Below are 72,089 nucleotides of genomic sequence, written 5' to 3'. Positions count from 1 at the left end.
ATAAAGTATAATGTAGTCATTAACCTAATCAAGGATGCACAAAACCTGTATGAAGAAAAATTTTAAACTCTGTCGTGGAACACAAGAAAACCTGATGTACTATGTTCATGGACAGAATGACTTAATATTTATTAAGATATCATTTCTTCCTTAATCAATCAGGTCATTCAAGCTTATCAATAAAACTCTAACAGGATCTTTTTTTCCTCCAATTTTATTGGGATATAATTAACAGATGGTATTGTATTCATTTTAAATGTACAGCATGATGATTAGATATTTGTATATATCGTGAAATGATTACCAAATAAGTTAAGTTAATATGCATCACCTTACATTGTTAGAATTTATTTCTTGTGATGAGAACTCTTAAGATTTACTCTTTTAGCAACTTTCAGCTATACAATATTGTTAAATTTTGTCACCATGTTGTACATTACATCCTCAGAACTGATTTATACCTGGAAGTTTGGACTTCTGACCACTTTTACCCATTTTGCCCACCACCCACCTTAACAGGATCATTTTTAGTACTCAACCATTGAATCTAGAATTTTCATGGAAGTATAAAATATAAAATAGTTTAAAAAAAATTTTTTAATAAGACCGAAGGAAGTGGGAGAGTTTAGAGTCACCCTTCTTAATATTAAGTCCTGATACAAAGCTGATATAAAAAGAATGTGCACCACCACCAACAACAAGAACAAGAAACCCCAGTGCATCAGAGTAAACAGCATAGAACACAAACACATTCACACATATCTACCTACTCGTCTAATATCCTACATAGCTTATGATAGAGATGGCATCACCAATCACTGAAGAAAGAATGGACATTTAGCAGAAGTAGTGAGAAAACTAGCTAACTATATAGAAAAGATAATGTTGAATCCCTACCTCATACCATATATATGGTGAACTCCAGAGGAATTAAAGACCAATTTCAAACGTAAAACTATACACTTAATAGAAAAAATATATAGGCAAATATTATAGTAATTTTAGAGTGGAAAAAGAACTCTTAAATAAGACCTTCTCAAGGTAGAAGCCATGAGGATAAAGCTTGATGGGTTTTAATATATCATTATTAAGGTTTTCAGTTCAATGACATATTCAATCGACAAAGTTGGCAGAGGGATGATGGAGCAGAAGGAATCACTTGTAATGTTCAAAGATGACAATGCGCACACACACACACACACACTGAGAGAGAGAGAAAGGAAACAATTAGAAAAATGGGCAAAGATAAGAGAAGTCAGCACACTGAAGGGGAAACACAGTTACAGTAAGTGAAGAGATGATTAAACTCACTAGTAATCAAAGAAATCCAAAGGAAACAAAGTAGCACATTACATCTATCAGCATGGGAAAATTATAGAAGGATTGTATTGTTAGCACAGATGTGGGGAAACAAAATTCACATGCACATCTGGTAGGAGTAAAACTGCAGTTGTGCTGGAGAGAGGTTTGGCAGTATGTGTTGAAATTAAGTGTGCGACTAGCCTATAATTTAACAATCCCTTGTCTGGACACCTACCCCTAAAAAACTCTTTCTCAGGTCCATGTCAGGACATGTATGAGGTTGTTCATTGAAATGTTTTTAGTGTTAGCCGGGAGTTGGAGGTAAACTAGGTGTTCATCATTAAGAGAACGGATGACTATAATAGGGGATATGCCTACAATGGTATATTATGCAGCAGTTAGAAACTCTAAGATAAATGTACATATGGTAACACAGAGCTCAAGAATACAGGGTTGAGTAAACAAGGAAGCAGAATGAGATCTATAACAAAACATTTTGTGAGTTTGAAACAAAGTATACAAAGCAATACTATGCATCTTTCAAGGATACTTATATATCCAATGACACACAGTACATTAAAGAAAAATTGGGGTAAATGTGGAGATATAAGGGAAAATATGAGAAGGCTTGACAGACCTGAGATGATATCGTGCCTTAAACTGTACAATGAACTCAACTCTGCACCTGTGAAAAAATATACATATTCACTCACACAGAGAAGTACCTACTGAGCACCTGCTGGAAGAGAAAAAAGTATCACCCAAACCTCACCACATAGAAATAACCATTTTTGCCATTTAGTAGACCTGTGCTCTTTTCTCCTCCTCCTTCTCATATTTCTGAATCCTTGACTAACAAAAATTATACTTTTCTGTTGAAACACACTTTTCCCTTTAAAAGATATCATTCCCAATGCTACAAAATTGGCTTTTTTCCCTTCCTAAAAATGACCCATTCTCTTGACCACCATCATCTGTCTTTCTATTTCTCTTGACAACATCACCAAATAACTTTTTAACATTCACTTCTCAATTTAGAATGGTTGTCATTTCTTCCAAATTCTATTAAAGCTGTTTTCTCAGAGGTTGCCATTGGTTTCTTAGTTTTAATCAAGTGGTATTTTCTCTGTTTAAATAAATAAGCATTTATTGCATATATACCTTGATATAGAGCATGATGCCAGGATCTAGGTGTTGGGGCTACAGGAAGATTTTAGTACAGTCCCTGTGTTCTGGGAGGTCACACTCTGTTTGGAAAGTAGATATGGAAATGGATAATCTTATGTGATGTTCTAATTACAGAGATCACATGTGCCCAGGTTGCTACTGGAGCTCAAGTGGGAACTTTGGATTCAGGAAGACTTTTTTGGAGAAGATTCAGTCTGAGTGTTAAAGGGTGAACCAGTTAAATAACATTAAGGAATTCTAGACAAGTAGCCCTCTAACCTAGCTGTGCATTTGGCTTAAAAAAAATACCAATGCCTAGCCCCCCCCCCGAAGACCAATGAAATCACAATGTCTGGTGTAGAACCTGGATATGTATTTGAAATTCCTCCTGTGATTTGAAGGTGCAGCCAGATCTGAGAACCATAGATCTAGGCTGATAGACGAACGTGAGCAAGGCTAAGGGGGTGTAGAGAGTTAGGCCATGGGACTAGTAAGTGTCAGTGCCTCCAATCCTGGACTGGCTCACTTCAAAGAATGTTTTTAACCCCTCCTTGTTGCTGTTTCCATACCACTGCGGTGGCCTTAGGGTACATGACATTATGCTGCAGTGAAACAATTTAGTGGTTTAGAACAATACCGTCTTGTTTCTGCTTGCTTCCATGGAGGGTCATTGGGGGAGGGGTTCCTGCTTGATGTGATTCTCACCCTGGGACTCAGGCTTGTGGAGCTTTCACTGTTTGGAGCCAGTTGCCCTTTCAGGAGAGGGAAAGTAGTGAATTGTACACCAATTCTTATAGGCTTCCACCTGCAGGCGACCCATGACACTTCTGCCCACACACACTGGCCAAATCAAGTCTGGTGGCGGAGTCTGACACCATGAGGTGGGGCATGCTCCTTCACCATGTGCCTGAAGTTAGCTGAAATATTTGTAAAAACAACTACCTCTAAGCTCTATGGAATCAAATGGAGCTCGGTTGCCACAGGCAGCCAGCTATATGCATCTGTGGTTCCACAATACAGTGTAACCTGGAAGTAGTGATTTCACTATATTTGGACCAACTAGGAAATCCCCGGGGGAGCTGGATGCTGTACTTTTTCTTTCTTACATCTAATGTGCCCACTTTCAATTTCTCAACCCAAGTTCTGGACTTGCCAGAAAATAAGCGTTGGGTTTCCAACATACAAGCACTTCCCATATTATTCAGATGGAAACCATCTTTCATCTTCAGAGGGTAAAATCAACGTAACAATGACTTTTTGAACTAATCAGAATGAGTATCCACCCAGGCTCCATTTCTCCTTTTCTATTTGTGGAGGTCTCCCTTGTAAGAATGATTTCTAAGGCCTGTTGACTCGGGCCAGTTTCCTCCTATCTTTGTTTCCATTGCTTGTAAGTTGAAACAATATTTCCTAATTCTTTATGATTTCAAACAACTTACCCATAAGTAGTCTCATTTCATCCCCAAATCAACTTTATGGTGAGTGGATTATTCAATCTTATTTTACAGATGAAGAAGTTGAGGTTCAGAGAGGTGAGACAAGGTCTCACAGAGATTTTTGAAATATTTGTATCTCCTGACAGCCACTATGGTCTTCTTTCTACTTTGTATGAGTTTCTCTCTTTCATGAGTCAAAATATTCATTCATTCATTCATTTATTCATTGACTCAAAAAGAACATGTTATCTACTGGAAGCAGTGGGCCAGCTGCAGGGGCTGCATATACAGGTCTCTTGTCATGGAGGAGTGTTCTGTTAGAGAAGTTGCTGTTCGTTGCTCAACTAACAGCCTTTCCTTTTCCTAATAGAACTCTACTACTTTTTCAGGAAATGAGCATACTGTGTCCCTTGATCTCAGAGACCCTAAGTCCCTACCCCAGGCTCAGGGGATGTCCCTGATTTGTCTAAACCAGTCATACACTTCTCATAGGTTGGATTTGAGAACTGGTTGGTAGCCTTGTTCTGGATAATAAGTTATAAGAGGAAGACTGCTTAGAAGGTCTTTCCTTCCTCAATGAAAGTCACGGAACAATGATGTGAGAACCCTCTGACTCTCCTTTCCCCTTCCCAAAAATGAACCTGACGTTCAGCAGTACGTCAACTCTACTGTGACCATGTTGTGACAGATGAATAAGAGAGAACAGAAAGAAAAGAGCCTGGGTCCTTGATAGTTTTGAATCTGTGGGTTGCCTACACCCAGATGTCTTGTTATGAGAGGAAAAAACAAACCCTTTAAGTTTAGGCTTCTGTGAATTGGATTCTCTGTTGCCCACATTTGAATGAATTCCTAAGTGATTTAGCTGACTATTTTGGTGACAAACATACGAATTCTTATTTGTGTTAGAGTTCTTAGTCATTGCTGCTTCACCCCAGCCAGTTCTGAGGGACTGTACCCCATTCATAGCCCTCATCGCTCAAATTGCAAATGGAATGATTGTATTCTGCACAGTGGGGTGTTTCTTCTCACGATCCTAGGGTGCCAACCACAGACCTGCCAGTGAACTACAACCTAAGGCCTGCCATGGGAAATGAGAAATAGAGGAACTGGAGTTCTCTTTCAGGGCTATGGAATTTATAATGGAGAGAATGAGTCAACCAACTCAGAGAGCTGAACTGAGGGTCGCAGAGAGGGCTTGGGTCTGGGGTGTGTGATGTGGACCAGGAACAAGCTGAAGTCATGAGGAAACTGGTCATGGGGAGAGGTTCAGAGTTGAGCAGAAAGAGACACCTGAGAGAAGAGCAGAGCAGGTGATGTCTTGGAGGTTCTTGATAGGGTAGGCATTCCAGACCATGAGTGCCCTTGTCAGGAGTCCCCTCTTCTCTGGGGTAATATGAGTGACCCTCTGTCCTTGTCCTCAAAGAAGCTCTAGCTAATATACTAGACAACAAAAGCTATATTGTGAGTTAATTTTTTAACGTTTCCTCTCTCTCTTTCCTTGCATAAATAGTGTAAAAGATAATACTTCTTTACAGGTTTGTGGTTGGGAATATATGTGAACAACGCAGTACTTAGCACATAGCTGCAGTTTAATGAATGTTAATTCCTTTCCATTTTCCTAATAACTAGGGCTGTATGGAGGTAGAATGGACTACTTGGAAGAAAGTAGGCAAGCAGACGCTTGACCACATGTATCAGGCTTTGAAAGGATGGTAAATTAGTGATCTTTCGCTTGCCTTTCTTTTCCAAGATTCATGATTCTCCACATCTCTGATTGAATTAGCTTCTCAAGGTAAACTGGTCTATTTTCTTTGCCTGGTACTAGTCCCTACAAAGGAGTGGGTTAAAATGATTGGCTATACCCACCCACTCAGATGCTGGACTGGATCCACACAAATTGAGGAATGGTTGGTTCCGCAAAGGAAGGGTTGGTTCCACAAAGGGATGATTCTACAAAGGAAGGGATGTTGAGCAGGCAATGACAAGATATCCACTGCAACAGGTCATTCTGCCTTCTGTGCTCCTTCAACACTACCTGAATAGCAGCTACTTGTATAATTAACATTTGTTGGGTGTTCATTATTTGCCTGGTACGCTGCTAAATGCTTTCCATGGACCATCTCATTTAGTACTCAACAGCAATCCAACATGTAGGTGCTATTAACTCCATTTTATAGAGGGGTAATTGTGCACAGAGAGGTTAAGTAAATTGCTCATAGCCACACAGCTGGTATGTGGTCAAGATGGAATCCAGGCAGTCTGATTTCCCATCCCACAGGAAATCATAGATAGTAAGGAAGCTGATGCAAGGGTCACTGGGTGAGAGGAAGCTTGCTGAGTGGATCCTCATGGTTGACAATAAGCAGGAGAGGCTACCCTTCTCCTACTAAGAGAACCCATAAAATAGTCCCCTTCTCAGGCTAAAGCCATTTCCTGATCTCAAGAATCATAAGCTGTACAAGCTGGAGGAGATTTAAAGATCTTACAACTAGTCAGTTCTTGAAAATGCTCCCAATTGTGAAATTCTTTTTTTTTAATAAGTTTTACTTTCAGGTTCAATTATCATACACAAAAGATAGCAATCAACTATACTTCAATTTAAAAGAAAAAAAAAGAGAAAAAGATGGGTTCCTTTTTGCCCTCAGGATGGTGCCCATACTCCTTCATGTGGCTTTTCAGGCCCTTGGTGATCTGACCCCAGCCTGTGTTCCAGCCTCCTCACTTGGCACTTCCATTTCTTCCTCCTGATTTCAAGTCCAGCCATATTGAAATACACACACACACACACACACACACACACACACACACATGCACCAATCAAAATCCTTGGATCCCTACAAGGTCTCATCGTTAGTCTACACATAGACCTGTTTTATTTTTTTAACTTTTTTTTTTGGAGAGAACATTTAAGTTCTGCTTTTATTTTTAAATACTATAATATACACTTTTAAATAGTTTTAATAATGTAATAAACACCTGAAAAGCTGAAATTCTTCAGTTAGTCTGAAATGCCTTGCGGCTATCACCACTGAATTTTATAGGCTCCTCCCTCTGCCTGAAATTCTTTCTACCCCACCCCAGTCCTCTCCAATGTCCTTTAGGTCTAGACCTAGAAAGTGTCCTTGACTCTTTTCTTCCACCTTTAAGACTGGGCTAGGAATCTTTTCCTAACACTCCCATAGTGTTCCATCCTTTCCCTGTCACATCTTATCAAAATGTGCTTTATTGCCTGTTAACTTGCTTGTCTCTCACTAGGAAACACTAGCCCATGAGCTTATTGAGGACAAGAATGGCTGGTGTAACACTGCAGCCTGGCACATTGCAAGAACTCAATATATAGTTCAGAGGCTGACAATATTTTATTGTTAAGACCAGATAGTAAACATTTTTGGCTGTGTGGACCATACAGTATCTGTTGCATTTACTCAACTCTGCCATTGCTGTGTGAAAGCAGCCATAGACAAGAAGTAAACAAATGGGCATGGCTGTGTTGCCATAAGACTTTATTTATAAAAATGGATAATGGGCCATAGTTTGCTGACCCCTGCTATAATGATGAAGAAATGAAGAAATAAAAATGAATGAGTGGGATTATAGTTAACCAGAGAGGAATTACTGGCTACCAAAAAGACCCCTTTATCAGGAAACATGTATTCTATTTTCTTTCTATTACTTAAAAGACTTTTATCCTCTGTGGCCTTATCTGTAGAATGGGACCCGATAATAGCGCCTCTGCCTAAAGATGAACCTATCAGGTCCTTAAGGGTAAAATCTATGAACCTATCAGGTCCTTAAGGGTAAAATCTATGAACCTATCAGGTCCTTAAAGGTAAGACAAATCTTATTTGTCTTTACTCCCAGAGCCCATAGCCTAGCAGAGTTCCCACATGCCTAGGGTATAATAGGTGGCAGACACTAGCTGGGGTGAAGTGTTTGGTGAGGCACGTAGTTGGATCAGATAATAGTGTAAACTCTTAAGACTGGGAAAACTTTAGTCATCCAGCCAAATTACCACAATGTAGAGGTCCTTCTAGGTTTAGACTTGGGGTCTTTTGATTCCAAATGACAAAAGACTCAACACAAATTGCTGAAGCCCTAAAGGGAAATTACTGGCACATTGATGTGCCTTGATTCAGGGACTCAAATCATGGTTTCTCTATGTCTCCACTTGCCTTCTGCCTGATTGGTTCTCTTATCAGGCAGCCTTCACCCATTGGCTGTACCATGAGTAACATTGGCTTCAGGCTCATGCCCTCACAGTTCAAAGACCAGCGGAAAACAGGGAGAGTCCCTATTTCTCAAAAGCTCTAGTAAATGTGACAAGACTGTGTATCCTTGGCTTTGTTTGGGTCACCTGTCCATCCTTGAGCCAATCACCACAAATAAAATCAATGCCAACTGCACTTTGTTGACTGAGAAAGAGGGAGAGCAGGTTCTCCAGAGGCAAACTCCATACATAGAAAAAAAAGGTGGCAAACACATGGAGAATCTAGGAATGCTATTGCCCCTCCCTGAAGAATACTATGCTTCAATACAATGATACAAATTAACCATCCAATATTAGGATGTTTGTGAATTCCCTGAAGCCTGTCCACTGATCCCATCTTAGGAAGAGAAGACAGCGAAGCTTAGTCTCTTTTTTCCATTGTGTGACCCCTTCCAGATACCAAATTACTAGTAGCATTTTCATTTCTAAAATAAACATATATGTACTTCTTTAATAATAAACTTTATGTATTTTAGAACAGCCTTAGATTTATAGAAAAATTGTTTTGCCAATACAGAGAGTTCCCATATAACCAATACCTAGTTTTCCCTATTGTTAACATCTTCCATTAGTGTGGTGTATTTGTTACAATTAGTGAATGAACATTGATAATTATTATTAACCAAAGTCCAAAAGTTTCCATAGTTTTTACCTAATGGCCTTTTTGTCTTCCAGGATCCCATTCAGGATACCACATTGCATTTAGTTACCATGTCTCCATAGGCTCCTCTTAGCTGTAAGTTTTTTAGACCTTTCTTATTTTTGATGACCTTGAAGTTTTGAGAAAACACTTGGCAGATACTTTGTAGAACGCCCCTCAGTTGGGCTGTGTCTGATGTTTTTCTCATAAGTAGACTTAGGTTGTGGGTTCTTGGGAGGAGACTGCAGAGGTAAAGCGCCGTTTATCTCACATCTTGCATCCTATCAACATGACTTATCTCTGTTGACGATGATCTTGATTGCCTGCCTGAGGCAGTGTTTGCCAGGGTTCTCCACTGTTAAGTTAGTCTTTTTTTCTCCCTCTCCATACTGTATTTTTTTGGGAGAAAATCACTGTGTCCAGCCCACACTTGAGGAAGGGAGTTTTGCTTCACCTCCTTGAGGAGGGTGTATCTACATACATTACTTGGAATTCTTCTGTGAAGAAGATTTGTCTCTTCTCCCCCACATATATATTGATTCCATTATGTATTATATCAGTATGGAGTCATAGATATCTTATCTACTTTGGGTTATAATCCAGTACTACTTTATTTATGTTGTTGTTAAGATTGTTCTAGCTCCGGTCATTAGGAACTCTTTCAGTTGTCTCCTTTGTCCCTTTAACAGCTTTAAATTGTAGATCGCCCCCCACCCCCCCCCCCAACGTCACCCCCCCACCCCCCCCCCCCCCCTCCCGCCCCCCCCCCCCCCCCCCCCCGTCTCCAGCGCTTCCCTACTTCCTAGCACTGCAAGATGCTCCAGACAAATCTTAAATATTTCCTGCCTCAGTCCTAGAATCGGCCATTTTCCCAAGGAGCTGTAGTTCCTTTTGTTGGAGAGTAGTGTTGGAAACTAAGATCTGAGTGCTAGGTGTGCTCAGTGTGTGCATTTTAAAAAATAAATGTATTGTAAATTCTTCTAAGTTATTTAAAATAACCTGGTTATTTTAAAAGGCTTCTTACTAAAAATATAGTGAATTCCTTTCCTACTTCTTTCCATAAAATTCGAACCCCATGGGGTTTTCTTCAGTTTTTTACATCCATATTACTAATAATGGGCTTCTGCTGGTATTGTTTGATCAGTTTGGACATTCACTATTGACCTTCTGTAATGGCAAATAGGGTTTGACTCTAGTGCCACCACCCTACTTTCTGTCTGCCCATCTTCCCAAGGAAGTCATATTTCAATTTTGTGTTAAACCAGTAGCCAGAGTTCCTATTATTATGATATGACCATCATGTTCCCCTGTGAGTTTTGAAAGCATTCCTGCATTATTTTCTAGCTTGGCTATTTAGAAGACCAATGCAATTCTGATCCTAAATCCTTTCAATGCAATATGTTTTTGCTTGTTTTCCCTCTGGAGCTTTTTAATATCTTCTCCTTATGCCTAATATTCTTATATTTCATGATAATATACTATTTCTGTGGGGATCTTTTTATTCATGAAGTTTAGCCTTTGATTGACCCTCCCAATCTGGAGACTCATGTTTTTGAGTTATGAGAATTTAGAAAAATATTTCTTTAATAATTTCCTCCTCTCAATTTTCTGTTTTAATATTCTGAAACACCCCTAGCTATTAGACTTCATAGATAGGTTATATTTTCTAGAAAATTTCCTTAACTTTATTTTTCAAATCTTCCATAAAATTTGGGGGTAAGTATAATCTTTTAAATTTCTAGGAGCTCTTTCTTTTTTCTCTGATGTTTCTTTTTTATAGTTTCTCTGTTTCTTTTTTTCTTGGAAGATACTAGTTTTGGGGGTTTTGTTTGTTTGTTTATTTGTTTGCTTGTTTTATTCTGCTCTCTCTGTTGTCTTTACATCTTTTTCGTACAGAAGACTTTCCTGAAATGTCGAGATTCTTGGTTGTTTATTCATATCTTAAAGTGACACCCTAAAAACTGATCAGCAGTGCTGCACGCATGACTGAGACTCATGCACTGGTGACTTTATTGAAGGGGGATTGGGTGATATTGTTGGGGGACACCCAAATGTCAGTATCTTTGAGTGTTTCATTTGGGCCGTCAGTTTATTGAGAGATTAAATCACCCAGTTTCCTGGGAATAGGGTGGGAAAAGGATTCACAGTTTAGTGAACATACAGTGGAAAAACTTTCTTTGAATGCCTCTATTTTCATCCCTTCCCCCCTGTTTTCTGGGTTCTCTGATTCCAGAGCCTCACCCAAGATTTGTATTTTCACTAATCCTTCAGTGTGAGAAATTTGAAGGTTTAAGGTTCATTTGGCTGGTGACAATCAAATGAAAATTTCTAAAACAATCTAGAACATCTGTGCATCCTTAAATTCCCTCTCTGGGGCTAGGTAGGAGTTGGCCACTGGTATGCTTGGTCTCATGGTGCAATGCCATAAGCGTCACAGATCAAAGGAGGCTGTAGTGATTAAGATCACGGACTTTGGGATCAATCAGAAAGTCTTGGCTTAAGTTCTGTTTCTACAGTATTTTTGCTGTGAATGTCATTTACTTAGCTCCCTTAAGCTTCAGTTTCCTCATCCGTTAAAATAGAAAAAAATTTTCTATTTCTTAGGGTGTGAGAATTCAATGATACAGCTCTATTATGTAGCAGAGTGCCTGGCATATAATTAAGCACTCAATAACTAATAATGATGATTTAGGAAACACATCTGGTTGGTGAGCACTGATTTGATTCCTCCTCTAAATGATTCTGTGGTTCTGGATATACTGTTGAATCCATAGCGTGCAGAAGGGCCATAAATATCATCTAGTTCAAGCCCTGAAATCTAGTTCATGAACTGTCTCGCGTGCTCCTCTCCATCAAGTGGTTTCACTAGCAAGTGGTAGAATTGGGCCCAGACCTTGAGCCTGTTTCTTACCTGAGCCTGTCTGGTAACTATCACGATATGCTTCCTCTAGTGAACCTCTTTCCTTGCCCGGTAAACTCTAATGGTGTTTTTGGCTTATGTGATAGTTGATGGCAGCCCTGCTTTTATTTCTCTATTATCAGGGCAAGGGGTACAGGGGCTGGGTGAGGGAGGACCCAGAATGGGAGCACAGCCAAATTCCCATCTAACTTGCCTTTGGCTCACATGAGGAGTCTGTGTGTAAACCACTGCCAGAGGGGAGAGTTAACTGCATTTTACTGTAAGCTGCATGGTAGCCAGGAGGATGAGTGCACATACACACAAGCATAGATGCTCATGTACGTGTAGGAAATCCCCCTATATGAGTGGACAACGGAGTACATGCATGCCCACACCATCACTCCACATGTTTGCACACACACTAATGGGCAGGAGAAACGTGCTCAGCACATTTTATTATACATCCCAGATTGAGGAAGGCCATTCAGGAGGGGGAAAGGGAAGATTATGAGGCAAAACGAGAAATGAAACCCAAAGATCCCGCCCTGTCAGCATTAACTGGAGTATAAGAAATGGAATTTGGACAGACAGACCGACTCCTGGGGCCTGCCAACAACCAAAATGTCCAAAGGGCCTCTGATTCTCTGGCTGGTGATTGAGCTCGAGCGGCTTTATCTGAGTAAGTGTTCTCAGACCTTCCATCCAGGAGTCCCTGGAGGCTTGGCACCTCCCGGATTTCCATGGCTGATCTATAAAGGTGAAGTCCATTTCATTCCTGCATCCACTCAGCTTCTCTTGTTTGGAAGGTCTCTCCCTTTCTTTGTGACACAGGGTTTATCTTGAGACTGGTTTGGGAGTTTTAGGGTGGGGGTATTTATGTTCATACCAGGAATGGTAATTTAAGAAGAGACACAGAGATAAGGGGTCAGATAACATGGGGAAAAGAAATGTCCTTTGCAGGTTTTACTAGCACAATCAGAGCCAGGGGAATTTGTTCTGCTAAGACGCCTTATTATAATCCTTATTTTTCTCTTTATTTTTACGAGTTTTTGTTTGCTTCTTGGTTTGTTTTATTTTGCTGGGGGTCAGGCGTCCAGGTGAGGTTTACCTTTTCTGCATATTGTTTCCAGGTTTCGGATGATGCAAATGTACGCACACTAGGTGTGGACCAGTATAGACCTTCACATCCTGCTGCTATACAGGTGGAATGCACTGGGCTGAGCTGAAGTTGTATCTTGGTCATTAACTTTTGACACTGGCGAGTATGGCCCTTCCACGGAAGAAATGAGGGACTTGGAAAAGACCAGTTTTAACAATCCATGATTCTAGAACTAGACAATATCTAATGTCCCTTGCAGTTTTAACAGTTCATAGTTTCTGCACGTGAATCTTTCAAATGTGCTGCGTGAGAAAACGCCTACATTCCATGAAAAACAAGCCTTTGTCATACTGTTCTTTGTGCCTTTCTTTCCTCTAGAACTCCATACACCCTCAGGTCTCCACCTAAGTCAAGCTTTTCCTGACTACCCATAGCCTCCAAACCGGTTTAAGTGTTTCTGCTGTGAGTTCCTGTCCTCCCTGGAGTCCCGCCATTAGAGAACTTGTCGCCCTGTAGTAGTTGCTCATTTAACTGTCTCTCTCCCCAGATACCCTGTGGGAGTTAGTGGAATGAAAGCAGTTCCTTTCCCTTTCTTTATCATTGTTTTTGCCTGGTCTTTACCTTGTCCTGGGACCTGGAGGTGTGGAGGGTTTGGTGATGCTGAAAGTTGCTCTGACCACCTTTCCGGCTACTGGCTGGACACTGACTGAGTGGGCTTCTCCAACCCTACCTGAAGAAGGCAGCACCTGGTGGATGATCTCTTTGTTTTTCATTTGTGCCTTTTCTAAAATGACCACTTTAGAAGGCAGTGACTGCTCAGACTCATTGGTGATCAGAACTGAATGTGCTCTTAAAAGATGCCAGATCAAACCCTTCCCTCTGCAGATGATGAAATTGAGACCCAGACTGGGGAAAGGCCTTGTTTAAGGTCACCAGCTAGAGAAGAAACCAAGCTGGCACCAGAACCTAGGTTGTACCCACCATCCTGGGTAATCCCCCAAAAGAGAAATTGATTTAATACCAATGATTCCTTTGCTTCAGATAATTTTGCAGCTGGAAAGAAACAGTTTCTTATCCTATCTCTAAGATTAGAAATGCTTGGTTATTTGTACTAATAATTTATTAGTTTCATGTGGCGTTTAATACTCCATCTCTTGTGAACTTGAGAACTATTTTTTTTTTTTTTTTTTTTTTTGCGGTATGCGGGCCTCTCACTGTTGTGGCCTCTCCCGTTGCGGAGCACAGGCTTCGGACATGCAGGCTTAGCGTCCATGGCTCACGGGCCCAGCCGCTCCGCGGCATATGGGACCTTCCCGGACCAGGGCACGAACCCGTGTCCCCTGCATCGGCAGGCGGACTCTCAACCACTGCGCCACCAGGGAAGCCCTTGAGAACTGTTTCTGAGGCGAGTATTATCTTCCCCCTTTGCCTTATGAGGATAATGAGGTCAGGATTAGTGTGGCTTTCCTCCAAAGAACACAAAAGCAGTAACTGGCAGAATGAGGTTCTCAATGTAAGCCTGATGGGTGTTTTTCTGCCACACCTGCTTCCTTTTTTTTAACATTAATTTTTAATCCAATAAGTAATACAGAGACACCCTTGGTGGAACAATTAAAATGTTATAAAGTTAAATCCCTTTTGATTACTGCCCTCAACCCCAGTCCCTTTCCTCTGCTCATGGAGCTGCTGACACAATGAGTTGGGTGTATGTCCCACCAGCCACTTTTCTCTACGTTTACTTTCATATGTCTGTGCCCACAAAACCTGCCAACTGGTTTATTTATTTTTTAAAATGGTTTTGTATTTTATGTGTCATTTTGAAATTTCTCCTTTTCATACGTTGATAAGGCTTGGAGTTTTCATGCCGATGGATATACATCTGTCTAATTCTATTAATCTTGTACATTGTGGTTCCACGGAAGGACTGTGCCATAGGTTAGCCACTCCCCATACACACGCTGTTCATTTCATTCACACACATATGACACTGCAGTAAACATTTGCAAATAGGCTTCCTTGTGCACCTGTGCTTTTCTAGAGCAAATAACAAACCATGAAATTGCCCATGCTTAGCTAGGTCACTTGCATGTTGAGTATTAACCGAAACTGCCGAATTTCCCCAGAGTGTGGCTGTACCAATTCACACCCCATTTCACTCCAGTTTACTCCAGTAGGCTAAGTCATTTCCCAGCTCCCAGTCTAGCCAACACTTCATATCATCAGCATTCTAATTTTTTGCCAGTCTAATAGTTGAAGTTTGCTGATCACTCATATTTCCTTGTCTATGAATTGCCTGTTTTGTCCTTTGCCAGTTTTTCTTTTTTTTTTTTTATTGGAGTATACTTGCTTTACAATGGTGTGTTAGTTTCTGCTTTATAACAAAATGAATCAGTTATACATATATCCCCATATCTCTTCCCTCTTGAGTCTCCTTTCCTCCCACCCTTCTAGCTGGTCACAAAGCACCGAGCTGATCTCCCTGTCCTATGTGACTGCTTCCAACTAGCTATACATTTTACGTTTGGTAGTGTATATATGTCCATGCCACTCTCTCGCTTTGTCACAGCTTACCCTTCCCCCTCCCCGTGTCCTCAAGTCCATTCTCTAGTAGGTCTGTGTCTTTATTCCTGTCTTGCCCCTAGGTTCTTCATAACCATTTCTTTTTTTTTTTTTAGATTCCATATATATGTGTTAGCATATGGTATTTGTCTTTCTGACTTACTTCACTCTGTATGACAGACTCTAGGTCCATCCACCTTACTACAAATAACTCAATTTCACTTCTTTTTATGGCTGAGTAATATTCCATTGTATATATGTGCCACATCTTCTTTATCCATTCATCTGTTGATGGACACTTAGGTTGCTTCCATGTCCTGGCTATTGTAAATAGAGCTGCAATGAACATTGTGGTACATGACTCTTTTTGAATTATGGTTTTCTCAGGATATATGCCCAGTAGTGGGATTGCTGGGTCGTATGGTAGTTCTATTTTCAGTTTTGTAAGGAACCTCCATACTGTTCTCCATAGTGGCTGTACCAATGTACATTCCCACCAACAGTGTATGAGGGTTGCCTTTTCTCCGCACCCCCTCCAGCATTTATTGCTTGTAATGATGGCCATTCTGACCGATGTGAGACGATATCGCATTGTAGTTTTGATTTGCATTTCTCTAATGATTAATGATGTTGAGCATCCTTTCGTGTGTTTTTTGCCTTTGCCAGTTTTTCTATCTAGTCTTTCCTTATTGAGTAGTAGGATGCCTCCTTCTATACTGCGATACTTGGGATAATAAACTGTTGGATCTCCAGTAGAAATAATTCTGTCCCACATTTTTTATTAATTTACCAAATATTCATAGGAACAAGCTCATATTTAGAAGTCATTGGTTTTTCGTGCATGTGTTCTGCATTGCTATCACAGCTGAGGTTGAAGACAATTTTATTTTTTTCCCTGGCTTCATGGGAGGCAAAATGGGCTTCCACAGCATGTACAATCTGTGAAACATCTCCATTGTGGCAAAGTAAAGAGACGATGAGTTTAGGGAAGGCTCCAGGCGGGTCTGAATTTGGAATGACCTTTCATCATGAGAGCAAACTTTGCAAAACCCAGCAAGTACCTCATCTGGCTTACTACCTGGGCAACTACTAGGGCTCAAGCTCATCTTCTCCCAGAGAAGGATAGCTGGAAGTTGCTGCCGCCTAGGGTCCGGGAGGATTACGGTGCTACTGGCCATGTCTTACACAACTTAGCCAACGGGGTTAACAGAGTTAGTGAACGGAGAGTCTTACAGGAGGGTACCTTGAAGAAAACAATGAGCAAAGAGATATGGGGATATATGTATATGTATAGCTGATTCACTTTGTTATACAGCAGAAACTAACACACCATTGTAAAGCAATTATACTCCAATAAAGATGTTAAAAAAATTTAAAAAATATAAAAGGGATCTAGGTCCTCAAGCAGGAGCAGGATGTCATCCTGACACTGGAGCTATAGCCTGCCTGGCTCTCCTGTCAATAGCATGGTTTGATTGAGAACAATCACTGATGCTCAATTAAATCAGAGGGCTTAACATTTGCAGCAGTGAAAAACTTTCACGGACTCTCAGAGATGGAAGTTATCTTAGAAGAGGCTGTCCAGTGGTCCTCAAACAGAGTGGGTGGTCAGTGACATCAGAACAACCTGGAGGCCTCGGTTATGTACATTTCCATGGGCCTTGGCCTCTAAGATTCTGACTCAGGGTTGGGTAAGAAAATAGGTATTTTTAGCAAGCTCCCCAGGCCATGCTGGTGAGCAGCTGAAGTTGGGAAACACAGATACTTCATTTTAAAAATGGTGCTATGTTCTATTTCATATAGCTAACATGGTCAACCTCATCACCAGCATCTTTATGTCACAGCTGCCATTCCAAAGAATTCCTGTGATTCCTTTCCAGTTCTAACATTAAAAACAAAAAAATCCACAAACTCCACCTAAGTTCACGTTCTCTAGCAACAAACAAATGGTCCAGAGCAATTAATTTCTACCTCCAGTACTAAAAGGAGAAGAGGACAATGGGATATAGTTCATCAGCCTGTCTCCCTGCCATAGCAACACTCTGGGGTGGAAGACAGACAGAGACCCATTTGAGGCATTCAAGTCAGTAGTAGGTGATCACTGCCTATTAAGATACACTGGGTAGAGTGCAGTTTTGGACCTGTTTATATGAGTTAGTGGCATTGGATTAAAGGGTCAGGATTTTCCATGGAGAATTTATTGTTTTATTGAATGGTACTTAAGGTCAGAGGTTTTTTTTTGTTGTTTGTTTGTTTGTTTTAGCGTTACGCGGGCCTCTCACTGTTGTGGCCTCTCCCGTTGCGGAGCACAGGCTCCGGGTGCGCAGGCTCAGCGGCCATGGCTCACGGGCCCAGCCGCTCCGCGGCATGTGGCATCCTCCCGGACCGGGGCACAAACCCGCGTCCCCTGCATCGGCAGGCGGACTCTCAACCACTGCGCCACCAGGGAAGCGCCGGTCAGGGTTTTTTTAATCAGCAAATCTGCTGTGGAGATGTGAGCAGACTCAGGCGGTCAGCTGTTTCCACTTGAGGGATGGAGGGGTGTGGAGTTAGGAGCTTAGCAGCAGCTAAGGGCAGGCCAGAATTTGGGCTAAAGAAACATACACACTACGACCCTCTTCATCTTCCTGGAAGCATCTATCTGCACAATCCCTGTAGAGCATATCTGAGAGATTTCAGTACCTTACAGCCTAGTTTTCTCATCTTTCCTCACAGCTGCAGCTGCATCAGAGAGTGTCGTGAGAGCGTTTTGGGGTCAGTCGGTGACTTTGCCCTGTACGTACTCATCCTGGTCTCCTAAGAGCAACGGCATGTGCTGGGGCAAAGGCCAGTGTCCCAACTCCAAATGCAATGATGAGCTTCTCTACACCGATGGGACAAGGGTGGTCTCGAGGAAGTTGCCAAAATACCAACTTCTGGGGAATATCCGGAGAGGGGATGTCTCCTTGACCATCTTCAACACCAAAGAAGGTGACAGTGGTGTGTACTGCTGCCGCATAGAGGTGCCTGGCTGGTTCAACGATGTGAAGAGGAACATCCGTCTGGAGCTGAGAGGTGAGCACACAGGGGCTGTGTCTGTGGATGGAGAGGCTCACGAGTCATGGGTCATAGAGTCAGCGCATGGTGGTGGAGAGGCCGAAGCTGCTTAAGCAATGAGTGGGCAGATTAAATCTGAGACATGTTGATGACTAGAGGAGCCACAGTCTGGAGCAGATGGCTGTGGGAGCCAAAAATCCCACAGAAATGAGTGAGGGGTAGAGGGTGGGGGGTAGGGAACCAGTGAAATTCAGGGTCACTCTGAAGAGGGCAGCTGCTTCTTCTCTAGGGAATTGCAGAAATTGGGCCCAGTGCTTTCAGATCTCCCACTTATCATGTGAAGTATATTGAATTTTGCATGTTGGCAAAGATTTCACAATTTAAAAAAATATTGGATGAATGAGATAAAATGTGTTGTTCATGGATCAGCTTCAGCCCATAAGCCCAACTTCCAGCAGAGGGGAAAGGGCAGGGGATTTGCAGATAGTCATAGCAGTTTTCAGGTGATCTTTCCTTCCGTTACCATCAGTTGCTTTCGATGAAATTTGAAATATGGTGGAACTCGTAACGATTTGAGCTGCATGGAGTACAGCCTATGGTTGAATTATGTGAACAATAACCACTGTTCCTGCTGTTCTGGAATGGAGCCTCTCAAATTCAGCTCTGTGTTCAGCCTGCACCGAGGACTGAGGATTCTTGGGCTCTGTTCCTAACTGGACTGGCGTCTTGGAAGGCAGGTTCTAGCTAGCCATGCAAGTAATAAGCTTCTCCGATGACTCTCATGTGCTCTAAAATTGAGAACAACTGATGGGGATGCTTCTAATTAGGGAACTTTCACAAGCATATATGAAAGTATACTTTTAATATACTGAATATATATATCTAGTATATTTTTCTCTCACAGCAACTTTGTGAGATAGAGGTATCATTAGGATTTGTTGAAGTTAAATGATGCCAATCCAAGGCTTTGCTTTTCAAGCCTGATATAACCAGCTCTTACTCTATAAAATATTGGTTGACATCAGCACTCTATGAGGACATTTCTAAGTTCACTTGAAACTAATGATGTCTTTCTGGTCCATTAGAGTTAGTGGAAATTTGGCATATTTAAGAGAGGGTGGTATCTGCAGAATAACTGTTGCTAATGAACTCAGATTCAGATGTTTAGGGGGTGAGTGGTTTGGGCATGAACCAATCTTTAATATCTGAAAGAGACTACATTTTCACCCTATGTTACACTCTTTGGACTCGCTCTTTTTAGATTTTAATTTCTATTGTAGAAAGAACACCTAGCATGAGTTCTACCCTCTTCATGAATTTTCAAGTGTACAATATACTGTTGTTAACTATGGGTACAATGTGTGCAGCAAATTTCTAGAGCTTATTCATCTTGCTTGACTGAAATGTTATGTTTGGGCTCACTTTTGGTGGGATCATTCATTTACTCATTCATGCATGTTTTTGGAACACCTACTATGTACCAGACATTGTGGTAGGTATTAGATTTGTAGCAGAGAACAAAATAAATACCAGCCATTCCCTCGTGGAGCTTACAGTGTACTAGGAGAAACAGACATTCCATAACAATCAACAAATAAATGTGTAGTTAGGAAATGCAACAAATGCTATGAAGGTCAAGTATGAGTGTGCAAAAAACATTGTTATTGTCGAATGCGGATGACCTCCTTGCAGAAGCGTCCTTTTAGCTGAGACATGAGGGTTAAGGAGGAGTCCATCTAAGGAAGAGAGAGTCTAGGAAGCAGTAGGTACAAAGTCCCTCAGATGGGAGGTCACTAATACTGTGGAAGAACTGAAGAAAGGCCAGTGGGCTGGGGAAAACTGAGGAGAATAGAGTGGAGGCCCGAGATGGGAAAGAAAGAGCAGATCAGGTGGGGCCCTGAGGGTGAGGTTGGGGGTTGGGTCTTCATCTTAAGGGCAAGGAGAACCCAGTAAAAAAGTGTAGGTAGGGGACTGACATAATTAGATTTGTCATTTTCAAAGATTACTCTGGCCAGTGTGTGAAGAACAGGTTGGAAAGGCCAGGACTAGAGTTAAGACACCCAGTTTTCATGGGCATTTTAGTGGTCCAGGCTCGTGGGCCGGGTGAGGCAGCAGAAAGGCAGAGAAATGGACGGATGCCGGCTACATCTGTAGTGTTTCTGTCTTCCTCCGTCTCCACTTGGCACCAGACGTATCTTCTATTGGGTACAGGTCCCACGACCACGCGCTCAACAACCACCCATCGCCCAACCACCGCCACCACCACCGCCGTGACAACAACCACAGCTGTGCTTCCAACAACCACAGTCGTGCCTACACCTGACCTGCCAGCCACACCACCGCTTCAGATGAGAACCGCTGCTGCACTCACCACCACGGCAGCCACATGCCCTCTGACAACACGGGAGTCCCTTCGTGAGGAAGACACGATACTTCTGACCCTTGAGCCTTCCACAGAAGGGCCCATCCTCACTGCAGGTGCCTGGTTCAACGGGTCATTCTTTCCCTTCTTCTGGTCAGATGTATCTTGGATCCCTTGGAAGAGGGTTCTCCTGCTGAATGGGGCAGCCCAGCAACTTGCTCTTAGGTCTATGTGTGTGTGTGTCTGTATATGAGTTTGCCAGGGCTGTCATAACAAATTCCACAGACTGGGTGGCTTAAACAACAAAAGTTTACTTTCTCACAATTCCGGAGGCTAGAAGTCTGAGATCAAGGTGTCAGCAGGGTTGGTTTCTTCCAAGGCCTTTCTCCTTGACTTCTAGATGGCCGTCCTCTCCCTGTGTCCTCACATGGTCTTCCTCCTTTGTGTGTTTGTGTTCTAATGTCCTCTTTTTGTAAGAACACCAGTGATATTCTATCAGGGCCCATCCATGTAACATCATTTTTACCTTAATTACCACTTTAAAGGCACTATCTCCAAATACAGTCACATTCCAAGCTACTTGGGCTTAGGGCGTCAATGTATGAATTTTCGAGTAGGGCTGGGGCGGGGGTGGGAGGGGACCACACAATTCATCCCAAAACTGTGTGTGTGTGTATAGTTTCACTAAATTGTTCCTTTTCATTGTTTTATGATTTCCTTTTTTGTTGCTTTTCTTTTTCCTTTGTGCTTTTGAACAGTCAGCATTTTTGGTTCTCCAGTTGACCTCCCAGGAGTCTTGGGGACACTTAGTAAAGAACCAGGAAATGTGAACCTGGGTCAGACACCAGTTCCATCCTGCCGGGGCTTAAGTCCCTACTCAGGCATTAGAGATTGGCTGAGGAAAGGCCTCCAGATGCCTTAAAATATCCCTTGATGAACTGGTTCTACCTTTTCTTTCTTCCTTTCTTTTCTTTCTTTCTTTCTTTCTTTCTTTCTTTCTTTCTCTCTCTCTCTCTCTCTCTCTCTCTCTCTCCCCCTCCCTCCCTCCCTCCCTCCCTCCCTCCCTTCCTTCCTTCCTTCCTTTCTCTCTCTTTCTCTCTCTCTCTAGCTCCCTCCCTCCTTTCCTTCCTTCCTTCATCCTGAATCCTTCTTGATCCTACATCTTGGAACTCTCACTGAATTACTAGCTCCACTAATTATGGGGGCTTATCAAAGCTCCCACCACGTTTCAACCTCTGATTCTGAGGTAAGAATATTAGAAAAGAATCATGAGATAGCTTGAAAGCTTAGGCGTTTCAGCTGCCTCAATAAGGCCTGGATTAATTTAAACAACTTTACAGTATCGAATTGGCTAATTCCATTATACTCTGTGTAGTCGCCTAAGGTCCATGAACCCTAAGCCAATTTTTATATGTAATTTTTTATTCCTTTGGTCTTTAAAATAATCATCTTAGAATACTACGTTTGCAGTTTTTCCCCTAGATTCTAAAAATTACTTACAATCCTTGGAAGAAAAACTGGAATAAACATAGAAAAGTACAAAGACAACTATAAAAATAGCCCCAAATCCCACCACTCAGCACAAACACCTATTTTTAGCTGCCTTTTACCAAACGTTTTTTCTCTTCCAGACTCAGAAACTGTCCTTCTCCCTAGGACCTCTCAGAGAAGCACTGAGGCGACTTCTGCAGACACTGCCTTACTCACATCCAAAGGTATGTGGCCGGGGTTCTCTCTTTTTCTTTCCTCACCGCTTAGCCTGAGGGAAACACTGAATAGTGTGTCACCAAGTCAGATGACTAGAGATGACTGTTGGGTCCTGTGTGCCATGAAGTCCACCTGGGACAAATTGGTATCAATACCGCATTTGTGGCTCATCCCTCCCTATGGATTTGAGAGTGTGAGAGAGACCCATTGACCTTGATTTGTTTGTGCAGTTCTCCACGGTAGCACACCTCTAGAATATCTGCCTTTCCGCTCTAGGCTGGGTGGCACTCGGCTATCTCATCCCCCAGCTCCAAGCATACTGGTCTCCTGTGTTGAAACCCCGGAGGGTGTACTCGCTTGACTCCTTGGCTGTTTATAGTGGAGGGAGAGTTCTTTCATTCATTTGTCCTTTCATCCATCCAGCCAGACTTCTTTAGGTACTTACTAGTGCCCAGGGGCAGAGAACACCCTGAAAATAATTCACAGCCTTGCAGCTGCTAGAGGGGCCTACCTGGGCTTGGTTATCAGTTGTACTGCTTTCCCCTGGGGGTCTCTGCCCTCCATTGTGTAACTTCATGCATATAAAATTTGGATGAGTGCCTGGCCTGTTAGTAAGCGTGCAAAAGGTAGCTGTTACCTTAGTGGAGTTTATAATCAAGCAGAGGAAAACAGACATCTATGAGGTAAATAAATCAACGCTTGTGATAATAGAGTATAGGGGGGCCGTAAAATAGAGTGGTTCATGTGTGCGTTCTGGTGTCACACTGCCTGGGTACAAATCGTGCCTCTTCTCTGCTGTGTGACTTTGGGAATGTTCCTTAATCTCTCTGGGCCTTGGCTTCCTAACTGGTCAAATGGGAATAATGAAGCACTTACCCTGCGTCTCTTTCTGAGGATTAAGTGAGAGAATGCAGGTAGATGACTTAGAACAGCGTCTGGAATGTACTAAATGCTCAGTAAACATTAGCCCTTTTTTTTTTTTTTTTTCTTGCGGTACGCGGGCCTCTCACTGTTGTGGCCCCTCTCGCTGCGGAGCACAGGCTCCGGACGCACAGGCTCAGCGGCCGTGGCTCACGGGCCCAGCCGCTCCGCGGCACGTGGGACCTTCCCGGACCGGGGCACGAACCCGTGCCCACTGCATCGGCAGGCGGACTCTCAACCCCTGCGCCACCAGGGAAGCCCCAGCCCTTTTTTTTAATGACAGAAGTCAGTTTAGGGGGAGAGTGCCCCCCCACCCCACCACCTCCCCACAAAATAGGAAGACAGGCATCTACCTAAGTTTGTTTTCTCCATTCCTTTGTATATTTTCCAGGGTCTAAAAGTTGGGCTCTCCAGTCAACACGCCAGGCATTGATGCGGGAAGCGAGTGACTCGGTGGTTTCTCAGCCAAGAGGTAGGGGAGTTGTTCTCCTGTGAGTGGTTTGCCTTTGGACTTGGGAACAATCTGTCATCTGCCTGCTTGTCTTGGAATTCTGCTCTTTTGATTGCACTGTCGTCACATCCTACATCCTCCCGCCAGCTGGGATGAAAGTGAAATTTGCTAAAAGCATCAGTGTTGGCTCCATCCCTTCTCTGCCTCATTTCTGAAAACCCTCTGTTGGGATCTGAAGCTAGGAATGCTAGTAGGAAAAGCAACCATTCATCTTTCAAAACATTACTAATTTATTTTAAATTATGCAAATTGTACACCAGTGTAGTTTTGTTAGGGATACATTTTTTTTAAAGCTATTTATTTATTTATTTTTATTTATTATTTGGTTGCTCTGGGTCTTAGGTGCAGCGGGTATACTCCTTAGTTGCAGCTCACCGGCTCCTTAGTTGCGGCATGCATGTAGGATCTAGTTCCCTGACCAGGGATGGAACCCGGGCTCTCTGCATTGGGACCGTGGAGTCTTAACCACTGTGCCACCAGGGAAGTCCCTAGGGATACATTGTTTTGTAATATCACTGATATTAGTTGAAGATGATCATTCTTCAGATCTTTTTCTATTCCCTTATGAGTGGGTATAGATATAGAAATATACAGTTGTGTTTTGTGTGTGGATTTAAAAAAAATGTAGTCATATTGTGTGCAGCCTTCTGCATTTTTATTCACCTAACATTATACATTGGACCACTTTCTTTTTTGGTCCATGTTGATCTCCATCACTGTGTTAAATTGCTGTATAGTATTTTCTACTATGGGTACTTATAGTACCCATTCCACATTGAGGGGCACTAAGGTTGTTCCAAAGCATCACATCATAAATATTCTGCAGTGAGGATCCTTATAGGTGTCTCCTTAGTGTTCATGCAAGCGTTTCTTTAGCTAGGGTGGTGACCAAGAAGGAGAAATGCTAGGTTCAAAGAAATGTGTGCTTTTATTTTTTTTTAATTTATTTATATTTTATTTTTGGCTACGTTGGGTCTTCATTGCTGCACACGAGCTTTCTCTAGTTGCGGTGAGCAGGGGCTACTCTTTGTAGCGGTGTGCAGGCTTCTCATTGCGGTGGCTACTCTGGTTGCAGAGCACAGGCTCTAGGCACGCAGGCTTCAGTAGTTGTGGCACGTGGGCTCAGTAGCTGTGGCTCGCGGGCTCTAGAGTGCAGGCTCAGTAGTTGTGGCATACGGGCTTATTTGCTCTGCGGCATGTGGGATCTTCCCAGACCGAGGCTTGAACCTGTATCCCCTGCATTGGCAGGTGGATTCTTAACCACTGCGCCACCAGGGAACTCTGAAATGTGTGCTTCTAAATTTTATAGCTATTACAAAATTGTCCTCTGGAAAGGCTGTGCTAATTTATCTTCCCACCCACAGAGTATCTGCTTTCCCATATCCTCCCCACACTCAATATAACCATTTGTTTAATTTTTTTCAATCTCCTGAGAAGAAAATGTCATCTCATTCTTCTGTTGTTCTGATTAACAGAGAGTTGGAGTGTCTTTCTCTATGTTTATTAGCCAGAAAACAGCCATCCTTTAACTCTGTGAAGGAGGCAATGTAGCATCACTGACAAAGGCTCGGAAGATGGAATTGGAGGGTCCAGACAAGAGTGAGCGGAAAGGAGATAGGTTTTGAAGGAAGACTCTAAATCAAGAGAAATGCAAGGGCGATCTCATGTTGAAAAGCTTTGGCATGCACTAACTCACACAGTGGGAGGACGGGAAACCTGGACTGGTTGTTGATAACAAGGTGCCAGTGATCCAAACCTTCTTTGTCCGTGGGATGTGGTAGGGTGGGGGCCTATTTTCTGGCAGAAGAGAAGGTAGCAACTAGAAAAGTGACAAAGGATGGTCAACGAGTTTGCAAAATGTTTCATTTATTCCACTTAAATCTTGGACTATTTTACACTGAATTGCAAGGGAACAGAAGGTCATCTGATGTTTTACTATCTTTTATAATATCCCTGATAATTTCATTTCACTGCTGCTTGATAAACCCTGGGAGAGAAAACACTTGTGCCCATACCCGTAGGCGGTACTACTGAAGAGGAGCTGGTTATAGGAAGGTCTGTCAGTCTCTGTGTAACATCTGTTCGTTGTGGAAGAAGCCAGGGTTTATTGAGCACATATCATGTGCCGGCATGGGGTCAACTATTCTCCTGGGCCACTTAATTCAATCCCTCTTACCAGATGCTCCAATCTCTATTTGTCATAGCTTTTTCAAGCCCACACAGCTGTTGGGTGCCAGATCCAGGAAGTCTAGCTCTGATTCCATACTCTTAGGTATTAGTTTATTTTGCCTTACCTTCCAGTCTGAAATAAAATATCATGTTCTTGTCATTTAACATCCTTTTTTCCATCGGTTTTTGTAATGAAACATTTATAATACATACTGAGGATTTAGCTAGGTGTTAGGTGCTGTATAAGGGTTTTAACTTATATTGTTTTATTTAAATCTAACAATGACCTTCTAGCCAGGTATAGGTATTATCCCCATTTTACAGATAAAGAAATGGAGGGTCAGGGAGTTTATTATAGAAGCTAACACCTACTGAGGTCTGTCTTTGTTTCAACGCTCTGCATTTTACATGCATTACCTCATTTGACTTTTCACAAAATCCTATGAGATAGATACCATTATCACCTCCATTTTAGAGCCCATGAATGTTATATATCTTGTCTGGTAGATGATGGACCTGGACTTAACCCTTCTGTGCTCAACTCTGATGCCATTCTGACCCCATGGTAGGCTGCCCCCGCCCCATCTACTCTCTGGAAGCACTTAGAGAATAAAACTACTTCTTCATTTGCATAAAAATGCTTTCAACCCATTTCAGAGAACCTACATGCTTCTGTGGGCTTTTTCTTACCTTGGCTAAATATTCCCAATTCCTTCCTCATGTCTTCATGTAATTTTTGGATGGCAAGGCTTCCATGGTTGAGGGCTGCTTTAAATTGTTCAAGTGGATATTGCTACAATTATTATTCCCTAAAATTAGCATTACCTGGAATGGCAATTCTTTACTTCCTCTCTTTGGCTGCCTGGAACAGAGTTCAGAGATGTGGAGTGATTTGCCCAAGATCACACAACACAGTAGTGCAGAGAGAGGTGGGATCACACCCAGTTTCCAGGGGTATTATTAAAATGTGTACATGGACTCCTAAATGGAGTTGTCTGTGGATGAACTTGGCAGGGGGACAAGAACCCCCCTGAAATTATAAATATATATAGTTGTGTTTGTATATGTACACACACATTTTCCTGGGGAAAAAAGTATAGAACTTTTATTAGATTCTCCAAGAATTCTGCAAAGCTCCAAATGATTAGGAACCATAATTCAAACAAACAACAATAAAAATTCTCATAGGTTTCTTCCCCCCAGCTAAAGGCAGCCTGTTAGGGGAATACGAACTCTTATGCCTCTAGGTAGCTGGAAACTCAAATCAGTCCCTCTAGCCTGAGGATTAATTTCATTTCTTGCTTGGCCACAGGAATGTGTGAAATGGTCCCAAATTGCTCCATAGTGACCCAACATCTCTATTGGGTAAGGACTCTGAAGCTAAGGTGAGGAGACCCACATCACCATGTCATTTCCTAAATAAAATCGGGTGGCTTGGGATTAAATCCTCTGCAGATTATGCCTCAGCCTCACTTTTAGTGCCTCAATAACATCCGAAATCCTTTTTTTCTAGTCCTTTCTCCTCACATTCTTCTCGGTAGCCTGAGGTGGGGGTTAAAAGACCTCATTTGGGGAATGTGAAGGCTCAGGGTTATATACCAGCTCTAACGTTTTATGCTTTATTTTTTTCTTTTAGAATATCAGGTTCTTGTTCTAGGCTTTTTGAAATCTCAGTTTCCTCAAAATGTACAATGGAGATAATAGTACATGGTTCATAGGGCTGTTAAGTGAGGAAATGCATGAGAAAAATGTCTGGTCCATAATTACTGGCTAGTAAATGACAGTCCTCGTGACAGATTCTGATCCCCTCTGCTCACTGGATCTCTGCTGATCTTCCTACTCACACATCTTCATTCTCTGGCCAGGCTGGCTGGGGAGCAAGAGGCCACATCTACCAGCTCCCAGCTGACTCACTTCCTTCCAAATACAGAGACACTTTTTGTTTTTTCCCCCGATTTCAAAACATATTAAAGAGCTACAGTAATCAAAACAGTATGGCACTGGCACAAAGACAGACATACAGACCAATGAATACAGTAGAGAATAAACCCTCACATACACGGCAGAGACTTTTTAGTTTTATGATTTTTTAACTGCTAATTGCACCAGGAAAACAGCTGATGAGTGGCAAAATTGCAAACTTGGGGAAGTGAAGAAAGCTTTTTAAAAAATCTCATGGCAGTCATTCTCGACTCACTATTAAAATAAATCTGATTCTGAAAGCTTTTCACTGGCTGCTTATTACATGGCTCTATGGAACTATCAGTTATGGGTTTTGTTCCTCTGGTGGACATCTTTAATCTTCTGATGCCTCTCAGTTGTTTTGTCCTTCTCACATCACTCAATCTAGGGAGGCTTCACTCTATAATTTAGGCTCAGAAATCAAGTTTTGCTTGAAAAAGAGCTGTGATCGAGTTTGCCATGCAAGGGCTTCCTGATTTGTATTATTTATTTGATTAGACACCTCCAAGTATGTATCTCCTGCTCTGGTGCCCTCCTCTGCTTTGAAGGTGTTTGGTCTGCAGACATCATCTGAAGAAGCCCTAGTCAGGGTGTCAAATCCTCACCTCCACTCTGTGGCTGCCTAGAAATAGAGTTCAGAGATGTGGAATGACTTTCCTGAGATCACACAGTGAGGCAGAGGGAGAGCTGAGACTCTTACCCAGGTTTCAGAGGTTTGAAATTTGGGCCCACGAACTCCTCGGGAGGTGTTGTCAGTGGAAAACAGATGGGAAATTGAGGCCCAGCAAAGGCCAGTGAGTTGAGAGAGGGCTTGCAGTGATAGGGAGGCTGCTGAGACCAAGGCCAGTTCTCCTGATCCCACGTACAGTTAACCTTTGTCCCAAGACTGGCAGCCACTGTCTCTCAACAGAGCTTCCCTGAGGGCAGATTTTCCTATTTGCTCCTCAAGTATTAGGATTCACTTTTTCTCAGCCCCCAGGTAGATCATTATACTCATCAACAGTATGAAGTCCAAGCTGTGAAATAATTTCAAATTTAATGCCCCCAAATATGCGTGAGGGCTTGGCTGTCAACCCAGGAAAACTGGGGAAAAATGAACATTCCTCTGGCAATAGTCATAATTTCCTTTTCTGAGATTCTTACAGTAGTGTTTTCTCCATCCCAGGGTTGGATGGTGGGGGAGTGGGGATGGGGTGCTTTTAGGAGTTCTTGTTCTCTTACTGTATCTTTCTGTTTTACAAAACCAGCCCAAGCGTCATGGTCCAGAGCAAGCTGGCCTTGCCATGGAATCAAAGGATTCTCAGAGGGAAAAGTGGTTAGAGATGAGATTTTATATCTTTACCTTGGCATTTGGTTTGGATATATGGAAATAGGTCACATGATATTTGGTAAAGGCCTTTCAAATCTGTCATTCATTAAGCATGGCTTCCCTGGGTGCTTCCCTGTGCAGGACCCAGAACATACAAAAATGAGGAAGTCTTGACCTCTGTTCTTAAAGGGGTGGGACAGACAGGCTTGTGTAGAGCAAACAATTATCCAGTGAGCTTGGTTTTGGGATAGAAGTATGAAAAGGTGCCCTGGGGACCCAAAGAAGGGAGAGCAGGATTCTAACTTGGAAAGAAAGGCCAGGATGATTTCACTCAGTGATCCTTGAATTGGTTCTTTATGGATGAGAACATCTCATTGAGCAGAGAAGGGTGAACAGGCAGGGAGAACAGCATGAGCAGAAATAGGGGGACTTATAATAGCACGAAATCTTTGGCGATTGTTTAAGAGTCTAGTTTAATCTAATGGAGACAGGAAGCTAGGAGTGGCCTGGGTTCTTAAAGGACTTGACTGATGGGCTGAAGAATTTAGATTTCGTTCCGGGGTCACACAGGTCCAGTCATGTTTTTGGAGTCGGGAATGGCATTTTCAGCTCTGTTTTGGGAAAAATTGCTCTGGCAAGAGTGTGGAAGATGTATTCGAGGGGAGTAAGGCTGGAGGCAGAGAGCCTCCTGCAGTAACTCAGGCAGGAGGTGAGTGTCTCGACTAGGATAATGACAGCAGCGACAGCAGCGAAGGGACAGAGTCAGAGCCGTTTAGGACTTTGAGCTGAGAGGACTTGGTGACTGGAGTAAGAAGGAAGGATGACTGATTCTCCGCACTTGGGAGATCAGCTTGATGTGATGGATTCACTGGTAAAGGAACCCCAGGAGGAAGAGTGAAATCTATTTGGGCGATCTTGACTTTGAAGTGCCCCTGGGAAATGTCTAACAGGCCGTTGGAAATGTGAGGTTGGGCGGACTTACGGATGCCTCGGTGGGGATTGGGTGTCCATGATTGGCACCTCCTGTGATCAAAGAATCATTACTGTGCTGAATAAGGAGTTGCCCCTATGCCAAAACTTTCATACGTACTATCTCTTGAGGGAGAGTTCAGGCCTATCGATATGATATGACAGTTACTGAGTGCTTATTATAGGACAGGGCTGGGCTCCATGCTTTCAGTGCACTATCTCATCATGAGGCATCGTCCAGATCCGTGAGGAAGATTCTATTATTGCATTCATTGTAAAGGAGAAGAAACAGGTTTGCAGAGGTTAAGACATTTGCCAGAGTTGGAACCCCAGGTCTCTTTACTCTTGAAAATTAGCTCTTAAATACTTGATTCTATTGTCTCATTAACAGAGGGCGTCATTGAAGCTCCTGTGGCATTGTCTGAAGATATTGTGGGAGAGGAAGGGTGGGATGAAGGCAGACACCCCACCTCCTTACAGGAACGGCTCCATTGGGAGAAGGTGTAGTAGAGGCAGAAAAGCTGGCCCAGGCGGCCAGTTAGAGAGACAGCAGAGGTAGGAAGTGGTCCAGGAGACAAAGATTATGGGGTGTGTACTTAAATATGAGGGAATTCTAAATACCGGTCAGATGTGGCATCTAGACAGGTGGCTGTGAACTGTGGCAGGACCGCTAAGCGAACAGGGTGAGCGTTGTGGATGGACACCCTGAAGTCCAACGCTGAGCCATTGTGAGAGAATAAATGCTAGGCGTTCTTTCAAGGAGTTGGAGGGTGAATATTTAGAGGGGAGGCAGGGTAGAGGGAGGAGGCTTGTACTGTTATAGGAGGAGGGGAGGCCATCAAAAATGGGAGAGGAAGGGTTTGGTCTAGAAATGGAGATAGGAGACAGGGGAGTTAGGTTGGCATCAATGAAGGTGGGAGAGCAATCAGATCTCATGCAGACCTCCCAGGGAGGTAGGAGACGACTGGGGAACCAACACCTTGAACTCTGAGATCATCCAGTCTGTCTATGCCAGACCTGGCCATGGTCTGGAACCACAGAGAGCTTAGTCAAAGCGTAGATGGCCCTACTCTATCCAAGACTTGCAGAATGAGGACCTCTGGGGTGGATCCAAGAAACTGAAGCCCAGCCCTAGCCCCAAGAAGGCATTTAGGAATTGCTGGTGTAGTCGACTCTCCTTGTCCTACACGGAAGGAAACTGAAGCACAGAAGCGTGAAAAAATTTCAAAGAGACGAGGAAGTAAGTCCTACGTAGGACTCTCTTCTGCGTCCCAAATCAGAGCTCTTTCCCCTGCGCTGCACTATTTCATTGAAGTCAAAGTTGAGTCCTGTCAGAACTTGACACTTCCTGGGTCCTCAGTTGATCAAGGGCATAAAGAACTTGTAGGAGGAGTTGCCATTCTCAGTGCAAGTTCAGCAGAAGGAACAGAGGAAGGCAGGGGAATGAAGCAAAGCTCATTTTCACTCACAAATGCCGTTGTTAGGAGGAAAGAAATTGGATGCAGTAGATTTCAAAGTCAACATCTTTCGCGAGGCAGTAGCCTGTTTGTTTTATCTTTCATGCCCAGTGCTGTTCGCAGGCTGGAATCAGTTGGTAGGCTGGCAGTCTGGGGATGAAGGAAAAGGACAAAAAGTGGATTCTTATGATGCTTCTCACAATAGTCTTACATCTATCAACCGTACAAATGTTTTTTTTTTTTTCCATTAAAGTTGGGATTGAATCTGTGTAATTCTAGCATCTAACAGCTCACCTTCAGAAAGGTCAACCAAATAAGACGAAAGAAAGTTGCCAGGCTTTAGGAGACGCATGTCCATGGTAAGGTGAACAGAAAGTGAAAGTGAAGTAAGGTACCATCCACTGAAAATAGAACTCGGAGCTGGCCCTAAGATGGGTCCTCACTAACAGTTACCCAGGTGAGCTGGGTGACCGCTCTGCAGACCAAAATGTCCCTCGGACACCAAGTCAGGTGCTGGAGACATCTCCAGTTTCACAGGAGGGTAGGATCAATAGATAAACCTCAATGAGCTCTGTGATGAGGTGAGGTAGCTGTTCTCCCCACTACGAACAAATCAATGAATAAAGGTACCAATGCCCTTTGGCAAGAACCTACCCACACTTGTGGACTATTAACTCCTGTGATGCCCAGAAGCAGAAGAGGGAAACAGAAGTGAAATTTGGAATCAGACATCATTGCTCTACCATTTACTAGCAATCAGCACCAGCTTTGCAGCCTTGGGCAAGACACGAGACCTCTCTGGGCTTCAGCTTCCTCCCCTCTCAATAATTCTGCCCAAGTTTATTTACCTCATAGATTCATTTTGAAGTTCAAATGTGATAATAAATGTGAAAGTACTCTGTGCATTTTTAGCTGCTTCCATTATGCTTAACATTGTCATCAATAATAATAATTTTTAGAATGTCTTTTCAGAAACTGCACCCACCTAGGCAGTGGAGGGCTAGGGTTCCATTCCAACAGGACCACTTCCCACCGTGCCATGAAATAGCATGGTCATGCACCCTCCAGCACTGATCTTTTCAGAGCAAGTGTATGTGAGCTCTTGCCACACTTCCCAAAGGCCATAGAGCCCAGAGGATAAGAGCTTGGGCTCTACGGATAGGTAATCCTGCCTCTGAGGTTTGCTCTCTCCCTTGCTAGCTATGTCACTTGAGCCAGTTGCCTGACATCTCTAGGCCACAGGACTCCCGCTGTGAGATGAGGACAGTAATGGTACCTAGTGCAGAATGCTCTGAGATCAAACATGGAAAACACTTTGCACTGTGCTGGGCATGGAGTAAGTGCTTGGTACATGGTATCCATTTATTATTGTTGTTGTTGATAATCCAGAGGTTCTTTGTGAAATGTGCACCTTGCCCCCTCCCTCAATTAAAACGTAGGGATCGGCTGGTGTGTGCAGAGCAGTGCTAGGCATTGCCCCTCAGAGAGGAGTCCAGTGGGGAAGGATTAGGGATGAGGTCGTGTCTGTGCTTCACCGAGACGCGCAGAGATTGGCACGCGGGAGAAGTAGCCTGAGGTGGTGACTCTGAGCTCTCACAATGATGAGGACATTTGTGCTGCTGGGCATCCTTGGAGGCAGTGGAAGGCTGAGACACAGTTTAGAACTGGGTGACTCTCAAACAATGGTGTTCTGAGTCTCTGGTTTCCTTCTGTTACCTCACCTGTGTAAGACTGCAGTCATCGCATCATTCCTCCCCCTTTATGAACCACTTTGGGTGCCAACACAATTTGCTCTCTGGTTCCTTTCGAAATTAAATGGACCCTACCCAATTTTCTCTTGGAGCTAAGGAACACCTGATTCATGTATGTAATGCTCTCTTGATTGATTGATTGAAGTGCATCGTACTCTTTTTTTTTAAAAAAAACTTTTTTAAAAAATATATGATCCAATTTATTTTTATTTAACTTTATTTATTTATTTATTTTTGGCTGTGTTGGGTCTTCGTTTCTGTGCGTGGGCTTTCTCTAGTTGCAGCGAGCAGGGGCCACTCTTCATCGCGGTGCGCGGGCCTCTCACTGTCACAGCCTCTCTCGTTGCAGAGCACAGGCTCCAGATGCGCAGGCTCAGTGGTTGTGGCTCACGGGCCCGGTTGCTCTGCGGCATGTGGGATCTTCCCAGACCAGGGCTCGAACCCGTGTCCCCTGCATTGGCAGGCAGATTCTTAACCACTGCACCGCCAGGGAAGCCCCATCGTACTCTTTTTGATCGTTCCACATATCAAAAACATGCAGGGGTCTCCAAAATTTAAAGGAAGTATGTGAATTCAGTAAATGCCTGTTTCTATTTTCAAAAGGTATTTTGAAATTCCAGAACTGCGTTAGTGCTGCTAGGTGAGGTCAGGAAGTATGGGTTCTGGTCACTTCCTTTGTTACTTATTACTGTGAAACCTTGAGCAAATGAAACTGTCTCTCTAGATTTAAATTTTTCTCTTGATTAAAAAAAGGGCATCAGAGGAGATAATTTCGAATTCCTTTCAAATCTAAAACATTCAGACTTTTGGATCCTTTTGCTGTTCTTTGGATTTTTAAGACCATACCACAAGTAAGCCACAAGGGGACAGCATAAGCCAACTGCTACCTAGGAAAGGAAAGAAACTTCTCTGAAGGCTTGAAGTTCTGACTTTTGAAATTCTAGGTTGTGTTAAGATTGTATCATTGAATTGACTTATTTCAAAACTAAATTTGTTTTAAAAGTAGAGACCGATGAGTCCCAGTGTCTATGAATTCAGTGATGAGTCAACATATGTAATATGAGTTTTTAAATGTACCCACTGAGAAGATAGTGCTCTTATTTCCAGGTGATTTCTGGCATGAAACCCATTGGTTAGAGAGTTAACGTTTTCAAATAGGATTTTAATATGCTTTTTTTCGTTTCTCTCAGAGAGGTTACCATCATGATTTTTTGAGTCATTCCGAGTTGAGTTGAGTTCAAATTTCCTTTTATTGTCTGTGTTACCCTGGATGAGTGATTTAAACTTTTCAGCCTCAGTTTATACATCTGTAAAATGGGTTTTGTAAGCATTAAAGTGAAATAATTTACACGAAGTGCTCATCACTATGCTAGGCATGTGATAATGCTCAGTAAACTGATTCTGAGAGGGAGGTTCTAGGAGTTTTGAAGCACATTTCTGTTAATGGGCTGGAAACGGGCAATATTCAAAACAGATTCTTAAAAGATTTTCTACCCTAAAAATTCAGTGCCATTCCAGAATTGCACAAAGCACATGGTTTTATTTGAGTAAGAGAATGAGGTCCAGTCTACTCCCTCATCACCCTAGGGTGTGAAGGTCTGAAGGTTTTCAAAATTGTACTCAGATAGAACACATTTAATTCCCTGACTCCATGGGCATTGTTTCTGCATGTAGACTCACTTACCAGTAGTCAGCAAACGTTTTCTGTGAAGGGCCAGATAATACATCTTCAGGCCTTACAAGCTGTGCTGTCTCTGTCATAGCTACTCAACCCTGCCCTAACACTGCAGGAGCAGCCAGAGATAACACACATGCAAATGGTGTCTCTAGGCTTCAATAACACTGTACTGATGGACAATGAAATATAAAGTACCTGCAGTTTTTATGTGTTATGAGTTCTTCTGCTTCTTTTGATTTTTTCCCAACCATTTAAAAATCTAAAAAGGATTCTTGGCTCTGAGGCTGTGCAAAAACAGGCCAAGGCTGGATTTGGCCCCTAGGCTGTCATTTGCAGCCCTTGATCTATACCATCCAGATACTGGATGCGTTCCTTAGAAAGGGCAGATGTGAATTTATTTGGATAGGTTTGTTTTCCTGAGTGTACACTGAACATTGCCCCCTACCCTACTAGATGAGAAGTCCTCTGAAGGGAAAGATGGTGTTTTCATGCCGTACTGTTAACATTTAAACTTTAGTTTTCATGTTATGAAATAAATGGATGCTCTTGTAAAATAAAAAGTTAAAACACTATAAAGTTGAAGTTCCTTGTATTCCAAACATTCCACCCAGCCCCCGCCCCAAATGATTGAGATGAAGAGATAATACTGTAACAGTTTGGGCTATATCCTCTCAGGTCATTTTTTGTTGTTAATAGCATAGTCACATCTATTATTATTTCTCATAAAAATGTTCAAATTGTTTACAAAATCATTCTCTCTATAGTCTTTTAAAACTTGCTTTAAAGTTCATTCAACATTTTTGTTCAACAAGTCTTTACTGCAAAGCTACTACGTGTCATGCATAGATTAGATTGAACTATATGAAATGGCTGATATTTAAACTGATTTTTAAAAACTTTCTATTTTGAAATAATTGTAGACTTCCACAAACTTGCAAAAATAGTACAGAGAGAGCTACACATTCCTCCAGCTTCCCTCAGTGACAACATCTTACACTATTACCGTACATTATCAAAATGAAGAAATTTACATCAGTACAATACAATTAACTAGACTACAAATTCTACTTGGATTTCACCAGTTTTTATATGCACTCATTATATATTAAAAAAAAACGTTTTTGACCTTTAAAAATGACTAATATATATATCCTGTTACATCATCATACCTCAGTACTCTTAGATCATAGGAGGTGCCTTTTTCTAATAGCACCACAAAACCCTTCTTTGGCTGTGGGTGAATGAGTTTCTAACAGCTATCTTCAAAGTTTCACTTAGAATGTCACTGTGGCCTTGCTTCAGAGAAATGACACACCCTTAACAGTTTGCCCTCGACTAAGTCATCCTGCAGAGTTTTCAGTAATTAGCACATGATACACGGAATATTTTAGTTAAAGTTTTCACATTTGAGAAAATTAGACATCATACAAAAGTATTAATAAAAAAAATTGAATTGCCTACAATATTTCCACTCAAAGTCAGGTGTATTTAGCCTGGATTTCTTTTTAGTTTTCTTTGGGGAACAAGAGGTATGCATGTGTTTGTATATATATTTTGAAGTATTTACATGTTCATTCCCTACACTAAGTATAGCTTTATATCCTTAAAAAAATTACTATGTAATGATAATTTTCTCAGGTCCTTCAAATACTTTGTAAAAAGTTTTCCAGAGATATAAAGGTTAAAAAAGACATAGGAGATCAGCTGGTGAAATAGCAGCATTTTCAGATGAATAAATTGTGGCTCAGAGAGAGGAAATGTCTTGCCCAGGGTCACAGAGCCAGGAAGTCTGGGGGAAATACTTAGTGGTGGTAAAGCATGAGGGAGGCCGACTGGCAGCCTCACTGTGCTCTGAGGTCTGGGGTTAATTTTTTACAGAAATTCCATTTTTCAGAGTACCCATGTATACCCAGAACTCAAGAGCCTAAAATTAAACCAGCAAGCCAATTTACTAATTTACAGTGTGAACTCTAACTGCTAAGGTGTCCCTATTTTGGTTTTTTTTTTTTTTAATGTAAATACATTCTCACCTTGTAGGAAAATCTGATATTCATCAGAAGCATGGGTGAGTACGTGGACCTGGGAAAAGCATGGTTAATCTTAAGATTCTTTTGTTGTTGTTCTTGCAATTTAACTAATTTTTTAAAGATAGATACTACACCTGCATGACAAAACTACAAAGCGTACAAAAAACTTTTAAATAGAAAGTCAATCTGCCTTTCATCCTATGTGCCCATCCCCAGAGCCACTGTTGTCTTGGAGGCTAGTGTCTCTGTGTTAGTTTTCTGTTGCTGTTATTACAAATTACCTGAATGGTAGTGTCTTAAAATAGCACAGATTAATCTTATAGTTCTGGAGGTCAGAAGTCCTAAAATCAAGGGGTTGGTGGGGCTGTATTCCTTCCGAATTGTCTGGGGGGGAATCAATTTCCTTGCCTTTTCCAGCGTTTCCGTGTCACTTGCTTTCTTTGGTTTTCAGCCCATTACCTCCATCTTTAAGTCAGCAATATAAGATCTTCAAATCTCTCTTTCTCTCTGGCCTCTTCTTCCATCCTCACCTATCCCAGCTTTGACATTTTGGCCTCCCTCTTATAAGGATCCTTGTGATTGCATTGGGCCCACTGGGTAATGCAGGATAATCTTCCCATCTCAAGAGCCTTCTCTTGATCACATTGCAAAGTCTCTTTTGCCATACATATACATATCACAAATTCTGAAGATTAGACACAGATACCTTTGGGTTTCTTTAATTTGTCTACCATAGCCTCCAAGTGACTCATTCTTCCTCTCTTGACCAGGCTAAAAATGTATTATTAGTGGTAAAACGCTTATTGGTAATTTGTTCAAATACACCTCCATACTAACATGTACATGTTGGAATATATCCCTCCCGAATAAATGTTGCAAGGATTCAGTTTAATTAAATGTAAACAGAAGCTCTCGTTTTCCCCACTCCCAGTGGATGGCCTTGCACAGTCAAGGTGAGCACTGAGCCCTCTCTGGAGACCACGGCTCTGGACCATCACTTTTCTAGATTCAATGCAAATCATTATACCCATTTAGTCATCTTATGTGTGCTCAGCACCCATTTCCTTTTTCTTTCTTAGGCTGGTTTCCTCCATGGAAGGCCACTCTCATTCTTCATATGTCAATTTCCTTTAATACCTATATCTGTTTCCCAGGGCTGCAGTAACAATTATCACAAACAAGGTGGCTTAAAACAACAGAAAGTTATTCTCTCACAGTTCTGGAGGCTAGCAGTCTGAAATCCAGGTATCAGCACAGCCTTACTCTCTCTCTGAAGGCTCTAGAGGAGAATATTTCCTTGCCTCTTCCAGCTTCTGGTGCTGCAGGGATTCCTTGATTTATGGCAGCATCACTCTCATCTCTGCCTGCGTGTTCACATGACCTCTGTGTGTGGCTCTGTGTGTCCTCTTCTCTTCCTGTAAAGGTAACGGCCATTGGATTTAGGGCCTGTCCTAAATCTAGGATGATTTCATCTTAAGATCCTTAACTAATTACATCTGTAAAGACCCTATTTCTAAATAAGGTTGCAATCTGAGGTTCTACTTGGACATGATTTGCGGGGGGTGGGCATGGGGACGATATTCAACCCACTACAATTCCTCTCTCACAGAATTGCTTTTCTTGCAAGTTCTGGGAGGCTCTGCCTCTGCCTGAACGTGCTCGTGGCAGCGTTCAGGGCCTTGAGAATGTAATGGCCAGCAGAACACAGAGGACACGAAAACCAATAGCCTGGACTTGTCTAACTCCTATCCCCCAGCCGCAGGCATTGCTACTTTTCACAAGGAAGAAAAGCCAACCACCAGTGTGTACTTCTTGTTGCTCTTTGGTGTATAACACTGCAGCCCTATGAGTACTTCCATTTGGGCTTCTGGCATTTTCAGAAGGGAGAAGGAGAAGAAGGAGAAGAAAAAGTCCTGTCTGGTATCACTCAGCAGTGTTTGTGTTTGCAAAATGTGTCTCCCTTTAGACACCTCCAATTTAAAATACAGATTAGCTCTGACAAAAATGACCCAGGCTGGCTTTTCTCTTTGATGGTTTCAATTTCAGGCTTACCCATCACAAATGATTTCAGCAGGATTTTGACAGAACAGGGTAGGAATTTTGAATACTTACATGCAGTTTCCAGCTCTAGGGGATAATAGCTGAGAGAAAAACAACATTAACTAAGTTGTAGGATATGAAAACATGCTGAATATCCCCCTCTGAGTTTTATGCTCCTAGGCATTCAACAAGTCACTTTCCCTGTAGAACGAATAAGCTCTCTTGTACCAAATTATGAACCTTACAAAACCTGTCAGGTTTCTCCTTTTGCCTTGAGTGCAGAGAAGCTTGGGGGAAACAGCGATCAATTTCAATAATTATTACCCTATTTGTTACATTCGGGCCTCCTCTGTGTGTGGCTTTGTGTTCTGCTTCTATGGGAAGGTTTTATTGCACATACGACTTTGCATCCCTCCTGGACATTCTCCCCTGCCCTGGCCCCGGGACACTGCTCTCACTTGCTGGCCCCTGCCCTGTTTCTTCTTCCTTCTCCTCCACCTCCTCTCCCTACCTTTTTTTTTTTTTTTTTTTTTTTGCGGTACGTGGGCCTCTCACTGTTGTGGCCTCTCCCGTTGCGGAGCACAGGCTCTGGACGCGCAGGCTCAGCGGCCATGGCTCACAGGCCCAGGCGCTCCGCGGCATGTGGGATCTTCCCGGACCGGGGCCCAAACCCGTGTCCCCTGCATCGGCAGGCGGACTCTCAACAACTACACCACCAGCGAAGCCCCTCCTCTGCCTACCTTTTAAGTGCTAGGATTTCTCAGGATTCCTGCTCCCCTGTTTCTCTGGACATGTAGCCCTTGGGTTTCTTATACACTCTGAGGTTTTTATCTGCTGCCTGGATCCTGATGTCTCCTAAATCAGTATCTCCGGCTCCAACCTTTTCCCGACTTTGATTCAGATTCAAATCAGTCAACTGCTTATTATGCAAATAGTGTTTGCAGTGTCCCTCTGGTAGCTTACACTCAGCGACTCTAAATCTGAGCTCCTTGCCTTTCTCCCACTGCCTTGCTGCTGCTTCTCTTCCCAATCCTAGGGGACAGTTCAGGCAATGGCCCACTTTCTCAAGGAGGAAACTTTGACTCAGCTCTTTCTCACCCCCCATTCAATGTCCGTATCCTCTTGATCTCCCTCCTAAGCATTTCTGGAATCTGTCTCTCTCCCTTCACTTCTAGCTCTGAATTTCAGACCTGGAATCAGGTAGATAGTAATCTCTTGGCTGTTCTCTTATCCTCCTAACTGGATCATAACCTGATTGAAACGTTTCTGTGGTTTCCCACTGCTTACAGAACTAAAGGGAGACTTAGCAGCATGAAACAAAAGGCCTTCCGTGACTGGTTCCTGCCCATCTCCATGCCATCCCCTGCCACCCCCCCACTTCTCATTTTACACCTGCACAGACGCTTGCCGGTTGAACAACGGGAACCATCCTGCTTCATGTTTCCATAGCTTTGCTGATGTTCTACCTAAAATGCCTTTACCATCTTGCTTTGTTGTTACACAACCTTAACTCAGTTCAGGTGTTAACTCATTCAACAAACATTTATTGAGCACCAAGTATGTGTCAGGCAGTGTTGGAGTCCCACTGTTGAGCGGGCACAGAGGGACAGTGTCTTCACGGAGCTTAATTCTGATAGCACTCACTGAACTACCATGGGGCTAAGTGCCTCTCCCTCTGCCCACCCTCCCCGGCGGCCTGTCCATCCTGCATCCTTACCTTTGGCCTGTTAGGCTGAAATAAGCTTCTGCTCTCCCTCCTCTAGTGTACTGTAAATTTCATGAGGGTGGGACCATGCCATATTCATCTCTGCATTCTTGGTGCCCAGAACTGTGCTTAGTACTTGGTAGATTCTCAGTATGGTTCCCTTGTTGAACTCAGCTATCAGTTATAAATCCATGACTCCGTGTCTCAGCTTAAATTTCACATTTTCAAGGATGTGACCCTCTAGAACCGGTCAGCCATCCTTATGATGTACCTCTGACACCTTATACTATTTCTTCCCAGAATATTTTACAATTGCTTTTTTACAACTATTTACATTACTTGTTTAAATTGGGTTTTCTGTACTAAGTTGTAAACTCCATTGAGAAGGTCGATGGTACAGCTAGAATAGTGCATGGCCTATAATAAATGCTTAATAAATATTTGTTAACTGATAGACTGACAGGTTTTCTTGCTGGAGAAAAGTCCTGAATGCATTACTGGGGCTTAAAGAAAATTTAGATTCAATTGCCTCCTGGCCTAATGCCTCACTCTACCCATCTATAAAATGGAGATGCTCCTGTGGGATAATACTGGACAGCAGATGAGCTTTAGATAAAAACATACCAAAACAAATGTGCATAAATAAATTATGCAAAAAAAGGAAAGTTGGGATTGAAAGATTAAACACATCAACTGAAGGGTCTATTTCAGGGTGTTGCATTTTATTCTCCCACAGGAAATATAAACATTATCTTCTTTTTCTCCTTCCCAGCATCTGAGACGCCATTTCTTGTGCAAAATGGATTTGAATCAGAACAGGTAAAAATTTTTGTGAAGTATTTTGAAGTATATAACCTACAGTTTTAAAATCCACAATAAAGTTTTGTGGAAATGGACTGGGAGAGCAGATCTATCTAAGGGAAAAATACACTGCAACTGTTATGAAACAGTGAAGGAATTTGTAGACTTGTACTCTTGGCAGAAATAATGTTGATATCGTTACTTCTATATGTGCAGACGCTTTGAAAAGAAAAAAGAAGTATAAATAAAAACATTGTAATTATTATGTGGTCCCTCTGCTGCCCCAGAATTAGTGACATTCTACAGAATCAACACCTGTCACCAGCGTTCCTCTTATTTTCTGAGCTTATCCTTCATTCATTTGTATTATTGTGAAAGTGATTCACGCTGCTTCATGTAAAACCTTCAGGTAGTATAGACAACATATAAGGGAAACGTGAAGGTCTCATTCATTCTTCCTTCTTCCCCTTCTCTCTCCTCAGAGAGAGATTATTGCCCTGCCTCTGCTGCCTTGTAAGAGAAGGGACAGGAAGCTGAGGGGATGGAGCCTGGCCTGGCCAATGGGAGATGGTGTAGCCCCCAGGGAACTAGATGCTGCCTGCAGAGCGGTGATTCTCAGACTGTTTGGTGTCAGGACCCCTTTATATTCATAAAAATTAAAACTGAGACGTTAAAAACAATATGAATTCATTTAAAAAAGTATAACAAACCCATTACATGTTAACATAAATAATACTTTATGAAAAATAACTACATTTTCCTGAATGAAAAAATATTAGGGAGAAAAGTGGCATTGGTTTACATTTTGCAAGTCTCATTAATGTCTGGCTCATTAGGAGATAGAGGTTCTCGTATCTTGCATATTATGTTATCAGAGCACTGACACCTTCACATCAAATGTCACATAACTGTAACCTCTGGGAAACTTCACTGTACATCTCATGAAAGAATGACAGTAAAAATGGCGAATAATGTGTCCTGAAAATCATTTTGATCTCATGGGGGGGGTCCCCTGGCTACACTTTGAGAACCACCAATGCAGAAAATTTGAAATTGAGTTCCACCTTCTCTTTCATCTTATTGCCTCTAGAAGTCTAAGTCAGCCAGGAAAAGAACTAACACACAGGTGTAGGTAGAGCTGAAAGGATTTAGGCGATGGCCAGTAAAGAGATCTGACAGTGGAGGGCACAGCTTACAGGACAGTTATTTTTTTAATCTTCACACCCCACAACCCAACTGCCTGGTGTTTAAGACTTAGGAAAATTTTAGGGAAGGGTCTGGGTAAAATGTTTCAGATTTTCCACTTTTTTTTTTTTTTTTTAAAGTCTAATTCATAAGGCTGGCTTTGTTTTGATCTTGAGACACATTGGGAAAAGGTGGTGAGCTGCAGTGAAGCTGCCGGTCACTGGATGGTGTGCTAGTGAAGGGAAACTCACAGGAGGATGCTGTTCGGAAATGAGTGACCCAATCGCCTTCCCTGTGTCTCACCAGATAAAAATGACCAACAACTACAACCTGCTCATGATCGTTGCTCCCTCCCTGGGATTTGTGCTGTTGGCATTGCTTCTGGCATATTTCCTTCGAGGTAAGGAGGGCAGGACCAGGTGGGATGAAGCCCTTCAGAGCTTTGGAAACTCCAGGGGGATCTGGGAGTGGATGGATTCTGCTTCCTGCCTGTTTTCCCCATTCCTTAGAGTCCCACTTCTATCCTTGCCCTCATCATCCCCATCAAGGAGGTTAGAGGTAAACTCATTCTCCCCAAGATGCTAAAGGCTTTGAGCATCATGCCCCTGATAGAGTTTACATTTGGGGAAAGAACAGCATTTATTGGACACTTATTCTGTGCCAGTCCTGATGCTATATTCTTGACATATCTAACTCGTTTCATGCTCCTGACTGCCTTAAGTGGGAAGTACTATTCTTATCACTGTCTTGGGGTGGAGGAAACCCTGACCCAGCCTCTTCCTCTGGCTAGGAATGCCCCAGGAAGAGAGCCGTGAATCACCCTGGTCTTCTTATTTGTTCCCTTAAAGTAAAACTTCTTAACCTAGGGTCCACAGATGGACCTCAGGGGACCAGTGAATCCCTTAAAATCGTGTGGAAAAGCACTTGTACATTCATATTTGCATTTTTCGGAGGACAGGGTCCGTAGCTGTCATTAGATTCTTGAGCTGGTCCATGACCTTGTGGCTGCCCTCCCCTGCTTTCAAAAAAAAAAAAAGTTTTAAAACATTGCAAAATGAAATCATGAACCGGGGTTTATAGTTTTCATGCCAAGTATAGGCACGTAGCACCTGGTCCTGTAAAAATGGGGAAAAAATTGTTCTGTTGTCATTAACAGAAACCGGTAGTAAGTGAGGAGCTCTGACTAGTAGTAACCATCTCAGCCTGTTTGAGCAACAACAGGGAAACTCGTGTGTCTCCACATCTATCCCTAGTGAACACTACAAAAGGAAATGTGGAGCTTAGTGGAAGTTTGTCATTAACCTTCATACAAAGGCATGTTACAGTTTGGGAAATTATGGGTACATGTCCTAAGGAAGTGTTTTAAAACCCAAGTGAGTACTTGAATTCAAATAACTCAAGAATAAAGCAGCTTAGGGAATTCCCTGGCCCTCCAGTCGCCCTCCCTTTCACTGCCGGGGCCTGGGTTCAATCCCTGGTCGGGGAACTAAGATTCCTCAAGCCTCATAGCCCGGCCAAAAACAAAAAAACAAAAGAATAAAGCAGCTTAACACCATTGCCCACAATGTTGGAACAACTCTGTGATTGATGAGCAGTAACTAGGGCCCTAAAGAAGCAATCATCTGATCTGGGGAAAGGAGTGGCTTTCTCTACCATATCCAGTTCCTAAGTTCCCACCTTTGGACCACTTCAGCTCTTCATAATGTTGCTCTGTCCCTCCCCCAGCATTTCACATAAGCACATCTACTCTGCTTCTAACCTGGCCTTGTCTTTTCAGGGAAAGTCATGAAAACCAATTGTGTCCAGAAACACACCAGGTAATTCATCTTGCACGACTGACTGTTGTAATGATCGTACAAGCTGTTACAAATGATTAGATACTACTCAGTGGTTTAATGACTTGTGTTTGTATTCGGATTAAATACACGGTTGGAGAGATGTGGCATTAGAGGTGGAAAAGATGTGGGGATTCAGCTCACGTTAACCTCTGTCTTGGTTAACACTGTGATATTTGTCCAAAATGCAAATACAGTGGCAGGTTGCATTAACAGAAGTATGGCATGCAAAAGAATGAAGGTGATATGTCATTCTACCCATTAGTTGTTCCACTCTGGGTGACTCACTTTAAAAGGTCATTGTTAAACTGGAGTTCACTGAGAGGAGAGTTGGCAGTATGGAAAATGAAAAAACATGTATAGTATCATTCCTGGGATTTAATTCCTCTGGCAAATTAGACCATGGGAGCAGTTTTTTGTTTTGTTTTTTAAATAATTTGAAGAGTCTCTGGAAAGGGATTTTGGATATCTGTCCTGTTAAATAGCTTTTTGGTAAAGAAATGAAAAGATTTGGTGTAAACTGTGATGAAGACCTTGCTTTCACTTAATAATTGCATCAATACCACAATATCTATATTAACAGGTAAATATTAACAAGTAGGGAAACTAAAGGTTAGCAAGGTAACTTTTCAAAGTCGTACTTGGAGATCCTCTTGGTAAATAAACACATTTAGATCATGATTTTATACTTTGCTAATACAGAAACTTTAAATCCCCTTATTATAATAGATTGGCAAAAGCCCTTTATCCCCTGTGGCCTCAGTCTTCCCATCTGTGAAATGTGAGGCTTGGACTGGATGGACTCTGAGCCCTTTTAACTCTAACAGCCCTTGATTAGGTGTTTTATAATCTACCAGCATCCATTCATTCCTGGTCTTGGTGTTTCTCATCATTGGCCTCTCTTCTCTCTTTACAGGCTAGACAGTGTTGGAGAAGGTAAAAATGTACTCGACGAAAGAGAAAATGAAGATGGTCTTTTCACACTCTAACGTGCCCCTTTCTCTTAGGATTGAGGATGACGATATGATGTGTGAATTATCAAAATAAGTCTTAGAATTTTTTTTTTTTTAAAAACCATCTGTTGCCTTGGTGTCACTGATCCAGTCTTGCCTTAGTTTCACAAGCGAAAGTTACCTTAGAGACCACACCTTCTCATGGTTTAATCTGTGTAGCGTCACTGCTAAGTGGTCGTCCACAGTATAATTGAACACCTTCAGTGATGGTGAGCTCACTATCACACCCAAGGAAGTCCATTCAATCTCAGGGCACTTCTGAGACTTGGAAATATTTAGAACAAAGTCTGTGTCCAGATAGCATCTGCCCGCTGGTCCTAGTTGAACTTGTGCTTACACAGAACAGGTCTAAACTCTCTTCTACCTGGTAGCAGTGCTCCAGATACTGAAAGGAGAACCTCATGTTTCTCTAAATTGCCTTGTTTCTGGAGCATGATTTCTGGTCCCTTCCCTACCCTAGTTGCCTTTGCCTTGCATGCATTTGTATCTGTCCTTTTCTGCCCAGCTTTAAGAAATCAGGGCCCCACTCTGGGTATGGTACGAACATCCTTGCGTTATTGATTGTCATCAATAACATATTGGTGATATATTATGTATTGATTGTCATCAATAATGCAGGAAACGACATGGAAACACACCATCATCTTGACTCCCCTCTAAAATGTCTAGGTTTTCTATTATTTTCTGTTCACACCTGAGTATCTTTAGAGGTGACCATAGTGTCACATCTTAATTCTTGCTTGGGGAATTTAATGTTGGAAACAGCCAAGAGTTCATCAGAGAAAATTGTGGTGAATGACATGGATGTTCAAGCAGGGCGGGCACATGGATGTGACAGTGAGTCGGTCCAGATCAGTTTCTCTAAATAAAGCTCATGGTAATTGCCTCCTCAATAAGAATAGGTTTATTTAAACCTACTCTGAGAGCTAGTAGCATGAGGAACCATGGGAGAGAGGTTAAAACAAGCAGTTGATGACTGAATGGAAAGAATGTGCACCTGAGTGAGAGGCCTCTGGTTGGGCAGAAATGTGGAGCGTCAGCCAGAGCTGAAAGAAATTTGTCTGAAATACTTCCTGGTATGTTTGGGGCAGTAACCGCCTTAATGAAATAAGTGCACAGTCTTTCCAGGTAACCATACTTTATATTTCGACTCTCTTGACGTTACTTTTAAGAGAGGGGGAAAAAAGCAGTCTTATGACTTGACTGCTACAGCCTCTAGATTCCTCGAACTGTTCACACGGATCCAGCAGTTAATAAAAACATCCCCCTCTTACCTGAGCACTTGGAGAACGACCTGCCCAGGGCAGCATGCCTTCTGCCTCACTCTTTCGGTGCCGAGGTGAGTGGCAGGTTTGGACTAAGTGAAGGAAATAATTAGCAGCACACTGGTTGCTTCTTTATTTAGCTTGACTTTCTCCTCTGTGTTAACTGAAAATACTGGAAATGACTTGACCAGCCTGTTACATTCAAATTTAGAAACTGGGGGTGGGTGGGTGTGGGGCAGTAGAGGCAGGTGCAGGGCTCCAGTGTCCCCATCTGGAAAATGGAGTGGGACTAGGTGACCTTGTACAAACAGGTTTTAATATTTCACGGGTCACTGAGACTCCCCATCCTAACTTAGCTCATGCTGCCTACCACCTTCCCAAACGACCACCACCAGTGCCATGACCAACTCGGGTCTGCCTAGAAAAGCCGACAGCAAATACCATACCCCCCAAACAGAACATCTCAGCTCAATGAGTATCTTTGTGTTTTGCAAGGGGCCATCTTCAGTCTTTTCCCAACTTTATTTCTGCAGCTCCTTGGTCAGATTCAGAAACATTTAAATGAGTAGTTGTGGTATTTTACAACTGGTAATGGCCTCCAGGACCCTCTAGCCTAGTAGCTCTCAACCTTAGCTGAACACTGCAGTTATCTGGGGAATATTTTGAAATGTCAATTCCTGAGTCCTACCCTTTAGGAGATTCTTTTGTAATTTGGTCTAGGGTGTGGCCTGGGCATCTGATTTTTTTTTTTTTTTTTTTTAATGCTCCAAGTGGCTCTAATGTGCAGCCAGGGCTGAGAACCACTGCTGTTGCTGCGTGGTTCTCAAACGGGGCACTTCAGACCAGCAGCCTGAGTATCACCTGGACCTTGTTAGTCATACACATTCTCATCCCCACACCACACCTACTGACTCAGAAACTCCCAAGTGGAGCCCCGTGATCTGTAGTCGAACAAGTCTTCCAGGTGATTATGATGCACCTTAGAGTTTGAGAACTATGGAAGCATAATAACCCCTAATATGAGGATGGAGATTGTAAGAATATACTCTCCTGTGACCAGGGCTCTGTGCTGGTGGGTGTGGCCATCGGGGCAGTGGGAGTTTCCAGCAGCCAGTGCCCAAGGTCTGGGTGGGCTCCTTGTCAGCCCTCGGTTAAGCTAGCATTACTTCCTGCCTGGACTCTTAGGGTAGCTTCTAACCACCCTCACCAACTTCACTCCTTTCCGTCTTCAATTTGTTCTCCATGCTGTGACAGAGGAATCTTCCCAATGCAGATGTGAGATTCCTATCTCCTGATTCCCACCCAAGGGGGCATAGAGGAAGCACCCTTAGGCTCTGCCCAAGGCTGGGGTGGCAAACTCAGGATGGGCAGGTGATGCGGAGGAGTGAAGCAGAGGGAAGTGACGTGGCCTCTACTGAAATGGAAGCTTGTGTGTCCACTTACAGGCACTAACACTCACACTTAGTATTAAAATAATGTCCTAGGTCTTCCCTGGTGGCGCAGTGGTTGAGAGTCCGCCTGCCGATGCAGGGGACACGGGTTCGTGCCCCGGTCCGGGAGGACCCCACATGCCGCAGAGCGGCTGGGCCCGTGAGCCGTGGCCGCTGAGCCTGCGCATCCGGAGCCTGTGCTCCGCAATGGGAGAGGCCACAACAGTGAGAGGCCCGCGTACGGCAAAAAAATAAAAATAATGTCCTAGGCAAGCAGAACATGGCCAGGAACTAGAACAAGACAGCTAGTTTGAGACTCAAGGGTTTAGGGGGTGGGGAGTGGAAGTCACAGAATGATGAATTAATAAATATATAATTCTTATACTGAGACTCTTTTTTACATCTTTATTGGAGTATAATTGCTTTACAGTGGTGTGTTAGTTTCTGCTTTATAACAAAGTGAATCAGTTATACATATACATATGTTCCCATATCTCTTCCCTCTTGCGTCTCCCTCCCTCCCACCCTCCCTATCCCACCCCTCCAGGCGGTCACAAAACATCGAACTGACCTCCCTGTGCTATGCGGCTGCTTCTCACTAGCTGTCTACCTTACGTTTGGTAGTGTATATAGGTCCATGCCTCTCTCTCACTTTGTCACAGCTTACACTTCCCACTCCCCATATCATCAAGTCCATTCTCTAGCAGGTCCGTGTCTTTATTCCTGTCTTACCCCTAAGTTCTTCATGACATTTTTTTCTTAAATTCCATATATATGTGTTAGCATACGGTATTTGTCTTTCTCTTTCTGACTTACTTCACTGTGTATGACAGACTCTAGGTCTAGCCACCTCATTACAAATAGCTCGATTTCGTTTCTTTTTATGGCTGAGTAATATTCCATTGTATATATGTGCCACATCTTCTTTATCCATTCATCCGATGATGGACACTTAGGTTGTTTCCATCTCCAGGCTATTGTAAATAGAGCTGCAATGAACATTTTGGTACATGACTCTTTTTGAATTATGGTTTTCTATACTGAGACTCCTTGATCCGCGGAGTTTGCTGGGGCACTTGTTCCTCTTTCCCTCTCTGTGCATTCAGGATGAGTTGGTAGCAGTCTACAAACAACTCCCTAGTATCTATTGCGTAGGGGGCCCAGAAGAGAGAATCACTTCCCTTAAGGAGCCTAAAAATCTAAATGAGACAAAACCCACCAGGGAAATGCAGTAGAAGGGAATCAGAGTCGTGTTTTTATTACCACAAGGAAGGACTTTGATGGCGACAGGGCTCTTACAGTTGATGTTTACATGGTGGGACCACAGTCAAACCTTGAGGATTTAAAGCAACCTAATTCTGCAACCTCCACCTTGGCCTTTCTAGACTAAAAGAAATGGATAACATCCCATCCTTAAAGAGCGTTTGCTGTGTTCTGGGTGCTCCTCTACCAAGTGCATCAAGGCAGTTTCTCATTGAATCCTCACAGCTGCCCCATGAAACAATATATTACTCCCGAGAAAACAGAAGCAGAGAGAGGTGAAGAAATTTGCTCAAGGTCACATAGTCCTACCCGCTGTGACAGAGCCGCGTCTGGAAACCAGGCCTGAAGGACTCCAGGCTCTTCACCACTACCCCATACTTCACAGGGATGGCCCTCGTTTAACACTTCAAGCATTTGAAACTGAGACGCTGACCCGTGTTGGTCCGAAATGGGTTTTAGTTTACTCAGGTCCATGGCAACCTGAGTGTTGGGATGCTTCTCCAATGCCGACCCCTTTAGAGCTCAATCTTCCCTTGCCCCCTGTATTAGTTATGCAGGATCTTATTTGCATTTGCGGAGGAAGCTGCTAGTAGAGAAGATGGCAGGAACCTTAAGGAACCTGGCAGAAGCCAGGTGGACCCACTGAAATGGGAATGTGTTGAACTAAGTCATGAAGAGCTGAAGTCAGGTGTCAGCGGGCTTAATGAAAGGTTAACAGGAATCCGGCAGTGGGTGGCTGGCGAGGCTCTTTGTCTCTCTAAAGAAAAACGAAAAGTTAAGTGGGCTCCCTGCGTGGAGGGAGGAAACCACTTGTAACCAAAAGGCTGGATCTGAAATAGAGTTTCATTTAGATTTGTCCGCATGTTACAGTCTTAAGGAAAAAAAAAAACAAAACCAAGCACCGTCAGTTCTCGGCTCTCTGAGCACTAAAGGACAGCAAAGGGAAGTGTTCCCGAATATGATGAATGCTCATGCTGCTGTGGAGGAGCCTGGAGAGACCTGGAGATGGCTGCTCGGAAAACAGAAGGTGGGTTCACTTTCTAACTGCGCTGAAAAGGTGTACTTCTGCTGTAGCTTTATCCGTGTTGCATAAGCAGTCGGGGGACGGGGAAACAGGAAAGACGCTACACACCCTTCGATTCAACTCTCATTTCTTAGTGGATGAAACTGAGACCCAGAGAGGGGGAATGAGTTACCCCAGGCTACACAGGGAACCAGTGCTAGAGCAGAGACCTAAACCATGTAACCCTAGATTGACCTCTACGGCCCTGGTATAAACTTGTTCTTGGAATTTTCTAATTTCACCTGCCTGATTAGTTACCCTTTGAAGTCACATTCTTTAAGTTCTTGTTGGGCATGCAACTCCGCATTTCTTTTCCATAAACTATCTTTCGCAGCACACACTTGACCCTGAGGTGGACTTCTTTTCTCAGAAAGAGGAATCGGAACGCTGAAGTGCAAAGCTCGTCTGTTGCTCTCTTAGGGACGCCGCCATTAACTAGGGTGGCCAGCTTGTCCCAGTTTTTTGTTTTTTGTTTTGCGGTACACGGGCCTCACTGTTGTGGCCTCTCCCGTTGCAGAGCGCAGGCTCCGGACGCACAGGCTCAGCGGCCATGGCTCACGGGCCCAGCCGCTCCGCGGCATGTGGTATCTTCCCGGACCGGGGCACAAACCCGTGTCCCCTGCACTGGCAGGCGGACTCTCAACCACTGCACCACCAGGGAAGCCCTGCCCCAGTTTTAACACTCAAAATCCTTGCATGCGAGAACCTCCCCTCGGTCCCCGACAAACTGGGATGGTTTGTCAACCCAAGTCCATAACTAAATTAGAGATCAAAGACAACAACCCTCTGAGCTCTTTCATTCACTGCCCCAGCTCTTGACTTTATTGCAGGGATTATTTTTTTTCTGTGACTTTGCAATTGGACCCAAGGGGAATTTAATTTCAGATCCAGCATTAGAATAGACTGCAAAATCTAGTTTCTAGACTCTTGCCATGCAAACTGTGGGCCTCAGACAAATATTGTCACCACCTGGGAGCTAGTTAGTAATGCAGAATATCAGTCCCACTCCAGACCCTCAAAATCTGCATTTAAATAAGGCCTCTGTGTGATTCACATGCACATTAAAGATTGGGAAGTACTTGTCTAAACCACTGATTTTCAAACTTGGCTATACACTGGAATCTTGTGGGGAGCTTAAAGTCCTGAAGCTGGACTCCCCTCTGCACTCTTGGTTTAATTGGCATGGGGGAGACCTGGGCTTCAGGAGATTTTAAAGCACCTCAGGTACTTCTAATATACGGCCATGTTTGCAAACCACTATTTTAAAGGAAGGACAGCTTTGCACCAGAAAGTAATGATGCTAATTAATCAGGTTAACCTTTGGCCTAAATTATAGGTTTATGTGAGTCTAGTCCAAGAAATGATCAATAAAATTGTTCAAGAAGATCTGAGGAGACAAGATAATGACCTCAATGTCCCAATTACTGTGGACATGAGGCCCATTAACGTAATTAAAAACCAAGATGTAATATTTGGTTTGTGGAAAGCGATAATGAGAAAACAGAAAAGATAAACAGAGAAGTAATGTCTGGGTGGGGGACAGGGTAGTGCTATGAATCTCTTCAGAGGTATCAGAGGCATAATAAGGAGATGGCACAAAGGTGATAAGAGAAACATGGAGGATGGGTTAAGTGGAAACCTTTGTTGCAGAACAAGGAACTTGGTCAAAAGGCAACTCTCTGCCCTCCGGTACCTAAATATAATGGGAGATGCTGTATATATGTGAATTTGGTGAAGGGAGTATTTCCATCCAAGGGAGTACATTCTACAATCCTTGTAGAGCCAGGTGGTTAGTGACATTCTTTAGTTGGCAATGAGATATTAGAGTCTCTGTGACTTCCCTTGACTCTTCCTGCATCCCAGGCAGGAAGGAAGAAGTAGATGGGAAATGGGACTTTTTCCCTAATATGACACTTATCTTTTGTCAAAAAGGGAAATGTTTCATAGAGTTTACCAGAAGACCTCCGCATATATTTCACTGGGTCACAGGCCCACCCTTAGGCAAGAGGGACTGAGGCTGTGCACATTGCCGTTCAGCCAAAACTTAGGATCAGTCAGCATGGAAGAAACTGGGAATGGCTGTTGGACAAACAGTCTTGATTTCTACCACATTCACTCATCTAACAAAATCGTATTGGGTGTCTCTTATGTGCCAAAGGGCCGTGTTGGGTGCTGGGGTATAACGATGAACTAGACAGACCTGCCTGGTCCCTGTTCCCAGACAGCTTACAGTCTACAAAGCCATTTCCGTCTTTATTATACTAAATGCATAGTACAAAAATTTAAATCATTTCTAATGTACCTGAGAGGCAAAAAGAACGAAGAGAGAAAAAAGAATGAAAGTTTGGAATTCTGCATGCACACTTCCTGGAAGCTGTGGAACTGTGCCTTTGATGCAAGTGTCCGGCGTCAATGCAGGATGGGGGTAGAAACATTCTGCCCTAGGAGGTGATGGCCAATTAGAGTGAAAATTCTTAGCTACCGTGAAACTTTGTAAGCTCAGTAGAGAGTGGTCAGCTTGGTAAAAGTGCAGTGTTAGAGTAATGGAAATGACCACTTCTGTATTTCTATGCTGCTTCATACTTTTCTAAGCATTTGCAAACACATAGCAGTCTGTGTCAGAGGAAGGGTGCATCTCCATTTTATAAAGGAGAAAAAGGGAAGCACAGAGAGGTCCAGTGACATTCCAGGTTCCCTCTATCGTGAATGAGAGCTAGAATCAAGCGCCCTCAATCCAGGAGTCAATATCATCTTCATGGGGTGCCTGCCATGTGCACCTAGCTTTGCACTTGGACCTACTCACAGGGCCAGCACCCAGCACCAACATGATTTCAGCACTTCTGTGTGCCAGGCACTACCCTAAGCACTTTATTTATTTTTATTTTTTTTACATCTTTATTGGAGTATAATTGCTTTACAATGGTGTGTTAGTTTCTGCTCTATAACAAAGTGAATCAGTTATACATATACATATGTTCCCATATCTCTTCCCTCTTGCGTCTCCCTCCCTCCCACCCTCCCTATCCCACCCCTCTAGGCGGTCACAAAGCACCGAGCTGATCTCCCTGTGCTATGCGGCTGCTTCCCACTAGCTATCTACCTTACGTTTGGTAGTGTATATATGTCCATGCCACTCTCTCGCTTTGTCACAGCTTACCCTTCCCCCTCCCCATATCCTCAAGTCCATTCTCTAGTAGGTCTGTGTCTTTATTCCTGTCTTACCCCTAGGTTCTTCATGACATTTTTTTTCTTAAATTCCATATATATGTGTTAACATACGGTATTTGTCTTTCTCTTTCTGACTTACTTCACTCTGTATGACAGACTCTAGGTCTAGCCACCTCATTACAAATAGCTCAATTTCGTTTCTTTTTATGGCTGAGTAATATTCCATTGTATATATGTGCCACATCTTCTTTATCCATCCATCTGATGATGGACACTTAGGTTGCTTCCATCTTCTGGACCCTAAGCACTTTAAATGCACTATTTTATTTAATCATAACAACGTCTCTATGAGGGAGCTGCCACTTTTATCCGTTTGATAGATGAGGAAATGGAAGCTCAGATACAAAAAGTAGCTTGTCTGCAGTCGAGCTGGATTCAAATTCTGGAGCAGCTCCAAAGCCCAGGGCCTTAGCCCCTGTGCCCTGGCCCCTCCAGATCCATAAAGTACCATGGTGATCTCTCAATGATTATACTAGTGTGTGAGGTGGAAAGGGCTATTCAGCTGGAAGTTGTAGGTTTCCCCATAATAACTTCAGGAAAATCAGGTGTTCTCCCTGCCTACGTCTGTCTGAATACAACCAGACCTGGAAATAGGAGTAGGGGGAATGTAAAGGACATGAAGCCAGAGGGTCTTTGGGCCTGGGCCTCACGTTCTCGAAGAGACTAGAGTTTAGATTTACCACCAAATGAGGCTATGTTTTCAGGCATAGAGATTGGATGATCAGGATTGAACATTTAACATATGCTCCAAAATGGCCTCCTCCCTCCCTTTGAAGATATAACCTGAGAGACAGAAACAAAACAGAAAGAGAAAGGAAGTGGCCTGGAGAGCCTGCCGTCCTCCTCCCTGGCCTTGCCCGTATGCCGCCTTTTATCTCTGTTCTCCAGCCGGTTATCTCTCTTCCCTGGGCTCTGCTCTCTTTCATTCCCCCTGCTCTTCCCTCTGAGATGCCTTCAGCATCTTATCTTCCTTCAGCAGCTCCATCAACAAAGTCCTATCATTTTTTTTCTCCTGATTCAGGATGCCTCTGCATCATTTTATTCTATTCCTCTGAGCTTTGGTTTTCAATCTCTTTCTAAACTTAATCTCAGATCCTTCTTCACTGAGATGAAAAACAAAAAAAACCGAATGAGATTACACAACCTGACAATACCTTCTGACTGGGGGATCAAGATAATTAGAAAAGACAGCAGAGTCTTGCTTCCCCGTAACGCCCTGGACATGCCATGGTGAAATAAGTTTTTAATTAACCAAAGACTCACCAACAACTAATGCTACAATCTCCTCTTCATCCACCACCTTTTTAAAACAATGGTTGAAAAATTCTGTGACACGTTGGTATATGGAAAGAGCACAGGTCTTGGAGTCAACCTGGCCCAGAACCTGAAGCTGCTCTTGCCTGGCTGGGTGGCCCAGGACAAGTCGTTTGGTTTCTCTTAGTCTGAGTTTCATCACCTGTAAATTGGGAATAATAATGGGACCCTCCTCATAAGTAAGCATTAAATGTAGCAATGCTAGGAAAGCACTGGCACAGGGTGGGTGCTCCATAAATAGTTGGTGCCGTTGTCCTAGTTCCCTCTCCAGCCCCAGCAAGTTCAGAGTCTATGTTTAGTAAAACTTGCTGGCAGGACCTGCATAGCCCCCAGTGAGGATAGATCCTGGGCATCATGTTGAACCTGGGGGCTTCCAGCCTATCTCAGAAGCTGTGTGAATGATTTGTGGTTCTCATACTTTAGAGAGCCTAAGAATCATCTGGGAACATGTTAGAATACGTATACCTGGGTCCAACCCCCAGGAGATGCTGATTCAGTGAGTCTGGAATTGGGTCCTACTACTTGCGTTTTTATAACCTCGCTTGGTGGAGTTCTGAAGCAGGGGGCACAGACGCTTTGAAGGTGGCTCAGAAGCTCACGATCAAACAGCGCTCCTGTTAGCCATCCCGATTCCTGACCCCCCTGCCTTGCCATTCTTTTCTGAACTCTGACCCTGCTTTATCTTTGTCTGTGGGCCCTGTGCTCAGCTCTGATTTTGCTCTTTTGTGGTCAACTCTGGTTGACCCCAGGGCATTGCCCACTTCAGCTGTGGTTCTTACTCTCAGCTGTTGCTCCTGGTTCACAGCTAATTTTCATGAACACCTCTAAGTTTTGGCTTTTGGTTTAATCCTGTTTTCCATCCTAAATTCCTCTAAGGTGATGCTGGCACTCTTGTGGCTTCTGCACATCTGTTGACAGTTGTCATTTGCTGTCGTCTCCTGCCTCTCATTTGTGTCTTTGGTACCAGCCACCCCTTTGGATTTCCAGTATGATGGAGAATCTTGGACCATGGCAAGGGCATCATTTCAAACTTGAGTCATGATTTAAAAACACCAGGAATGTGGAATGTAGACAATGCATTGAATGTTTATGTTAAAGTAGGCTGGGTAATTTTCTATTTGAATTTTAAATCCATCTTATCCGTATTGGTTCATTGTGGGGCTTTTCTACGGCCAGCAAATGATGAAGACTATACGAAAATGCTCTGGTTTCTGCCTGGATTCTTACTTTTTAAAAAAAAAATTGTGGTAATACATATATACCATAAAAGTTGCCATTTTATCCATTTTTAATGTACAATTCAGTGGAAGTAATTACATTACAACGTTGTAGAAATTTATGTACGTTATCTATTTTCAAATCTTCTTCATCATCCAAAAAGAAAGTCAGTAACAGTTAAGCAATAACTCCCATTACCCCTTCCCTCAGCCCCTGGCAACCACCATTCTACTTTCTGTCTGAAATTGCCTATTCTAGATATTTCATATAAGTGGAATAATATTTGTCCTTCTTTGTATGGCTTTTTCATATAGTGTAATGTTTTTAAGTTTCACCCATGTTGTACCATGTATCAGAACTTCATTCCTTTTTATGGATGAATAACATTCCATTGTATGTATACACCACGTTTTGTTTATCCGTTCATCTGTTGATAGACACTTGCGGTGTTTCCACTGTTTGGCTATAATAGTGCAATGATCATGGGTGTACAAGTATCTGTTAAAGTCTCTGCTTAAGATTTTTGGGGTATATAACTAAGATGAAATTGCTGGGTCATATGGTAATTCTGTGTTTAGCTTTCTGAGGAACTACCATGCCGTTTGGCTCAGTGGGTTCACCATTTTATATTCCCACCCCCAATGTACAAGCGTTCCAATTGTTCTACAACCTCACCAACACTTTTTACTTTCCTTAAAAATGAAAAAAAAGAAACCAAAAAACAACACTTAGCCATTCTAGTAGGTGTGAGGTGGTATCTGCTGGTTTTGAATGATGTTGAACCTATTTTCATATGCTTGTTGGTCATTTGTGTATCTTCTTTGGAGAAATATCTGTTTACGTCCTTTTCCTATTTTACAATTGGGTTTGTCTTTTTGTTGTTGAGTTGTAGGAATTCTTTATGTTCAATATATTCTGGATATTCATTTCTTACCAGGTACATGATTTGAAAATATTATCTCCCATTCTGTAGGTTGTCTTTTCACTTTCTTGATAATGTCCTTTGCACAAAAGTTTTTAATTTTGATAAAGTTCATTTCGCCAATTTTTTCTTCTGTTGCTTGTTATCTTCGTGTCATATTTAAGAATCCGTTTCCAAATCCAAGGTAATGAAAATATACCCGAATGTTTTCTTCTGAGAGTGTTTTGGCTTAGTCTTTTGCTGTTGTTGTGGAAGTATAGTTGATTTACAACGTTGTGTCAGTTTCAGGTGTACAGCAAAGTGATTTAGTTACATATATATATTCCACTACTTGAGGTCTTTTCAGCTTTGTTTCTGTTGTCCCTTGTCTCCATAGGTTCTTACTCATGTTGTCTTAATTTCTTGTACGCCTGGCTATCTTGATTGTATGGAGATTATTGCATTTGGAAATTATTGGTATAAATAATTTGAGTCCCAGTATAATGTGATCTTCTCCAGAAAGAACCTTTTGAATTTGCTTCTGCCAGGCATTTTGTGTGTCACCAGTCTAGGACTACCATAATTCAAGTTCAATGCTTGAAGGTTTATGGATTACTTAGATCACTTGGTGTGAGGTTGCAAGCCCATATGACAACAGGTTCACCCTTATCCTGAAGGTATAGCCCTTTTTGTCCTAGCTTATACTGGATAGTGGTTTATCGAAGTCCCTAACTTTGGTGAATTCTAGACCTTGATACTTTTCCTCTAACTTCATCAGGTAACCCAAACCACAGTTTTGCAGATATCCCTTCCAGATTGGAAAATGCCTTTATGGCCAAAGAAACTTTGAGTTCTAGACTTACTTCTCTGGTTTAGCATATTCTTTACTTTTAGGCCTAGTGATTTTTCATTGTTTTGTTAGCCCTTTGGTAGTTGATGAAAGAATATTTTAAAATATTTTGTTCAGGTTTTTTGTGTCTTTAATTGGATGGTTGGCCTAAATTATCTAATCAATATTACCTAATCAACTGATTGTCCTCGCAAATGTTTATTTCACCAATAGCCTTGCCAGTGCCAATCATTGTCAAATTTATCATTTTCTTTGAAACAAAGATAAACAGAACAAAACGTTATATTTAGTTCCACAATAAGACTCTAGTGTCTACTTAATAGCCTGCCTTGATTTATTTTCAATCCAAAAAGTCTATTTCCTGGTATGTTGATATATTTAACCTGAAGGAGACTAGACCAAAGGGGATTTGATGTCTGTATACAAACAGTTGAAGGACTGCCATTGGGAAGAGGAAGCAGTCTTGTTCTGTGTGATTCTGGAATGCAAAGTTAGGACTGGGAATGGAAATTCCAAAAATCAGTTTATATCTAATGAAAGGAGTGCTTTACTAGAACAACTTAGAATAATGATCAGTGGTGAATATTGTGGAGAGTAGGATTTTGGTCACCAAACATTCATTTGTTCTGCTTTTCCATTTGGACTGATTCCTTCGATATCTCTCTTCTTCCCTTTCATTATAGTTCCGCTGCAGCTGACTCATCCCCCCGCAACCATGGCACGTAAACCGAGCCTGAGGTATCAGAACACTGCGTAGACCTGCCCCACCCCTCTCAATCCACTGAGCAGGGATGGATTGCTGCTGGGGTTTTTTTCCTTTCTTGGGTATTTGCACTATTTGTGGAGCAGGTTTTTCTATGCGGGAGCCACTTTTTTTTGTACAGGGGTAAGCTGGGGTTTTTCAGGGAGCCCTACTTGGTGTCTCCTTCCTCATTTTCTTTTCTCAATCTATGCAAGCGACTCTGGCCTCCATCATCTCCTGAGAGGCCAGAGGGCTGCCACCCCAGCTCTTGGGCCCAGGGGTAACGCTTCCTAGAGGGAGGGCACGCTAGTTCTCTGGTGTGGCCTGAGGCATGGGTGTGTGTGGGCAGGGGTAGGTGCAGGGGAGAGATGGCGAGGACTATTGTTGTCCTTTGGAGCTTGGTAAGGAAGGTGGGCCTAGGGCTTGGCAAGTGCCACTTCTGGCAGGTTTAGAAATTTCCAAATAAATCTTTGTTTATTGGTGGTTAAAAAAAAAAAAAGAAGAAAAAAAAAGTTCGAAGATGACGATTCCAACGAGAAGTTGTTTGATGACGATGCCAGTGACAAGTTGTTTGAAGATTCTCATGAGAGAGGGACTGTGGGTGATTTAGGGAATGTTAAGGAGGAAGGGCCCCTGTCCACAGGCAGCAGCTTTGTCCTCAGTAGTGACGACGACGATGACGACGCTGTTTAATCCCTTAAACTTGCTTTGTAGGGTGATTCCGCCATCTCCATTTTGCCTCTGCTCCAGGGTAATTACCAGTAGTGTTACGTGAACGTGTGCATACAGGTAGGATGCCCTCAGATTAATGCAGTGAAGTGTTCATGGTTACCTGTACTTAACGATTTTAAATATATGTGAACAAGTCAACTAGATTCTTATCTCTTGTCAGATTTGTTAAGCGCATGCAGAATAATATTTTTTAAAGTATTCTGATTGAAGTTTGTGATATTCAAAAATTTAAAAAGCCACAAGTTAGGCCAATTAGAGCCAAAAAGAAACAATTCTGAGTTTCCTTTGAGTTATCCAGGGTGATGATCTTTACCTGCTGGCCCTGAAGGACGGAATAGAAGGCTGCAGCTGCCATTGTGCCATCACAAGGAGAGTCTACTTGAGAGAAAGAGGAGCTAAGAATAAATATGGGAAAAAAGAACAAACCCTGGTGACATTGGTTAAGTCTTGATTATGCCAAGACTGAAAGTATGGACTTAGACTCCTCATGCTCCGAGATATGGGCAATAAATTCCCATTTTGCTTAAGCTAGTTTGGATTGGGTTTTCTGCCATTTGAAATGGAAAGATTTTTAACTAAAATGGGTAGTAAACCCCCCATTTACAGTAGTGTTTACACAGAAGAGGATGACCAGCCTTCAGAGTAGGGATGGAGGGGATACCCAGATTATGTGAAAGGTTGGCTTTGAGGACTTCCGGCTCTCAATTCTTGGCTTCTCCCAAACTCTCCTTTATTTGCTTTTGTTCTGCCCAGTGGGCTAGTAGTTTCAAAGAGACTCCAAGAAGACTGTGTTGGCTATCCCTCAGGACTGAGCAATATAGAAGTAAATACATGTCCAGGCCTGGGATGCATATTTAATGGAGAAATACATAATGTTTAATCCTGAAATGAATGATTTATAGAAAGTTGGATTATTCACTTTGCACTTAATTTAGTTGTTTTGTTTAGCCAAAGCAAGGCTTCCTGACAGGAGTTTCATCATAGTCTTGGCTGAGTAATGAGTTTCTTTGCCAAGATGAATTATTGATTAGCCCTTTGTATCAGCTGCCTGGCAAATTAATGAAAACTGTTTCATTTTAAAGGTGTACATATTCAGACATATGTGCACAAAAGAAGTTTTGAGTACTGTACTTTAACTCTGCATTGGTTAATCATCCCATGAGTATTTATGGATATGAGTTATATCACGGTGTTGGGTTATTTTTAGACCCAAATAAATAATAGTTCCCATCTGTAGATATAAATATTTTCTCTCCTTTTGTTGTTATAATTATATATATTTTAGGTCCAGATGTTTAATTTCTTTTAAAAAATTTCTTTTCAAATAAACTGAAATATCAAGTACTTAATGATGACTTAACATTTATATGATGTGTTTAATTTTGTAAAATGTTTTATCTCAACTTCCCCAATGTATAATAGTTAATTAACACTTAGCATGTACCAAGCACTTTGCTAGGAACATTACATGGGTTATATTATTTAATTCTCACACCACTCTACAAACTAGCTACTATTATTGTTCCCGTCTTATAGTTGAAGAAGTTAAAGTCTTGGGAGGGCAATTAGCTTACCCAGAACTACAAAGACTCACATAGGCATAAACCAGGGCATAAACCCAGATGTCCTGACCCTGGAAGCCAAGCTTTTAACCCATATCCTAAATAAATGCTCCAAATCCCATGGGTATTACAAATTTAATATCGCCATCTGCATGGGAATCTCACATTCTATCAGTAATCTTTGTGAAGTTATGTCATTATTATCCCTGTTTATCAGGGGAGGAAATTAAGACACAGAGATAAAATGACAAGGCAACTAGTCACATGGCTTTCTATTTGGCTATAACACCTTTCATCATCAAGAGAAATCAAAGTATTATCTCTAGATTAGATAGGACTTTCACTGAGGCAAGAAATCATTCTTTTGAGTCCCTTCACAATACTTCATACAGTTATAATGGAAATAAAATGTAAACAATAAGGCAAATGTAAAAAAAATTAAAGTATTTCTTTTTCTCTAAATCAGACTGTAAACCTATAATCTAGGAGCCTGTAGGGAAAGTAAATTTCAATCATTTTGGGAGGCTCCCCTCCCTTTCCCAGGGGTCATATCCAAGTTTTGGAGACATGAGTTGTTGCCAGAAAGCGGGGGAAATATTCCTTTATTTTTAATCCATCACAGCCTCCACTGAAATCTCCATTACCAAACCTGAGTGGGGAGAGTGGGGTCTCTTGAATACAAATGTCTCAGTTGCTTTTGTGCCAAGCTTGTTCTGAGAATATTTGTTTACCCAGGTGGGATCTCCAACTCATCTGGTCCTCCCAGGCAGGCATTCCCCTCTCCAAGAACAGACCACATCTCTTAAACCCCACAGGGCAAAGGTCTCCACAATTTTGTGGATTATCTCCGTCTCCTTGCCCATACTTGGGGCATCTCATCTTTTTTTCTCTTGCTTTAACCTTTCTGTTGCATTGACACTGCCCTCTCTCTGCCCTTATTGCCACCCTCCAAATTTGAAAACAAGTACAAGATCCAGGAAAAGAGAAGTTAACAATGTTCTGAGGACAACTTCTTCTCTTAACTTTGCAACACAAACTTCCCCAGAAGCATGGCAGCACACAAGTCCCACCACCTGCTCTGGGTGCCATGATAAGACAAACAGAAAGAAGAAAACATGAACATTCTCAATAAACATTCTGCCATGTGATGCGATCCTTTCACTTCCTTCTCAAAGAAGAGAACCAGCAAAACAGCCATGATTGAATCCTGCCCTCTTCCACATCCAGAATACTGATTTCAAGTCCATGTGCTGCTCTTTATTTTTTTTTTTATAAATAGATTTTTATTTATTTTTTTAACATCTTTATTGGAGTATAATTGCTTTACATTGTTGTGTTAGTTTCTGCTGTATAACAAAGTGAATCAGCTATATGTATACATATATCCCCATATCCCCTCCCTATTGCGCCTCCGTCCCACCCTCCCTATCCCACCCCTCTAGGTGATCACAAAGCACTGAGCTGATCTACCCCTGCGATGCAGCTGCTTCCCACTAGATATCTATTTTACATTTGGTAGTATATATATGTCCATGCCACTCTCTCACTTCGTCCCAGCTTACCCTTCCCCCTCCCCGTGTCCTCAAGCCCATTCTCTACGTCTGCGTCTTTATTCCTGTCCTGTCCCTAGGTTCTTCAGAACCTTTTTTTTTTAAGATTCCATATATAAGTGTTATCATACAGTGTTTGTTTTTCTCTTTCTGACTTCCTTCACTCTGTATGACAGACTCTAGGTCCATCCACCTCACTACAAATAGCTCAATTTTGTATCTTTTTATGGCTGAGTAATATGCCATTGTATATATGTGCCACATCTTCTTTATCCATTCATCTGTTGATGGACACTTAGGTTGCTTCCGTGTCCTGGATATTGTAAATAGTACTGCAATGAACATTGTGGTACATGACTCTTTTTGAATTATGGTTTTCTCAGGGTATATGCCCAGTAGTGGGATTGCTGGGTCATATGGTAGTTCTAGTTTTAGTTTTTTCAGGAACCTCCATACAGTTCTCCATAGTGGCTGTATCAATTTACATCCCACCAACCGTGCAAGAGGGTTCCCTTTTCTCCACACCCTCTCCAGCATTTATTGTTTGTAGATTTTTTGATGATGGCCATTCTGACCGGTGTGAGGTGATACCCCATTGTAGTTTTGATTTGCATTTCTCTAGTGATTAATGATGTTGAGCATCCTTTCATGTGTTTTTTGGCAATCTGTATATCTTCTTTGGAGAAATGTCTGTTTAGATCTGCCCATTTTTGGATTGGGTTGTTTGTTTTTTTGGTATTGAGCTGCATGAGCTATACAAAAAACTTGTATATTTTAGAGATTAATCCTTTGTCAATTGCTTCATTTGCAAATATTTTCTCCCATTCTGAGGGTTGTCTTTTCGTCTTGTTTATGGTTTCCTTTGATGTGCAAAAGCTTTGAAGTTTCATTAGGTCCCATCTGTTTTATTTTTGTTTTTATTTCCATTTCTCTAGGAGGTGGGTCAAAAAGGATCTTGCTGTGATTTATGTCAAAGAGTGTTCTTCCTATGTTTTCCTGTAAGAATTTTATAGTGTCTGGCCTTACATTTAGGTCTTTAATCCATTTTGAGTTTATTTTTGCATATGGTGTTAGGAAGTGTTGTAATTTCATCTTTTACATGTAGCTGTCTGGTTTTCCCAGCACCACTAATTGAAGAGGTGTCTTTCTCCATTATATAGTTTTGCCTCCTTTATCAAAGATAAGGTGACCATATGCGTGTGGGTTTATCTCTGGGCTTTCTATCCTGTTCCATTGATCTATATTTCTGTTTTTGTGCCTGTACCATACTCTCTTGATTACCGTAGCTTTGTAGTGTAGTCTGAAGTCAGGAGGCCTGACTCCTCCAGTTCCATTTTTCTTTCTCAAGATTGCTTTGGCTATTCAGGGTCTTTTGTGATTCCATACAAATTGTGAAATTTTTTGTTCTAGTTCTGTGAAAAATGCCAGTGGTAGTTTGATAGGGATTGCATGGAATCTGCAGATTGCTTTGGGTAGTCTAGTCATTTTCATAATGTTGATTCTTCCAATGCAAGAACGTGGTATATCTCTCCATCTGTTTGTATCATCTTTAATTTCTTTCATCAGTGTCTTATAGTGTTCTGCTTACAGGACTTTTGTCTCCTTAGGTAGGTTTATTCCTAGGTATTTTATTCTTTTTGTTGCAATGGTAAATGGGAGTGTTCCCTTACTTTCTCTTTCAGATTTTTCATCATTAGTGTATAAGAATGCAAGAGATTTCTGTGCATTAATTTTGTATCCTGCTACTTTACCAAATTCCTTGATTAGCTCTAGTAGTTTTCTGGTAGCATCTTTAGGATTCTCTATATATAGTATCACGTGATCAGCAAAAAGTGACAGTTTTACTTCTTCTTTTCCAATTTGGATTCCTTTTATTTCTTTTTCTTCTCTGATTGCTTGGCTAAAACTTCCAAAACTATGTTGAATAATAGTGGTGAGAGTGGGCAACCTTGTCTTGTTCCTGATCTTAGTGGAAATGGTTTCAGTTTTTTGTTTTTTTTTTTTGCGGTACATGGGCCTCTCGCCGTTGTGGCCTCTCCCACTGCAGAGCACAGGCTCCGGACGCACAGACTCAGTGGCCATGGCTCACGGACCCAGCCACTCCGTGGCATGCGGGATCCTCCCGGACCAGGGCACGAACCCATGTCCCCTGCATCAGCAAGTGGACTCTCAACCACTGCGCCACCAGGGGGACGATGTTGGCTGTGTGTCATATATGGCCTTTATTATGTTGAGGAAAGTTCCCTCTATGCCTACTTTCTGGAGGGTTTTTATCATAAATAGGTGTGGAATTTTGTCGAAAGCTTTTTCTGCATCTATTGAGATGATCACATGGCTCTTATTCTTCAATTTGTTAATATGGTGTATCACATTGATTGATTTGCATATACTGAAGAATCCTTGCATTCCTGGGATAAACCCCACTTGATCATGGTGTACAATCCTTTTAATGTGCTGTTGGATTCTGTTTGCTAGTATTTTGTTGAGGATTTTTGTATCTGTGCTCATCAGTGATATTGGCCTGTAGTTTTCTTTCTTTGTGACATCTTTGTCATAGAATGAGTTTGGGAGTGTTCTTCCCTCTGCTATATTTTGGAAGAGTTTGAGAAGGATAGTTGTTAGCTCTTCTCTAAATGTTTGATGGAATTCACCTGTGAAGCCATCTGGTCCTGGGCTTTTGTTGGAAGATTTTTAATCACAGTTTAAAATTCGCTGCTTGTGAGTGGTCTGTTTTTATTTTCTGTTTCTTCTTAGTTCAGTCTCAGAAGGTTGTGCTTTTCTAAAAATTTGTCCATTTCTTCCAGGTTGTCCATTTTATTGGCATGTAGTTGCTTGTGGTAATCCCTCAGGATCCTTTGTATTTCTGCAGTGTCAGTTGTTACTTCTCCTTTTTCATTTCTAGTGCTGTTGATTTGAGTCTTCTCCCTTTTTTTCTTGATGAGTTTGGCTAATGGTTTATCAATGTTGTTTATCTTCTCAAAGAACCAACTCTTAGTTTTATTGATCTTTGCTATTGTTTCCTACATTTCTTTTTATTTCTGATCTGCTCTTTACGATTCCTTTCCTTCTGATAACTTTCGGTTTTTTTGTTCTTCTTTCTCTAATTGCTTTAGATATAAGGTTAGGTTGTTTATTTGAAATTTTTCTTGTTTGTTGAGGTAGGATTGTATTGCTATAAACTTGCTCTTAGAACTGCTTTTGCTGCATTCCCATAGGTTTTGGGTAGTTGTGTTTTCATTGTCATTTGTCTCTAAGTTTTTTTGATTTCCTCTTTGATTTCTTCAGTGATCTCTTGGCTATTTAGTAGTGTTTAGCCTCCTGTATTTTTACAGTTTTTTTTTCCTGGAATTGATATCTAGTCTCGTAGTGTTGTGGCCAGAAAAGATGTTTGATATGATTTCAACTTTCTTAAATTTACCAAGGCTTGATTTGTGACCCAAGATATGCTCTAACCTGGAGAATGTTCCATGAGCACATGAGGAGAAAGTGTATTCTGTTGTTTTTGGATGGAATGTCCTATAAATATCAGTTAAGTCCATCTTGTTTAATGTGTCATTTAAAGCTTGTGTTTCCTTATTTATTTTCATTTTGGATGATCTGTTCATTGGTGAAAGTGAGGTGTTAAAGTCCCCTACTATTATTGTGTTTTTGTCGATTTCCCCTTTTATGGCTGTTAGCACGTGCCTTATGTATTGAGGTGCTCCTATGTTGAGTACGTAAATATTTACAATTGTTATATGTTCTTATTGGATTGATCCCTTGATCATTATGTAGTTTCCTAGTCTCCTGTAGTAGTCTTTATTTTAAAGTCTATTTTGTCTGATATGAGAATTGCTACTCCAGCTTTCTTTTGATTTCCATTTGCATGGAATATCTTTTGCCATCCCCTCACTTTCAATTTGTATGTGTCTCTAGGTCTGAAGTGGGTCTCTTGTAGACTGCATATATATGGGTCTTGTTTTTGTATCCACTCAGCCAGTCTATGTCTTTCTGGTTGGAGCATTTAATCCATTTCCATTTAAGGCTATTATCGATATGTATGTTCCTAATACAATTTTCTTAATTGTTTTGGGTTTGTTTTTGTAGGTCTTTCCCTTCTCTTGTGTTTCCTGCCTAGAGTAGTTCCTTTAGCATTTATTGTAAAGCTGGTTTGGTGGTGCTGAATTCTCTTATCTTTTGCTTGTCTGTAAATATTTTAATTTCTCCATCGAATGTGAATGAGATCCTTGCTGGGTAGAGTAATCTTGGTTGTAGTTTTTTCCCTTTCATCACTTTAAATATGTCCTGCCAGTCCCTTCTGGCTTGCAGAGTTTCTGCTGAAAGATCAGCTGTTAACCTTATGGGGATTCCCTTATATGTTATTTGTTACTTTTCCCTTGCTGCTTTTAATTTTTTTTCCTTGTATTTAACTTTTGATAGTTTGATTAATATGTGTCTTGGCCTGTATCTCTCCTTGGATTTATCCTGTATGGGACTCTCTGTGCTTCCTGGACTTGATTGACTATTTCTTTTCCCATGTTAGGGAAGTTTTCAACTATTGTCCCTTAAAACATTTTCTCAGATGCTTTCTTTTTCTCTTCTTCTTCTGGGACCCCTATAATTTGAATGTTGGTGCATTTAATGTTGTCCCAGAGGTCTCTGAGACTGTCCTCAATACTTTTCATTTCTTTTTTCTGCTGTGCGGTTGTTATTTCCATTATTTTATCTTTCAGCTCACTTATCCGTTCTTCCGCCTGTGTTATTCTGCTACTGATTCCTCATAGAAAATTTTAATTTCATTTACTGTGTTTTTCATCATTGCTTGTTTGCTCTTTAGTTCTTCTAGTTCCTTGTTAAACGTTTCCTGTATTTTCTCCATTCTATTTCCAAGATTTTGGATCATCTTGACTATCATTACTCTGAATTCTTTTTCAGGTAGACTGCCTATTTCCTCTTCATTAGTTTGGCCTGGCGGGTGTTTACCTTGCCGCTTCATCTGCTGCATATTTCTCTGTCTTCCCATTTTGCTTAACTTACTGTGTTTGGGGTCTCCTTTTTGCAGACTGCAGGTTCGTAGTTCCTGTTGGTTTTGGTGTCTGCCCCCAGTGGGTAAGGTTGGTTCAGGGGCTTGTGTAGGCTTCCTGGTTGAGGGAACTGGTGCCTGTGTTCTGGTGGGTGGGGCTGGATCTTGTCTTTCTGGTGGGCAGGGCTGCATCCGGTGGTGTGTTTTGGCGTGTCTGTGTACTTAGTATGATTTTAGGCTGCCTCTCTGCTAATGGGTGGGGTTGTATTCCTTTCGCTAGTTTTTTGGCCTGAGGCGTCCAGCACTGGAGCTTGCTGGCCCTTGGTTGGAGCTGGGTCTTAGTGTTTAGATGGAGATCTCTGGGAGAGCTCTCACCGATTGATATTACATGGGGCCAGGGGGTCTCTGGTGGTCCAATGTCCTGAATTTGGCTCTCCCACCTCAGAGGCTTAGGCCTGACACCTGCCCAGAGCACCAAGACCCTGTCAGCCACATGGCTCAGAAGAAAAGGGAGAAAAAAGAAAGAATAATAATAATAAATACACAAATAGATAAATAAAAAAAATATTGCAGTAGGATATTAAAAAATTATTAAAATTTTAAAGTAATAAAAAAAAGAAGAGAGCAACCAAACCAATAAACAAATCCACCAATGATAACAAGCACTAAAAACTATACTAAGATAAACATAAAAATCAGAAACAAGTCAGTCACAGACAGCAAACTCCAAGTCTACAGTTGCTCCCAGTGTCCACTGCCTCAATTTTGGGTTGATTTGTTGTCTGTTCAGGTATTCCACAGATGCAGGTTTCCTCAAGTAGATAGTAGGGATTTAATCCACTGCTCCTGAGGCTGCAGGGAGAAATTTCCCTTTCTCTTCTTTGTTCCCACAAGTTCTGGGTTTCAGCTTTGGTTTTGGATCCGCCTTTGCGTGTAGCTTGCCCTCAGGCTTCTGTTCCCACCCAGACAGGAAGGGGTGAAAGCAGTGGCTGATTTGGGGGCTCTGGCTCACTCAGGCCAGGAGGAGGGAGGGGTACAGTTGTTATAATTGGAAATGTGGGGTGAGCCAGCTGTTTCAGAGGCTGAGGTGACATTGCAACAGCCTGAGGCATGCCATTTGTTCTCCTGGGGAAGTTGTCCCTGGATCACGGGACCCTGGCAGCGGTGGGCTGCACAGGCTTTCTGGAGGGGAGGTGTGCTTAGTGACCTGTGCTTGCACACTGAATTCTTGGTGGCTGCAGCAGCAGCGTTAGCGTTTCATGCCCGTCTCTGGGGTCTGAGCTGATAGGGGCAGCTTGCGCCTGTCTCTGGAGCTCGTTTAGATGGTGCTCTGAATCCCCTCTCCTCACGCACTCCAAAACAATGGTCTCTTGCCTCTTCGGCAGCTCCAGACCTTTTCCTGGACACACTCCTGGCTAGCTGCGGCACATTAGCCCCCTTCAGGCTGTGTTCACGCCGCCATCCCCAGTCCTCTCCGTGGGATCCAACCTCTGAAGCCGGAGCCTCAGCTCCCAGCCCCCACCCGTCCCAGCGGGTGAGCAGACAAGCCTCTTGGGCTGGTGAGCGCTGGTCGGCACCGATCCTCCGTGCGGGAATCTCTCTGCTTTGCCCTCTGCACCCCTGTTGCTGCGTTCTCGTCCGTGGCTCCAAAGCTTCCCCCCACCTCTACCCCCCATCTCCACCAGTGAAGGGGCTTCCTAGTGTGTGGAAACTTTTCCTCCTTCACAGCTCCCTCCCAGAGGTGCAGGTCCTGTCCCTATTCTTTTGTCTCTGTTTTTTCTCTTTTCTTTTGCCCTACCCAGGTACATGGGGAGTTTCTTGCCTTTTGGGAAGTCTGAGGTCTTCTGCCAGCGTTCAGTAGGTGTTCTGTAGGAGTTGTTCCACGTGTAGATGTATTTTTGATGTATTTTTGGGGAGGAAGGTGATCTCCACTTCTTATTCCTCTGCCATCTTGAAGGCCCCCCCTCTGTGCTAGTCTTTAAAAGGGTTGTGAGCCTACTAAAGAAATTTTAAACATCTTAAGAGGAACTGGGGATGCTTAACTAGAGAACAAAAGCTAGAAGCCTATGCTAAAGAAGAGGGGTGCTGAGGGGCTTAGAAGAAGAGGCAGTCCCAGTACATAAAAGTGACCAGAAAGCAGATCTGTGATCCATAACCTCAAGGAAACTTCTAGAGAGCAGGTGGAATGGTTTTGCTAATAATGGTGATATTCAGGGCCTGAAGGCTAAGGTGTCAGGGTATTATAAAAGGGATATTTAAATATAATTTAGGGTACTTGATCTTTAAGGATCAAGTTTAAAGAGACATTTTACCCTGGATTCTGTGTTTAAAGTAATCAGCTATACTGATAGCCGCTGTGGCTTGTGGAAAACCAAGATGGTTATCCCTACATGACAAATACCAAAAAAGCTAAACTATTTCATCTTCGCAGATTCTGTAGGTATGCATGTGTGTGTGTTAGCTGTTTTTCTGGGAAGGAGCCAGATACCTCAAGGAAAGCTCAGGCTTCCTGACCTCTGTGTCTTTGGAGTTACTAAGGGGGCTCCCTGAAGCAGTCAGGGAGATGCAGACCAGCTGGCCCCAATTAAATGTAGGGTCTTCTGGCGGAGTGATGGGCGGCTAGGCCCAACTAGGAAAGCCAAAAAGATCTAAAGAGGCTCTGGCACAGGTGCCCTGTGTAATCCAGTGGTCAATAAAGGGAGAAATTGAAGGGCATTTTTATCTGTGATCTGGAGACGTCTTAGTGGAGGTTATTTTTCTCATTGAGAGAACGGTGGACCTTCACTGCCTAAGCTGGGGCTTAGAAGATGGTCTAGTTCTGAAGTCTTCATGTTACTGATGGGTAAGTGAGGTGGGAAAGGGCAGAGAACTTGCCTGACTGAAGACCGAGTTCGTGATTCAGCCTTCATTGCAGGTTTCTTCTACCCTCCTCCCCTGGATGCAGGGTGAGCTGGGATGTTGTGCTTCTCTGCAGGACTGTCTTCCCAAAGCATCAGTGTCATGCCAAGATTTGAGAAAATAGTAAGTGTTGAACATTTTGTAAGGCTAAGGTGAAAAGAGAGGGCCTCCTCTTTTCTACTTCTTTGTATTCAGTGCAGCCAGCATTTCTCATTAGTGCTGCTCACCCTTAGTGCTCCTCAGATTGTATGTGCCTGTGAATTGCCTGAGGATCTTGTTAGAATGCAGATTCTGTAGGTCTGGGGCAGGGCCTATGACTCTGCATTTCTGACGTGCCCACAGGTGCTACTACAGCTTTTACCTGGCTTCCTGGTGAAGGGGGGGCTGCAACCAGAGCCCAGGCTCAGTGTTCCATCCTTCCTAGCACTGGCAGCACCAGCGCTGCCTCTTTTTTTTTTTTTTTTTTTTTTTGCGGTACGCGGTCCTCTCACTGTTGTGGCCTCTCCCGTTGTGGAGCACAGGCTCCGGACGCACAGGCCCAGCGGCCATGGCTCACGGGCCCAGCCGCTCCGCGGCATGTGGGATCTTCCCGGACCAGGGCACGAACCCGTGTCCCCTGCATCGGCAGGCGGACTCTCAACCACTGCTCCACCAGGGAAGCCCAGCGCTGCCTCTTAATGACCTGCACCTGGTGGACTCACCTGAGTCAGGGCCTCACGGATCCCTTGTGAACTCATTACAGGAAGAACGAGGTGGGACGGCCATTTTCAGTCGGCTTCCCTTTCTGCAGAGAGAGCCGCCCAGGTCAGCGTTTGGTAACAAATCCCCTTTTGGTGGAAGTTCCGGAAGAGGCTCCAGGTAAGTTAATTTGGCAGCAGATACTGTTGCTATTTGTCCTTACTGCATTTATTTCTATAGTCTCTCAGATACTCTGACTTAACAGTGTTTGTTGCATGGAATTAGGGCAAATTCTCTGACTGAGGCTCTGGGGGCTTCCTCATTGTTTTGTAAAAACCTATTTGAAGCTTCCGGAAGTTCGTTCTGAGAATTTCATTATTGTTGTGCCATTCATAATTCACTACTTAACCTCTGTGGATGGCAAGAAGTATGATTTTGAACAGTCCCACTGGAATAAAATCGCAGGGTTAATCATCTCTGCTCTTTGTGAGTAATTGGAAACATGGTATCCTGGTAACAAGCCATTAACAGAAAACTAGTTTTTAACCAATTTCCATAGAAAAGAAGAAGTCAAACAGTGACTAGA

At 42.5% G+C, this 72,089-nt stretch overlaps 1 protein-coding gene across 1 annotated transcript; it reads left to right on the top strand.

Annotated features, from left to right (window-relative positions):
• The first annotated feature begins 11,865 nt into the window (after window positions 1-11,865).
• Window positions 11,866-48,631, top strand: TIMD4 (T cell immunoglobulin and mucin domain containing 4). Its single transcript, XM_089909615.1, has 9 exons — window positions 11,866-12,390; window positions 18,085-18,423; window positions 20,617-20,883; window positions 22,399-22,486; window positions 23,797-23,867; window positions 41,746-41,792; window positions 43,266-43,359; window positions 44,737-44,776; window positions 45,711-48,631. Exons 1-9 carry the CDS (start codon window positions 12,333-12,335, stop codon window positions 45,781-45,783), a joined length of 1,077 nt encoding a protein of 358 aa, XP_089765741.1. The 5' UTR covers window positions 11,866-12,332; the 3' UTR covers window positions 45,784-48,631.
• Window positions 48,632-72,089: the final 23,458 nt, after the last annotated feature.

This window comes from Delphinapterus leucas, chromosome 3, assembly GCF_059928025.1.
Source record: "Delphinapterus leucas isolate spDelLeu-1000000601 "Yukka" chromosome 3, BTC_Dleu_Yukka2, whole genome shotgun sequence".
Classification (NCBI taxonomy): domain Eukaryota; kingdom Metazoa; phylum Chordata; class Mammalia; order Artiodactyla; family Monodontidae; genus Delphinapterus; species Delphinapterus leucas.
The sequence above is the reverse complement of the archived record's forward strand: the minus strand, read 5'-3'. Positions and strand labels throughout refer to the sequence as shown.

Excerpts from the sequence above, each read along its gene's own strand:
- TIMD4 (XM_089909615.1), top strand. The coding sequence starts at position 12,333 with ATGTCCAAAGGGCCTCTGATTCTCTGGCTGGTGATTGAGCTCGAGCGG. Across the intron at positions 12,391-18,084 it reads GCTCGAGCGGCTTTATCTGA|CTGCAGCTGCATCAGAGAGT; the intron begins GTAAGTGTTCTC and ends CTTTCCTCACAG. Across the intron at positions 20,884-22,398 it reads AGGGCCCATCCTCACTGCAG|ACTCAGAAACTGTCCTTCTC; the intron begins GTGCCTGGTTCA and ends TTTCTCTTCCAG.